General features: G+C 39.5%; 2 protein-coding genes and 1 pseudogene across 9 annotated transcripts in view; all 3 read right to left on the minus strand.

Moving 5' to 3' along the window:
• The window catches only part of PRKAB2 (protein kinase AMP-activated non-catalytic subunit beta 2), an 18,374-nt gene extending 17,407 nt beyond the window's left edge, over positions 1-967 (minus strand). Inside the window, exons 1-2 of one of the 4 annotated variants that reach the window (XM_036015575.1) lie at positions 828-967; positions 366-554 (exon numbers count right to left, since the gene is read on the minus strand). In XM_036015575.1, the coding sequence (XP_035871468.1) occupies positions 366-521 (156 nt within the window). In that variant the 5' untranslated portion in view covers positions 522-554; positions 828-967. The other 3 variants (XM_028502602.2, XM_028502603.2, XM_028502600.2) reach the window with 3 other exon arrangements.
• Positions 968-18,842: 17,875 nt separating this feature from the next.
• LOC114488992 lies at positions 18,843-20,581 on the minus strand (annotated as a pseudogene).
• Positions 20,582-25,985: 5,404 nt separating this feature from the next.
• On the minus strand, positions 25,986-56,505 carry FMO5 (flavin containing dimethylaniline monoxygenase 5). Of its 5 annotated transcripts, none has more exons than XM_036015814.1 (9): positions 56,374-56,505; positions 55,973-56,145; positions 48,168-48,356; positions 43,654-43,816; positions 42,732-42,874; positions 37,336-37,535; positions 32,211-32,563; positions 28,951-29,023; positions 25,986-26,663 (listed from the first exon to the last, which is right to left on the minus strand). In XM_036015814.1, the coding sequence occupies exons 2-9, from the start codon at positions 56,105-56,107 to the stop codon at positions 26,318-26,320; spliced, it is 1,602 nt and encodes a 533-aa protein (XP_035871707.1). In that variant the 5' UTR covers positions 56,108-56,145; positions 56,374-56,505; the 3' UTR covers positions 25,986-26,317. The 5 variants fall into 5 exon arrangements, with proteins under 5 accessions (XP_035871707.1, XP_028358451.1, XP_035871709.1 ...); XM_028502650.2 differs by having other exon boundaries at positions 56,361-56,457; XM_036015816.1 differs by lacking the exons at positions 55,973-56,145; positions 56,374-56,505 and adding an exon at positions 48,481-48,786.
• Between the last annotated feature and the right edge of the window lie 15,584 nt (positions 56,506-72,089).

A 72,089-nucleotide genomic window follows, 5' to 3' on the forward strand; every position in this document is an offset into this window, starting at 1 on the left:
GCAAATGTGAGAAACTGAAGTTTTCCACCAGTGCTTACAACCTATATATCTATCAATACTCTAGAAGAGGACACTTTGCCTGTTAGGGGAACCGAAGATCGGGGCGGGGCGGGGGTGGGGGATCCTACTGTCCTCATCCTGAAAATGTGGCTAACAGGTTAGTCGGGAAAAAAACCCTTTTACTTCTATTTTGAGGCAGTACTGCAAGAGGAATTGCCATCCAACATCCTCGTTCCCGAAAAACCCCTTTAATTCAAGAAGCCGTAACCCCAGGTCAGTGTGATAAGAACTAAGAAAGGGAGGAGGAACCCTGACACTCAGGCTGCTGCAGAACCGCCACCAACTAGGGGCGTGAGGACGCTCACCTTGGAGTCCGGTAGGCTGAAGAGGCTGGGGTCATCTGTGCTGCCCACCATGATCTTATGCTCCCTGTCCAGGCCATGGCCGCTGGCGCCCTCAGCGCGTGCAGCCTTGGTGCCGTGGCGTTCCCCTGCCACCCGGTCGCTCGCGGTGTTTCCCATGGCTGCAGCTCCAGTCGGAGACCACCTGCCGTGGGGAACAAGAAGCATCAAAAAAAACACCAACAAACCGGGGGCGGAGTCAGAGGCACCCCTGTCCCCGCCCCGTCGTCTGGGGACCCAGTTAAGGGAATCCCCGCCGCCGGGAAGCCGTGCCCCGTTTCCTCTCCCTCCTGAGCCTCCAGGAACGCCAGGAACGCGGGGAACCCCGAAACCCCTCCGCTACCCGCTGCTCAGGAAACCCGCTTTCGGGGACTCCCCTGCATGCCCACGCTCACGCCCACGCCCACACTCAAGTCACCTTCTGCAATGAGCTCCCTCCTCCCCCGGCTGCCGGTGCGTTGGGTGTTCTGATGATAAGGCCACCAATAAAGTTATTCAAATTGAAACCGCGCCCAAGCCTAGCAAACCGGGTTTCCTCCTAAAATGGCTACAAGGCCAGCCTTGCAGACCGCCCCCCGCGTGTTAGGGGCGCTGCGCAGCGCTGCGCCTGCGCCTGCACCGTCAGTCTCCCTAGCCGCGCCCCCCCCTCCACCCCCGTGATGGACAGCCCCACCGCAGCCTCCCCCGCCTGGCTAGGGCGCTCGCCTGTAGTCAGTTACAGGCTGGACTGGGGCCACCAGCTTGCGAGACTGCTCCGGGAAATGGTTCGCTGAGTCCCCAGGCCTGCCGTGTAGAGGACACGAATGACAGCTCCGAATGACACTCGAGGCTGCCACCCTGGCTCTGGTGTTCAGTAACAGAAGGAGTGGCGCTGCTTTCTTCCTGGTCCCCTCACCCGTTTCCTTGTCATGGGCGATTCTGAAAGGTGGGTTTCTGGAGAGAATAAGAAACCGGACTTCCCACTTAAGGCTGGATTGCTCATGGTTAACACTTGACGTGCTCTAGGGAACCTTCAGCCCAACTGCGGGCCCAGGGAAGGAGTGATCAGGAGATAAACCTTAACTTAGTAAAATGTCAGTCTAAAAAGAATGAGAAAGCTATTCCAAGCTAAGAAATAATATATGCAATGAGCAACCCTCAAAGTAATTAAATTCAAGAAGGAAAGCAACAACAAAAACAACAGAAGGAATACTAGGCAGAAAAGGGCAGAGACAGCCCTGGGTTTGATACAAATCCAGGCCTTTACTGATAATTAGCGGTATTTTTTTTTTATTTCAATCATTGTTCAAGTACAGTTTAATTAGCGGTATTTAATAAGTCTTACTCTGTATTATAGTTATATGAGTGTTTCATTCCCTACTTGCAACCATTGTGCTCAACATGTGTTACACAGACCATCATCACTGGCTCACTTAGGAGCTGTTCCAAATGCAAATTTTGGGTCTCATCCTATAGAACTGAAATCTGCATTTTAACAGTATCCCTAGGGGAAAGTGTGTACACATTGAAGTGTAAGGAACACAGCTTTAACAAGTGGCAGAGAGAATATCTCAATTTGATTCCTCTTCTTATTCAGCACATGTTTTGTACAGAGTAAGCTTTAATAACAATTTTCAAACTGAAGGATATGTTTACTACTTTTCTCACAAGATAATGCCAGTTGGGCTTAAACACAGCCAGTGTTGGGGAACCACAAGTCACACAAGCCCACCCTTTCTGAATGAGCTGCTCTCTATATAGAAAAGTTCATTTTTATGTTAAGTTGAAAACCCACCCCCATATGTCCAACGAATCCACTGTTCTGTGCTCTGCCCTTAAACTCAGTTGTTTTCTGGCTCTTAATCAAAGATAGTTTGCATTAAAAGGCACAATTATCCAGTAATGTTTTGCTTACCCCTCCCGAATCTTGACTGCTTACTTCCTATTTGGTTACATCTCCTCCTTTCCCCCCTTTCTTTCATCCTTTCCATAGGACTCTGAAGCAGCGCCCTTGAAGGGATAACACATTAAACTATTCAGAACTCCAGGGTGGTTTCTTCATGCCAAATAATATGTCTCTGGTAGGTATTTCCTTACAGTGGTCAATCAGCATAAGAGAAGCAAGCAAGTATTATATTAGCCAATGCAAAACTTATTAAGAAGATAAACTGTTTTTGTAAAGCTAAATAGAAATGATTTTGGATTATCTGATTTGGGAGTGTTAAATGAGAAACTTTCACAGCCAAAATCTTTTCTGAAAGAGAGGGCTTATTGAGCCAAATACTAGCCAGAATAGGACCAGGTCCTGGGGTGTGCCATCTGAATCACCAGCAGCAGGAGTAGGTGGAAAAGACAAACATGTTTGTGATACTGGAGTTGCTGGTCTCCTTTATACTGCAAGTATACTGCAAGTTTGGGGAAGAAAGATATAAGTTGCTTTGAAAGAATTTATACTACTATAGATAAATGGGGTGGTGTGGGGTTAATGCTGGACATGGCCCATACCCCTGGCCAGAAGGAATGTATATTGTCCTGAGGAATGGAATGTAGTTCCCTCCCTATCCTCCTTGAGGATGGGTTTCCTGCCCAGTGACTGCTTCTTGTGACCTTTCCCTCCTGCATGTACACACTGATGTACTGTGGTTCTAGACTACATGCAGGTTTGTGCAACTTGGGCCCATGACACCTTTGTCTAGAGCCCCTTATAATGAGCCTTAGACGGGGGTCGGGGGTTAGGGGGTTGTCCTGCTTTGCCAATTTGTTGCCATAGGTGCTCCCTGTAATGTGAGTAATAAAGGCTATGTCTGCTCTATGAGGTCCTCCTTGTGGTTTTTTCAGTTTATCCAAACAAGTGGTTGAGATCCCCAGGCTTGACCTCCTGTATTACATTTGGTGTAGGCAGCAGGATTCAGATACTCAAAAAAATCCCCAAGTTTAGTGGTGGACAACACTATGCTGATTTGGGGGTTGCCGGGGTCAGGGGGAATCCTGGGCTGGCCAGAGAATTCTGTGTAGTTTGAGGTGGCAGACCTTCTTGGAATGGGGATCACTGCAGGACTCGGGGTCACCTCTGAAACTCCCATTGGCATCCTACAGGCCTTGCAGTGTGCAGGAGTGTATTGCACCCTAGAGAAAAATTAAAACCTCTGCCATGTTACCACTGCCTTTGTTTGGCTGATGCTGCCAGCGCTGCAGAATGTGAATGAGAAGCAGATAGAGGCAGAGGCACACACTGTGCATTTAGAAGAGAGACTGGAACTAGAAAGGGCTACGTGTCTTTTACCGGCAGAGAATACGGACATCCTAGGGAGAGAATTAGAAAAGACCATTGAGCAATTGCAGGACCTAGCATACAGCTTGCCAGGGTATGGGAGGGTGGGTGGGGGCTAACTAGCACCCACCCATATACAGGTAATTGTGGCATGGTATGATTGGAATTCCCGCAAGTGGGATCCTAACACTGAAAGTGAAAGTGACTAGATGGAGACATCATTGTGGATGAGGACGGGAAGGATATGAAGGTAGGAGAAGGAAAGTTTGTGGCTCATCCTATTATGACCCAGAAGATTAAGACCCAACAGCCACGGGTGCCACAGGATGTTTAAGTGCCACCTTTCCAGCAGACCTTGCTTACCACGGTGTACCCACATACCCCCACCAAACTAGTAGAGCTGGCTGCAAACTTCAGACAGAGGTGTTTGAATAAATTGCACGGTGGCTAGTGTGGCTGTGGGAAGCAGGGGCTGATGGCATTTTGCTTACTGGGGATGATTTGAAATATATGTCTTCTGTCACCACCCATCCCTCTTTAGGATCCATGGGGCAGGAACTCAAGATACCTTTCTCTTGTGGCCAATGGCTGACTGCAGAGCAGTGTGGCCTAATGAGGAAGCTCTACCCTCTTCTAATCCATGCTGGACCAGTTTATTGGAGCTCTAGCAGTTCATCTGGGAACTAGGCACGGGACACGCCATCTATAACCCACAGTCTAATGGGCCAGATATGGAGAAGTTTACTACAGGAATGAGGGATCAGGTTTTGCAGACAACGCCTCTGAGTTACTTTGGCACCCTGATACCTATTTTGTCCACCAAGGTGGGTGATTATGTACAGGAAGTAGCACAGACAGTTGGTGACTTAAGGAAGGTAGCATTACTGAGACACAGAAAAGAATAAGACCTGTAGAAAAAAAGGGCAAAGAAGGAAAAAAAGGAGAGAATTTAACTGTGAAACATAAGCAGAAAGGCCCATGTGAAGGTAATCCGCAAACAGCTATGGAATGACCTGGTAAAGGATGGGGCAGGCAAAGACAAAATAGCCAAAAAGCCCAACTGTATCCTTGTAAGCCTATGGCAATAACTGAAACCTGAGCAATAGTTCCAGCCTATAGTGATATCTGTGCAAATGGTGGAATGGACATCGTTCAACAAGACAGTCCCATCGGCACCCCCAGAGCCAAGACCCTGTTTGGTTAACTTTATGGCTGCTCCACTTGTAGAGTTGTTACTGGCCCACCCAGAGGATGGCCCATGGGGAGGGACCTTTGCACAGGGGGTTCACCTAGGGACCTGCTTACAGGGATCCAGTGGGGACTGGAGGCCACATGTACAACTTGCTATTTATTGGTCCCCAATGAATGTACAAAGAGTGTTGGCTTTAGTTGATACTGGTACAAAATGTACTCTTATTTATGGTAATTCAGAAAGGTTTAGAGGACCCAGAATGTCACTGATGGCTATGGAGGACAATCTATTCATGGGAGCTGTGACATTAACCCTTGAGATAGAGCATTTACCACCATGCCTCTATAAGGCATATGTTTCCCCTATTCCAGAGTATGTCCTAGGAATTGACATTCTAGCCAGCATGTACTTATAGACCACCATGGGTGAGTTTTGTCTGTGAATACGGGTTGTGAAGGCTGCTTTTTAGGGAGGGGGCATGCCAAACACCGCCATGTGTCACCTCCCACTCCCCATAGAGTAGTGGCCACCAAACAATACCTCCTCCCAGATGGCCGTAAGGAAATTGGGGAGACCACAGAAGAGTTGGCTGGGGAGAATATCATTAGACTGGCACACAGCCCTTACAATTCACCTGTGTGGCCAGTCCAAAAACCAGATAGAGCATGGCATATGACTGTAGATGTAGGGAATGAAATAAGGTAATTTCCTTCTCTCTTTGGAGCCATGCCTAACATAGCTAGCCTCCTAGACCAACTTATCCATGAGCTGGGCACATACCACTATGTATTAGATTTAGCCAATGCCTTCTCAATAGGCTTACATCCCAATAGCCAGGATGAGTTTGCCTTCACCTTGGAAGGCCACCAGTGGACATTTATTGTTTTGCCCCAGGATTACTTGCATAGCCCTACTGTTTGTCATGGCCTTGTGGCTGCATGGACTACACCATCCTCTATGAAACTGCATCATTACACTGATGACATCATGCTAACCTCTGATTCTCTTACAGAGTTAGAACACTCTGCTCCTCTGTTGTTGGCTGAGGATGGGCAGCAGATTCCAACAAAATCCAGGGACCTGGATGGTCTGTGAAATTCTTGGGTGTTGTTTGGTAGGGTAAGACAAAGGTGATGCCTGCTGCCATTATAGATAAGATTCAACATTCCCCATTCCCCAAAAGCCAAAGCTATTACAGGAATTTTTAGGGTTGTTAGGATATCGGCAGGTTTTTATACCACACTTAGCTCAGCCAGTGTGCCCTCTATATCGCCTAACCCACAAAGGAGCCACCTGGGATTGCGGGGGAGAAACTGACCAGGCCTTTAAGGCTGCTAAACAAACAGTAAAGACTGTGCAAGCACTGGGGTCATAGATCAATCTCAGGCATGTCATTTGGATATACATGTTACCTCTGAGGGCTATGCATGGGGCCTCTGGCAACAGCAAGGAAGCACCAGAGTGCCAGTTGGCTTCTGGTCCCACTGGAAGGGAGCAGAGGCTCCATAGAACAAGTGAATACTGTTTGTGAAGCTCTCCTGGCTACTGAAGCCATCATGGGACCTGCTGAGGTTTGAGTACATACTACCTGCTCCATGGCTCATTGGGTACAGGATCTGGTAAGTTGACCCAAGAGCTCAGTAGCACAGACAGCCACTCTCACAAAGTAAAGTGAATGTCTCCAGCAGAGAAGCAAACTGGCGATGAGCTCTCTGAGCAAAGAATTGCGGAAGGTCCTGGACCTGGTTACTTAATAAGATGCAAACACAGAGGTCCCTGCTCCCCTTCCCATGCCTGGACCTACTATTAAGGAGGGATGAGACCCTGTACTGGAGGATGCCTGGTACACTGATGGCTCTTGCTAGGGCCAGCCACCCAGCTGGAGGAAAGTAGCCTATCAGCCCAGCATGGACCACATATGGATGGAAGATAGGTTAGTACAAAGTAGCCAGTGGGCCAAGATGAGAGCCATCTGGATAGTTATAACCCGAGAACCAGGGCCGGTAGCAATTTGCACAGACAGCTGAGCAGTGTACATAGGACTGACTCTATGGTTGCCCTGTTGGCAACAAGATGACTGACAAGTGGTTTGGCAACTCATAGGGACAGGACCTATGGAAGGACATTTATGAACATAGTCTGGAAAAGGTAATAACCCTTTACCACATCAATGGACACCAACCTCTCTGAGGCCAATGACCTGCCCCACATATGCTGGCTAGGAGAGGCATAGGAGACTGTTCTGTGTGGTGTGGGCCCAGCTCCCACTTGGAGATGCACAGGACCCATACCCACAGATAGGTTCTCCCAGGGGAATCAGGCCTGCACTGTACCTAGACTGCTATGAGACTTGCTTTTGCTAAAATTCCCTCACCCTGAATTGAGGCAGCAAACATTTATTGCAAAGTAGCTTCCTAAAATCCATGCTAAACCTTCCAAGGACAGGTGTAACTGGTTCAACCACTTTTCCCTTTGCATTTGCAAATGTCCCTCTTCTGTGATGTGATTAGCGGCATCCTCTCCTTTGTTTTCTGTGAAAGGTAACCACCTAAAGTGAATCTGTGCATAGTAAATGAGGACCTTCATGTAATGTGCCCAGAAAAGCAATAAAAGCTCATTGAGGCAAGGGCCGAGGTTTTTGCTCCTGGAGAGAGAGAAGCCACCTGCCCTTTTTCTCCACAGGATTCGGTAGGCTGTGTGAATTTCTTTTGTTTCAGCTACAACTCTGTGGACTCCACAAGCCAGGGTCTGCAACAAGCCTCCAGCAGAAGACATGGCCGAATGGACCTACAGAAAGATGCATCATGCAGAGCAAAAGACTTTGTGGGAAGTGGTAAAGGCTTGGGGCCTTCACCACTTCATTACTGCAATGTAGTCACTGCCTGTCAGCAATGCACCATCTGTGCAGAGAAGCACCTTCACCAGCTACCCTAAGGTACTGGCAGGCAACTACATTGGCCTCCTAACACTATTCAAAGGCTCATGCTATGCCCTGACATGTGTGGACATGACTACTAGCTTGCTGCAGCACACCCGTGCAAGTGGGCCACACAGCAAGCCACCATTGAGGCCTAAAACAGCTATATGCTGCCTATGGGACCATGGACATCATTGAAAGCAACCAAAGCACCCATTTTATGGGATATCAAGTACAAGAATGAGCAGTTGCCCTCAATTCAGATTGGAGATTCCATCTGCCATACAAACCTACCGGAGCTGGCCTCATGGAGAGATATAATGGCTCTTGAAAGATGCTCTGAAGACTGACTCTGGCTCTTTCCAGGAGTGGATTACCAATCTTTCCAACTGCCTACAAGCTTTAAACAAACAGCTTGGCATAGAAAAACCATCTCCTGTCAACCTCAGTAGACCTTGGGTGGCACCTATCTGCCTACAATTAAGCATCCAGGAGGCTCTGCTGTGCCCTGGCCTGGGCAACAAAATAACATGCTCCTGCTAGTGCCCCAAGACATACCCACTGGAAAAAGTACCCTCACCTGGCCTTGGCAGGCACAGGTAGAGTCCCATTGGTGTTCCTTGATGGCTCCTTGGGGAGAGGGACTTTAATGGGGCTGTGACTAGCACCCATGGTAACAGCCTCGTGGCCCCTTTCCCTTGTTTGTTATAACCCACAGCAGACCTCACTTCCTAAAGGAACTTACATAGCCTCACACAGGTACACACACCTTCCTTGGCCCTTGGAATACATGAGGCCCTTAGTCTAGGTCCATATAGGGCATGGTACCAAGGGCCAGGGTGGCATCCGCTGGTTAGTGTAATGATGTTAACCAAAGACCAGACTATTGCTTGTGTGCTGCCAGACCACCAAGATCTGCCTCCACTAGTTCCTATTAAACATCTCTCTTATCACCCCTACATTCTGCTCTGAAAACTCCTTTCTACAGTGGGCTGGTATGCTAGCAGCCATCAGCCAATTGCTCCAATTGTTGAGTCTGCACTGAATTTTCCACTGCTGCCTCAGCCAACCTACCATGGTGGATGAACCCTGTGAACCAAACACACTGGTACTGGCTGCAAGGCTGGAAGGCACCCAACCCCCTCTTCAAGCAGATGTACAACAAGGTATTTTCCCTTGTGAGAGAACAGGCTAAATGCACCAAGCCATGGCTCATGTACACAGTTTGAGATGGTGTGGGATGGCTGTAAGCTTTATAAGGAGAAGTATGACAGCCCATACCCATATGTATTGAACACAAAAATATGATGGCAAATTAAACTGTTCAGCTCATGGGGTGGATGCTGGCCTATGCAAGATTATTACAATACTGACTGCTACAGACTTCTGGGGACAGTTTACTAATGGGACACAGGCCCATCCCATCCCATGGTGAGCCCTGTGGGCCTCTGGCCAATATGGTTGGCCTTATCTGCCATTTAATTGGACTGGATGTTGCATCTGGGGAGAACCATATATCCCAGGACAGGTATTGAATACTCATCCAGGTGTCCCTCAGAATTGGGACTTATTTCAGGCACACTATTGAGTAAAGCATTCTGACTGATGGTTCTACACACTAGCCCTTTTTGTGCCGCCTGTAGACATTATTTTTACCCTGAAGACATTAAGTTCCTAACAAATCCCACTGCAATAGCCCTTACTCATACCAAGCATGCTATAGCCCTTATTTCTGATGAAATAACTTAAATGAGGAAAGTTGTGCTGTAGAATAGAATGGCATTAGACTTACTGCTGCCCAGGGGCGTAACTGTGCCATTCTGCACACAGTGTTGTGTATACATTCCTGATAACACCTACAATGTGTCCCAAGCATTAACTGCCTTAGGAGCTGAAATCAATCACATAGGCCATAGCTTCTGATCCCTTTATGATCCCTTTTATGACTTGGTAGAATTCTTTAGGTTCTTGGTGGTGTACCTTCCTCCTAAGTCTCTGGTTTCTGTCTTGGGGTATACCCTTTACTGTATCTGTGGTATATGGGTGCAGCCAACATGCTCACCACACAAGTCCCTGTTCAGAAGAATTAGAGCAAAGAATGTGAAGTGGAAGAGCAGTGTTGGGGTGGAGTGTGGAGTTAATGCTGGATATGGCCCTTCCACCACCTGTGACAGAAGGCCAGCCAGAGGACTCGGGTCAGAAGGAATGTGTATTGTGCTGTGGAACAGAATGTTGCTCCCTCTTTATCTCCCCTGGGGATCAGTTTCTTGCCTAATGACTGCTTCTTGCCCTTTCCCTCCTGTACACACATGTCAATATAGTGTGGCTCTAGGCTACACACAGCTTTGTGCAACTTGGACCCATGCCACTTTTCTCCAGAGCCCCTCATAATGAGCCTCAGACTGGGCAAGGTGTGGACCTGCTTTGCCAATCTGCCACCATCAATGTTCTCTGTAATGTGTGTAATAAGGGTTATGTCTGCTCCATCAGGCCCTCCTTGTGGTTTTTTCAGTTTATCTGAATGAATGGTTGAGATCTCCAGGCTCAGCCTCCTGCATTACAGGTGGGAAAAGGTGAAGGGGGCTAGTTCTGAGATAGGTGTATAGTCTGTAAGAAAGAAGTGTTTGCTTTTTAGGTATGGTCGTGAGCAACAGTCCAGAAAGATTATGCATAGCAAGATGTGGAGATGTAGGTGGTCAGTTATACTAGATGTTCATCTACTGGCTATTCTCTTTTTTTTTTAATATTTTTTTATTTATTTATTTTTAGAGAGGAAAGGGAGGGGGAGAGAGAGAGAGAGAGAGAGAGAGAGAGAGAGAGAAACATCAATATGCGGTTGCTGGGGGTTATGGCCTGCAGCCCAGGCATGTACCCTGGCTGGGAATCGAACCTGGGACACTTTGGTTCCCAGCCCGTGCTCCATCCACTGAGCTATGCCAGCCAGGGCTATTCTCTTTAAATAATTGTGGAAATAGCCACTTAGAAGTAAATTCAAAGTTTCAACATTCATTCAGGAACATAGACAGTTTTTTAATGTTTTTTTTCCCTGCAATTGCTAGCTAGTTAACCTCTCTTGTCTCTTCTTTCCACCCTCCAGCATGTTATAATTTAATTTGGGTATCTCAGAATTTTTTTTCTTATGATGGACTTGTCCATGACACTGTTCTACTCTAATAGCACTTGTCAGTCAGTCCACAGTTAATAACAAAAGTCAACTCTGCATATTGCATGTTTTAGGCATAGAACAAAAATACTTTGTCACCGTGGGGAGGATTAATCATTTCTCCCTAGTCTCAAGTTGTTTTTGTCCTTAGACACAGAAATTACTATGTATGGAAGCAATATCTCTTAACCAATACCAGTATAATGGTTTTCTTTGCTATGTAAAAGCTTTTTATTGTAATTTGATGTAGTCCCACTGGTTTATTTTTGCTTTTGTTGCCTTTGCTTTTGATGTCAAATATAAAAAATCATCACCAAGACCAATGTCAAGGACTTTATCCTCCGTGTTTTTTTCTATGAGTTTTATGGTTTTGGGTCTTATGTTCAAGTCTTTAATCCATCTTGAGTTAGTTTTTGTGAGTGGTATGAGATAGGGGTTCAGTTTCATTTTTTGCAGATGGATATTCATTTTTCCAATACCACTTATTGAAGACATTCTCCTTTCCCCATTTTGTGTTCTTGGCACCCTTGTCAAAGATTAGTTGACTGTGTATATCTGGGTTTATTTCTGAGCTCTCTGCTCTCTTCCATTGGCCTATGCATCTGTGTTTATGGTGGCACCATACTGTTTTGATTCCTATAGCTTTGTCCTATAGCTTGAGAACAGGATGTTTGTCTCAGCTTTTTTGTTCTTTCTCTTGATTTATTTATTTGGCTCTTTGAGGTCTTTTGTGGTTTCTTAGTTTTAATTTTAAATAGCTTTTATATGTGCTGAGAAATGATAGTGAAGTTCTTACAACCTGCCTACCCAAAGGAAGAGGGACTGAATTCAGCATCCAGAATTTTCCCCACATGTTATCATAATTCTGTTTTTCGGATTCCAAAGGATTTGCTTATGAGTTGTATTATGCGATTTCTAAAACTGGCCTGTAAGGATAGACAGATGATCATATCTCATTTTATAAATGAGTTTCAGGTTAAATATTTAGCCAGAACTTTTGAAATAATATGTATAGTTCATTTATATGAACAAATTTTGATGGAAGGCCTAGTACTTGCTGGGCCTATGCTAAGTAGCCCCTGCTACGGAGTTGTTCACAATCTGGAAATCTCCAAGGACCCTTCTGTGACTCCAATTAGGCATGACCTCAAACCAGATAATTATAGACACATAAATATTTATAGGTGACTAAACATGAATTGTAAATTTCCTCCAAAATTACACACTTACATTATTGGAAGAATTAGTATATCAATTAGCACCTTAATTAATATGTATTAATTGAGCACATAGTATGTATACATCATCATCACATTAGTATTGATTTTGTGCAAATAGGCAGATATCTATACATTGTATGCCTTAGGGCAAGTATCTTTATCTTTCTAGCTATAAATTTTCTCGTATATAAAGTGGGGATTATGAATGTGATCAGTAAATCCAGGATTAAAGTTGAAGACATCAGTATGACTTCGTGTTTAATTTAATGTAGATACAGATGGATAAGTGAGAATAATTATAAAGGTATGTATTTATGGGTTAGTATAGACATGTACATTTATAACATCTGTCCTTTGAAGTGCATAGGAGCAATGACAACTCAGTAGCATTAAGCACACTTAGCACCTACGTTTTACTTTCCCATCCTATTATGTAATCAAAGGAACCAGGAGAAATGGGAGAAATGGCTGCTTCTAGGACTGGACAGGGAATATACAAGATAGTCAGGAGGATCTGATAGTGCCAGAAAGTAAAGAAATATTTTAAAACAAACAAGCAAAAAATCCAATGGGGGTATGTCAAAAGGACACAGGAGTCAATGAAACAGTTTTTAATGGCTAAAGCTAGAAAAATTTGATAAATAAAGTAAGTAATTCAATATTGGATTATAACCCAAGTTATAAAATAAATATCTGTGAGTCCATACTATTATAAATATATGATAAATAAGTGAATGGGGGAGAATTCTTCCCATACAGAAGAATTATAAAAACTTTATGTAGATCCCTTGGCTGAGCATAGTAACTTCCCTCCAAAGAGTACAGTACGGAAAGGGGGAAAGAAGAATGACTGTGTCGTGGAGAAACCTGACAAGCACTACTTTAAGGATATCAAGGTTAACATCATTAGTGATAAATATAATAGTAGGTACCCTTGATGTGAGGGAAATAGCACTTTGCCTCTGAGGCCTTTCTCCCCCAAAAAACCATAATCCCAGCTTACTCAGACAATCACAAGTATCAGAGGAAATTCTCAGACAATCACAAATTAAGGGATATTCAACAAAACATGTAACCAGTTCTTTTCAAAATCATAAATGTCATCAAAAACAAGGGAAGTCTGACACACTGTCACAGTCTACAGGAACCTAATGATGAGAAGTAATGTAGTATCCTGAGTGAGAACTTGCGACAGAAAAAGAACATTAGGTATAAACTAAATAAGTCAGGATAAAGTATGGAGTTTAGTTCTTTTAAAAAGTGTCAACGTCCTGAAATACAACTAAATACTCTTCAAAAGTTAGAGGAGATTAAGGATACAACAACTAAATGTGGTATGGGATCCTGGAGTTGATCCTAGAGGAAATTAGTGGGAAAAGCAGTGAAATTTGAATAAGGTCTGTGGTTTAGTTAATAGTATTGTATCAGTGTTAATTTCCTTATTTTGATAATTGTGGTAATGTGAAATGTTATCTCTAGGGATCATGGATACAGGGTATAAGGAAACCTTCTGTACTATTTTTGCAACTTTTCTGAAAGACTGAAATCAGATTAAAATAAAGTGCTTTTAAACATTACTAAAGTAATAAAAATAATAAAGTACATGAGGAAGTCCAGTGGTATGATTTACAGTCAGAAGATGCTTCAAATGAGAGAATTTGTACCCAAGGAATGGAGGGGGAAAAAGAGCTTTAAAATAAGTTTATTTAAAATCCTCAAGGAAGGGAAAACACTAGTGTGAGTACCCCAGCTTCAGCCCACTTCTCACCCCAACCCAGTTTTCCTGTCTGGCAGAGAGTGGAGCACAATAAAGACCTCAGATCGGGTTAAGAACTGACAAAGAAAAACAGGATAGGTCTTTCTCACTTTTTGGTTAGTCAGTGCTTCTCAGTCTTTACCATGCACCAGAATTACCTGGAGGGTTTATTTAAACATGGATGTCTAGGTCACATGCCCAGATCTTCTGATTCAGTATGTCTGGGGTGGGAGTCTGAGAATGTTTATCATGTTCCAGATGGTGCTAATGGTTCTGGTTCAAGGACCACAATTTGAGAAATGGTGGGCTAAAGAAGAATCTGGAGATGTGTTGGAGACCCATGATAAAAGGCAGTGTTCAGAAAAGAGTTAGCTAACTCCGGCATGGTTCATTTGGTTAGAGCATTGTCCCATATACCAAAAGGTTGCAAGTTTGATACCTGATCTGGGCACATACCTAGGTTGAGGGTTCAATCCCTGGTCTGGGCATATATGGGAGGCAACCAATGTTTGTCACATTGGTGTCTCTCTGTCTCTCTCCTTCTTTCTCCCCCCTTCCTCTCTTCCTCTCTCTATAAATATCAATGAACATGTCCTCAAATGAGATTTTAAAAATAAATAAATAAAGTGTGTTTTTTTAAAAAAAGAGCTAGCTAACTTTGAGAACCATAATAGTGCTTTCCATATCCTGAAAATAAAGTAAAGAATCAAAACCAATCAAGATGTAGGGGAACAAATCTCCTATACAGAAGAATTCCAAATAACTTATGTAGATACTATCCCCTCAAGGAAGTAGAGCAAAACTCTAGGCCTGAGACAGTTTATCCTTAGGAAGGCCAGCTTCCAAGTTTGGCCTATGGCTGGTGTCTAGGAACTTGGATTTTGGGAGGATTGTTACCATCCTAACTGATAGAGAGGCTCACTGTGCCTAATCTGTTCACATACAACCATATGGTTTATGCTCAACACCTGCTTTCCTTCTGATATGTGCAAGTTAGAGGGTGCCTAAGTGACTAGCCCCCATTAAAAACCTTGGACACTGAGTGGAAAGAGGTGAAAATCTTTTGATTGCTTTTGTTTTCTTAGATGAAAAAAGAAGGAAGATGATTAGCTGAGTATGAGAGGGGACAGGTTTAGGGTTTAAGCAGGTAGAATTTGTGGAATAATCAACTAGAAGAGTAGAAGAGAGAACTGAGTAGAAAAATGAAGTGGGATTGGCAAGTAGCACTGAAGGTTCATTTTGGTGGTCATGAATTTAAGGTAAGTCATTATAGTGGTATTCTTCTGTTGCCATATTTAGCTGTTTTAGTGCAGGCACATTAACTAAAGGTAATGTTTAGCCAAGCAGGTTTGGGGAAGAGGGGCAAGGAACTGACAGTACATGGTAGGGTGTGATTATGTTAGACTATGGATTTTAAACCTGGTTGTCTGGGAAGTGAACAGGCACATTGACAGAGGACCCAGTGGAGTCTAAGAACTATTGAGGTTGGAATAAGAGAGGTTTTGAAGAGTGGGATGCTGGAAATTGAGATTTTGGTAGTGTTTGAGTTATTGCTAATGACAATGTCTTAAATATGACCATGGGTGTAGATAGCTAAGGTGAGGTAGATTATGAAGTCATTGGAGTGAGAAGGTCACTAAATTAAGAGGCCAGGTGGCAGAGTGTTAGAGGTCTGCTTCACATTCAGACTCATTCTCTCTTCCTCTTTAATAACATGACCTTGAATTTTACCTGGACACACTGCCTCTCTTTAAAAAGGCATATTTGTTAGCCTCCCTTGTAGCTAGGTGTATGTAACTAAGTTCTAATGAGATTTAAGTAGAAATGTTATACAGAACTCCTAATAAGTCTCCCTGAAAGAAAAGGGGTGTGTTCTTCTACATTTCTTTCTTCTGTTTAATGTTCATATAACAGCAAGAGCTCCAGCAACCATCTTGGACCATGAGGTAGAAACCACATACTGATAGTAAAGTGGAAAGAGGAGCAATGGAGCTGTTTTGACGTCTCAGGACTATCTTTTTTATAGGATAGGAAAATAAACTTCAATCTTGTCTAAGCAGTTGTTACTTTTGATTTTTTATATTAGATGAGATGAACCTAATCCTAATACACTGAATTGATGAAAGTAATACTAACATAGGTATTAATGTCAACTATAGAAGTAATTATATACAGAGGCAGAGAGTTTGGTACTCAAACCTTCACTGAATGAAGGGAAGTCAAGGGAGGTCCATAAATAACTTCAAACAGGAGAGGTAGTAGGGTGCTTCAAAAAGGTGGGAATTTAAGAAAGCAGGGAGAAACAGCCATGAGGATCAAAGCAGCAGTGGGAACCAAAGAAGACACTTACCATGCCTTTTTGCCTGTGTTAAGACACTGACTTTTTAAATCCTGTGTTTGGTTGAGGAAATACAGTATACCTCATTTTATTGTGCTTCAATTTTGTTCTGCCTAACAGGTATTGCATTTTTCACAAATTGAAAGCAAGACCCTCCTCCAACAAAATGATTACAACTCACTTTATTGCAGTATTTGTTTTATTATGGTGGTCTGGAACTGAAATCACAGTATTTCTAAGGTATGTCTGTAAGTTATATGCAGGAAATATCACTTGTGTCTCAAACCAAACTGGACATTAGAGATGACATGCTGACTCAGATCAGTGACCTATTCCAGAATATTTTCTAGAACAGGCTTGCCCCACAGCCATTTCAAAATGTTAAGCACACCTTAATATCCTTGATCATTTTTATAAAAGTATTCACACTTATGTCTGTATGTATTTATAGGTGTACTCACTATTTTATTTAATCCTTTAAAAATGCATTCAGCCTTGACTGATGTGGTGCAGTTGATTGGAGCATTGGCCCATAATTGAGAGGTTGCAGGTTTGATTCCCAGTCAGAGCATGTACTAAGGCTGCAGGTTTAATCCCTGGTCCTGGTGCCTAAGGGAGGCAACAGATCGATATTTCTCTTGCACATAGATGTTTGTCTTTCCCCCTTCCTCTCTCCCCTCCTCTCTTTCTAAAAGCAATGAAAAAATGTCCTCACTTGAGGATAAAAAAAATCATATTCATACTTTTACCTCCCATATTGAATTTATTCATTCAGTTAATTAATCATTAATTTACTCAATTCATATTATGTTTTAGGTGGCATTAGCAATATACGGATTAACTACAAAGTATCTTCCTCCAAGGAATTTACTAGTTCATGGAGGAAACAGGAGAGAGGACCAAGTGATATTATATAGTATGACAAAGATATTCACCAAATATAATTGAGCAATATACCAGGTGCAATGAACTGTCAAAGAAGGTCACCTATTTTATATTGGGTATCAGGAAGGGATTCCTGGAAGATAAAAGATGAAGTAAATCTTGAGGGTGAAATGAACGCTAGTCCTGCTTGGCAAGTGAAGATTTTACCAAAGGGGGGGTTCAGCATGAGAATGTGTACAGAAGTGTGGAAAAACATAGCACTTGGAAAATTTCAAATAGGCAGTCTGGAAGATATTTACATACTGCTATATATTAAATTACTATTGACAAAAGTAACAGGGCACAGAGCTGCCAGCCTGTTCTCTATTAATCTGTCTCTATTTTGCTTGTTAGTTCATTTTGTTCATTAGATTCCACATATGAGTGAAATCATATAGTACTTGTCTTTCTCTGACCGGCTTATTTCACTTAGCATAATGCTCTCCAGGTCCATCATGCTATTGCAGAGGTTAAGATTTCCTTCTTTTTTGTGGCTGAGTAGTATTCCATTGTGGAACTGTACCACAGTTTTTTTTTTATCAACTCATCTACTGATGGACACTTGGCTATTGTAAAAAACACTGCAATGAACATAGGGGTGCATATATTTTTCAAATTAGTATTTCAGATTTCTTTGGATAATCCAAAAGTGGAATCACTGGGTCATAAGGCAGTTCCATTTCTAACTTTTTGAGGTAGTTCCATACTGTTTTCCACATTGGCTGTTCTACTCCATATTACCACCAATGGTGCACAAAGGTTCTCTTTTCTCCACATCCTTGCCAACACTTGTTGTTTGTTCATTTATTGATGATGGCCATTATGACAGGTGTGAGGTCATACCTCATAGTAGTGTTCTTCAAAAAATTTTTTTTTGTGGTTGAGATGTTTTATTGCATCTTTGGTGACTGCTTTGGGGGAGCAGTCCCTGCACCTGGTGTAGTGCTCTGAAGAGGAGACCATCTCAGGCCTAGCCCCTGTAGCCCAGACTGGACTGAGCCCCCGGGGCCTCCTATGGAAAAATGGCACAGTACCTGGCCCTTTTAGCCTGTGATTACCAATAAAATAATCATAATAAAAATAAAAAGTCTTTGTCTGGTGTGGTGGCTCCTGGTTGGCAGGATCTGTATATGTTGTGGCTGCTCGTGAACAAATACACACAGACAACAGAAGTCCTGTGGAGAAAAAGGGATGGCATAGCCACTCTTTGAGAGAGAGAGAGAGGGCAAGGGGGCCAGAGAGCTCAGTCCCTGCCTGGACAAGCTTTTATTGCTTCTCTGGAGACATTAGATGGAGAGTAGTTCTCATTTACTATGCACAGGTTCACTGCGGGGATTACCTTTTACAGATAACAAAGGAAAGAATGTTGCTAATTACTTCAAAGAGAAGGGTGTTGCAGGCCAAAGGGAAAAGTGGTAGAATCCATCACATCCATACTTGGGAGGTTTAGCTCAGATTTTAGGAAGTTGCAGTAAACCCTTGCTGCCTCAATTCAGGGTGAGGGAGTTTTAGCAAAAGCAAGTCTCATAGCAGTCTAGGTACAATGCAAACCTGATTCCCTATGGGAAATCCTCTCCGTGGGCGTGGTCCTGGTCCTGTGCGCCACACGCACCCCACTGGTTTTCCACGTGAGGGCTGAGCTACATTTCCATACCATGCGAAGTGGTTCTTTACAGTTCAGATGACCCTTCAGGTTTTCCTATAGGAACAGAAGTATACGAAGCTGTGTAAGTACGTATGCAGAGTTTTATCTGAGCCCTAATAGTCTGTCCCACTTTCCTTGGATAGTTAATTCAGCAGATGCAAAGGGGCTGGCTTGTTCTCCTTTTGATTTCCTTCACAAGGTCTTCTCTTCGGACATCCACCTCTTCTCTGCTAGCCACCAAATGGAACTTGATGACCCTGTCCTTGAGCTCCTGCTTACCAATGATGGCCATCAGTGGGATACCTGCCTCCTTCACAGTACTGCAGCTGGCTCAGTAACCAGTAACTGAGCTGGTTTTTCTTGTAAAGCAGCTCAGCCTTGATTCCAGCAGCCCACAGTCATGAGATGAGCTTCAATCTCTCCTCCAGCAGCTTCTATGCAGATGCCACAAGCACCTGCGTTTCTGTGGTTCCCACCTTTTCCTCTGAAGCCTCCAACCTCTGCTCCATGGTGGAGAAGATCTGCCCCACTCCAATGCTGAGCCCCATGCATGGAACATTGAGCCCTTTGGGGTTGAACGTGCCCACCAGCCCATTAGCACCCACCAGTGGCCACACTGCCCACACCAGGGGCTCCTCCCCAGCCTTGGTTGGGGTCTATAGCAGCACTGACTCATAAATTACCCCAATATAGTAATTCAGCCCTCAAGCAAGGCTCAAGTCAAAGGAGATCTTTTCAGTGATGCCAAACACAGTCAAATACTCAAACAGCAGCTTCGGGTCTCCCAGGTCCTCTAAGGCCTCTTGTTTTGGGATAGTTTAGGGTACTGGACCAGGGATACTCCACCGTACTGCTGAACATAGTCCCTAGTGTGGTCAGCCACCTTAGGTGCAAGTCCCTTCTCTCCTACCATCTCGTTTTTTACTTCTTCCCAGGACGCCTTGTCTGGCTTGTCCACTGAGGAGCAGATGGTGCAGAACTTGCTATCAGGAGCTCCACAGATTGCAAACATCCCATCTAGGATGCACTGATCATTCACCTTGACCAAGAAGTCACCTATCTGAAGTGAATTCAGGATCTCACACATGATCTTCAGGCACTCTGCATCAGGGATCATGGGGTCAAATTGCCTAGCAATGTCAGAATCACACTGATAGAATTCCCAATATGGTAGAATTCCCAATATCAGCCACAGGTCATGGTTGGGTTATCCCACCGGTATACTTTTGCTATGTGGTAACGTTTAATGTTGGTGAGTTTATTCATTGCCAAATATCGAGCAAAAGGAACAGTGAGGTAATAGTGAAGAGACAGCAGCTCCCTACCCTGGTCCTTCAGGTCATGGCTAAGCTTAGAGTCTTCTCTGTACTTGCCAGTCAGTGTTTCCTTTAGTTCAAACACAGGCATATCAATTACTTCTGCACCATGGCACTTGAAGCAGCTGATGATTATATCAAACACCTTCTCCCCAAACTCCATTTGCCAGGGATTGTAGTCTCTTGTTCCCTAAGGAGTTTTGAACATAAACTTCTGTCTCCCTTCATCATGGCCCAGCTGTGCCTTTGGTTGCAGTAGTTTTGCCACCTCCTCCTCGATCTCCTTGGCGCTGGCCTTCTGTTGTTTCAGTCCCCCTACAAGCTCTCCCTGAAGTCACAGTAGCTCCTCCAGCACCACACGCTCTGCCATACTGGCTGCTAACTGGACAAGGACTGATGTCATGCTTGGTGGTGGTGGCCACAGCTTCCTAAAATATTTTTATTATAAAAAAGAGAGAGGGGAAGGGAGGGAGAGAAAGGGGGGAGAGAAACATCGATGATGTGTGAGAGAAACATCAATTGGCTGCCCCTTGCACACCCCCAAACAGGGACCTGGCCCACCACCCAGGCATGTGCCCTGACCAGGAATCAAACCAGCAACATTTCACCCTGCAGGACACCCAACCAACTGAACTATGTCCATCAGGGCTGAATTGTATAAGTTCTTTATAAATTTTAAATATTAACTCCTTATCAGATATATCAGTGAATATGTTCTCCCATTCAGTAGGTTGTCTTTTCATTTTGTTGATGGTTTCCTTTGCTGTGCAAAAATTTTTAGTTTGATGTGGTCTTGTTTATTTTTTCTTTTCTTTCCTTTGCCTGAGGAGATATATCCAAAAAATGAGATGTTTAAGATTTTACTGTTTCCTTCTAAGATTTTTATGATTTTGAGTCTAACACTTCAGTATTTAATCCATTTCGAGTTTATTCTTGTGTATGGTATAAGAAGATGGTCTAGTTTCAATTTTTTGCACATATCTTTCCCATTTTTCCCAACACCATTTATTGAATAGACTGTCTTTACCCCATTCTTTCCTTTTTCAAATATTAATCGACTCTAAAGGTATGGATTTATTTCTGGGCTCTCTATTCTATTCCATTAATCTATATGTCTGTTTTTATATTAGTATCATGTTGTTTTGATTGCTGTGGCCTTGTAGTATATTTTGATATCAGGTAGTGTGCTTCCTTCAACTTTGTTCTTCTTTCTCAAAATTGCTGTGGCTCTTTGGGATCATTTATGGTCCCATATGAATTATTGGAGTATTTGTTCTAGTTCTGTGAAATATGCCATTGGTATCTTGATAGAAATTGTGTTAAATCTATAGATTGCTTTGGGTAATATGGATGTTTTAATGACGTTAATTCTTCCTACCCATGAACATGGTATATGTTTCCACTTATTTATATCTTCTTAAATCTCTTTCTTCAGTGTCTTATAATTTTCTGAGTACATGTCTAGTGAAATTGAAGCAGAATTAAAAAAAACTCCTGGACTGGATGGCTTCACAGGTGAATTTTACCAATCATTCAGAGAAGAACTAATACCTATCCTCAAACTGTTCAAAAAAATTCAAGAAGAGGGAAGATTCCCAAGCTCAATTTACCAGGCCAGCATTATCCTAATTCCAAAACTAGATAAAGACACTACAAAGAAAGAAAATTATAGGCTGATAAACCTGATGAACACAAATGCTATCATCCTCAACAAAATATTAGCAAACTAGATCCAGTGATACATAAAAAAGATCTGCCCTTATCTGCTGGCTCAGTTGGTTGGAGCATCATTCTGTACACCAAACTCCAGTGAGGGCACATACCTAGGCTGTGAGTTCAATCCCCAGTCAGGGCATGTACATGAGGCAAACAATCGATGTTTTTCTCTCACATCTCTCTCTCTCTCTCTTCCTTCTTCTCTCTCTAGAATCAATGAATATATACTCAGGTGAGGATTTTTTTTAAAAAAAGATCTTATACCATGATCAAGTGGGATTTAGTCCAGAAAGGCATGGTTTGAATAATATCTGTAAATCAATAAATGTGATATACCACATAAGCAAAATGAAGGATAAAAACCACATGATCATACCAATAGATGCAGAAAAAGTATCTGATAAAACCCAGCATCCATTTGTGATAAAAACTCCTGGCAAAGTGGGAATAGAGAGAACAAATCTCAGTGTAGTAAAGGTATATGGCAAACCCACAGCCAACATACTCAATTGGCAAAAACTACAAGTGTTTCCCTTAAGATCAGGAGCAAGACATGGATGTTCATGTTCAATATAGTACTGGAAGTTCCAGTCACAGCATCAGACAAGAAGGAATAAGACCATCCAAATTAGAAAGGAAGAAGTAAAATTGTCATTATTTGCAGGTGACACAATACTGTGTATAGAGATCCCTAAGGATTCCATAAAAACACTACTAGCATTGATAAATGAATTCAGTAAAGTAGTAGGATACAAAATAAATTCCAGAAATCTGCCCTGGCTGGTGTAGCTCAGTGGATTGAACACAGGCTGTGAATCAGAGGGTCGCCAGTTCAATTCCCATTCAGGGCACATGCCTGGGTTGTGGGTCAGGTCCCTAGTAGAGGGTGTTCGAGAGGCAACCACACATTGGTGCTCCTCTCCTTCTCTTTCTCCTTCCCTTCCTCTCTCTCTAAAAATAAATAAATAAAATCTTTAAAAAAATATCCCAAAATCAATTGCATTTTTATACACTAACAATGAACTATCATAAAGGGAAACTAAGAAGAAAACAGCCCCACTCATAATTTCTTCCAAAAGAATAAAATGACTAGGAACAAACTTAACCAAGGATGTAAAAGACCTATACTTGGAAAATTATTAGTATTTCTTTAATTTTTACTTAATGTCCTTTTTATGTTCCATGATGCCATCCAGGATACATTACATTTAGATGTCAGGTGTTCTTAGACTCCTCTAGCCTATGACAGTTTCTCAGACTTACCTTATTTTTGATGGTCTTGACCATTTTTAATGATTAGATATTCTATAAAATATTACTGAACTTGGGTTTATCTGGTATTTTTCTCATGGTTAGCCTGGCTTATGGATTTTAAGAGGAAGACCACAAAAGTAAAGTACCCTTCTCATCACATCATATCAAGGGTGTAACTGAACAAACAGGGGTTCAGCTGCATGCCCCAAAGAAAGCCAGACTTGTGAGGCAGGTGCTAGTGCAAAAGGCAAGAGGCTTTATTAAGTTGTCACCTGTGACCTGGGAGAATGGTAGACTCCCATCTAAAGGCCATCTCCTTTTCCTGCTCAAGGCTGCTATTCTTACATGGATAGGGAGGGGAGAACTTTTTCTATCCATTCATATTTCTAGCTTTTGGCAGCACTCAGTGTAAGAACCTCCCCCTGCTGCCATCTGGGTCAGTGGAGGAGACTCCCCAGCACTCAGGCTGACTGTCTGTGGTTACAAGGATACATACTATCAACATGACTTCATTGTGAATGTTAATCTTAATCACCCAGCTGAGGCAGTATGTGTCAGATTTCTCCATTGTGAAGTTATTATTCCCTCTTTCCATACTGCTATCTTTGGAAGGATGTCACTATGTACTTTATACTTAAAACAGAGTGTCTACATAAATTATTTGGAATTGTGTGTGGGAGATTTGTGTTCTTCCCCTCTTATTAATTTATTCAATCATTTATATCAGTATGGACTTGTGGGTATTTTTAATATTTTATGTTATAATCTAATATTAGGTAATTTATTGCTCAAATTGTTACATCTTTGACCACTGGGTCCACTTTCAGTTTGCTCCTGTGTCTCTTTGACATACTGTATCAGTTTGCTTTTGAGAATGTCCATACTGTTTGGCACTATACAGATGTATTCTACTGTCTAATCTAATTGGAAAAAATGATATAACCTTTTAATATAATTACAAAAGCAAGATATGATAAATTGATGAATATTAGCACATATTCAGCAGTTATGAGTTGGTACCTTGAATTGTTTTGAGTTCAATTTCCTAGTCAGATCTTACTTTTAGCTCATTTTAGAAGTTAATCAATTATTTTTTATAACCTTGCACATTATAAGGAGAAAGAGAGTCAATGAATTTAGAGTAAAAATTTTTGTCAAGAAAACTGGGGTACTTGTTGCTGATGATTAGGAATTGTATTATGAAAGGACCATTCATGCACAAACTGACCTGCTAAAAGAGGCAAATTTATGTTAAAAGAAATGAAAAAAAGCAAGTGACCCTCAATTTACTTTTGAATTAACCTGCAGATTAAAAGATAATAGGTCCATTTTAATAGGTTATAAATACCCAACATCATAATGATTAGGGAAGGAAAAAGACCTAGGAAGTAATATTGGTTGTCAATTCTTTAATTCCCAAAAGACATTTCCAAAGGTAAATTAGGCCAAAGGTCAGGAAATTGTCCAAATAATTATGACTAGGAGGAAGTTGCAGTTCTCACATTTCTGGTTCTCTTATGTGCATTATTAAGAAAGATAATACTTTCTAATGTTCTTTCAGTTTTTCAAGTTTATCCTTTTACTGACTAATAGGCATCAATTCCAAAGTATATTGCACAACAGCTACTTATGAACATATACCTGGCTAGTAGATATAGTACCTTCATTCATGAAATTCAGTGTGTCTGATAGCTAACACTTAGTTAACTTCTCTGTGAGATAAGAACAGAGCAAAAACTTCTACAGATGAGAAAACAGAATCAACAGTGGCACTGGCACATAAGCCAGAATACTTGCTTTTCATTTCATTTACTTTATTTTTCAGAACTATACTGTATGATATAGAGAATTGTCATAAGCAGAATGTCCTTATATTTATTTATTTTTAAATAAGTGTATTTGAGTGACATTAGTTAATAAAATCATATAGTTTCAAGTGTATAATTCTATGATACATCATCTTTATATTGCATTGTATACCCACAAACCAAAGTCAAATCTTCTTCCCTCTCCATATATTTGACCCCCTTTTACCTTTTCCTTTACTACCTCCCTATCCCCTTCCCTCTGAATGCCCCTATATTTAGTTAATATCAATTCTAATTTAATACAGAAATGACCTCTTCAAATACTTACTACTTAGACTTTGTGTGGGAAGGATTGGAGTGGAGAAAACAGGAGTAGGGGGAGACAAATCAAATCACATTTGTAGGCCATGGGACAACAATAGGCAGCTACTTATATTTCATAAGGTAAAGTCCTGTTAGATTCTAACATGCAAACTAAAAGATCAGAAAAGATAGGACAACTAATTTGAAGTCTCAAGTTTTTCAACAAAGTTGAACCTTCTGACAAATGCTAGATTATCAGAATGACCCATAAGCCTAGAAAATTAAAGGTAGTTTCTTCATTAAGATAATAAAGACCTTTAGCTGAGAGGAAAAGAGTCAAAATGACCAGGTATCAGATACACTAGTGAATAGCTAGTGAGACAAAATGTTTAATTATCTACATATCTTAGGTATATACAACTGTTATAAGACTATTCCTTAGGAAACATATATTTAATTACAATATTAAAAACGAATATAAGATTGAGTTTCTAATAGAAAAACAAATCCTATCAGAGGCAGAGTTACACGGAGTTACCCATTTCTTATACAGATGCTGACATATGCTCCCCATCATAATATTTGATAAACATTTTATTTCAAAGATTTTATTTATTTACTTTTACAGAAAAGGAGAGAAACATCAATGTGTGGTTGCCTCTCATGCATGCCCCCCTGGTGACCTGGCCCACAACCAGGCATGTGCTGTGACTGGGAATCGAACTGGCAACCCTTCAGGTCGAAGGTTGGCACTCAATCCACTGAACCATACTAGCCAGGGCTGATAACAACAAACATTTTATTAAGCATCTATCATGTATCAAGAACTCTGTTAAGGGCATGAAAAGATGACTAAGAGAGTAACTGAGCTCACAGTCTAGGGATGGCTGAAAGGAAAACATAATGGGCCATAAGAAGGAAGACAAGTTCATATGAATGAAAAGCTGGAATTCCATTGTGGGGAAAAGAGGAAAGAGGATAAATGCTTTGGAAAGGGATATAAAAGTAGATTTCTGCACCATGGGAAACTGGGTGTTGTTCAATCTTATCAGATTCTGAAGACATCTCTAAATCCAGCTCCCCAAAGAAAACTGATGCAAGGACAATGGAACAGCTAAAAGTAAGTTATAATTACAACAAAGAAAACAACAGCCAGCACACACGTGGCCATTGTTATTGGTGAAGTTGTGGAATTACTGCTTGCAATTGCTCTCGTCATCAGAGGTTTCCTGATACGATCTTCTGTGGTAAGGAGAGCTTTTCGAGCCCCATTCCACTTTCCTGGGCCCTGTAGACGATATTGGATTGGAGTACAGGGTCCCAATAATAACTGTAATGCCAATTTGGGGTCAGTGAAGGCCAGATACAGCAGATTGGGCTTGACACCCACCAGATCAGCAAGCTCTTCCATGGTATCTATATAATCTCCCTGAATGGTATGGCGTTGGCTCTCCACATACCTGAAGCAGAGAAGACAAAAGCCATGGTCTAATCACAATTTAATCAATTAATCAGTGAATTAATCAGTGCTTTCTAAATGTGTGCTATTGGCTCAATATTGTTCTGGGAGCTGTGAAAAATAGGGAAGAAAGATAAGACATTGTCTCTATCCTTAAGGCTTTATCATCTGCTGAAAAAGATAAGATAGATACACACATATGAAATATAGAAGAATATAAGACTTTTGGCAAATCACTTATGCTACATAGAAATATAGAAGAGGGTAGTTAAAATAGGGCTATAACAAATCTTTGAAGGATGTGGAAATACAGATAAGCTGAGAACAAAGAGGAAAGTATTACAAGTCAAGGGGATAGCAGGGTGAAGGAATAAGGCAGGAATGAGTGAAGAATGTGAATATGAAAGATCTGTAGGCACTATCTACAGTAGAGGAGGAATGTTGTAGTAAACAAGGATGGATATAGAGAGGCAAGTATCCAGATACAGAAGAGTGATGTTAACAGAAAGAACACACAAAACTTCAGTTTGGGACCCCTAACTGATAGCAGTGGTGGTGGGTTCCACAGAGCAGGACTTCTGAGAGCCAATGTTAATTCAGAATCTTGAAAGAAGGGGGAAGGATGACATATCCCATAATAGGAAGTGACTCTCCAAATGGAGTCAGATGGAATGATTATACCAAGTGCAGATTTGAAGAGCTAAAAGGGCCTTTTAGAGGGAAATGTGGTAATAAAGATGCCTGTGTGGAAGCAGTAGGATTTAGAGAGCTAACTGGTAACTTTCTTGTTTTACTTACTACAGTAAAAATAAAAGAAAGGACAGTGGGACAGACAGGAAGAGAAAAGCCAAGTCAAATTAATTAAGATTAGATGGGCTTATTGAAAGAATCCAAAAACAAGGACAGGAAACAAAATAGAAAATAAATTTAAGGTAGAATTGGTGAAATGGAATCCCACAGGAACTGACAAATTCTAAAGTTCAGAAGAGAAGATAAGACAGGATAGAATCTGGGAGTCCTCCCTTAAGGATGTTACATTGGCTCAAGTGTTTATAGACATGTATTTATCCTACAGTACTGGATCACAAGCTGTAATATTCATGAATTTTTCACAAAGAGATTCACAAGCACCTGCCTTGTAAGGTTTTTATGAGGAATAAATAAACTCATACATATAAACCATTTAGTGTATGTACATAGTTGACCCTCAGTAAAGGTAAATTATATCCTTAGGGACTGCTCAGTCAGAAGGCAGCCAGACAAAAATAAGTAAATAAGTAAAGGGAAGGGTAGAGTTGAACTTGGATATTTAGTACCAGAAAAACAAAGAAAGAAAGTACTCCAAGAAGGAAGAGAAAGATGAAATGTTTAAAAGCATCAAACTGAGAGAGGAAGGAAAATGAAGTTGATCATGGATGACCTTTAAGAACACAGTAGCAGAAATTACAATGCAGGGAGCATAGGAGAAAAAAAGGTGAGAATTTAGAGCATATAGTGCCCAATATTTATTACAGAAGTTTGACAGTGAAAACAAGGAGAAAGTAGAGTATCTGGAAAAGGCATAAGGGTTAAATAAAAACTCTCTCCTCCAAGATAAGGAAGAGTTATGCTAATATAACCATTTAAAGAAAACCACATATTTAGGCCTGGAGTGACTGTGCCTCTGACTTTCACACAAAATTTTAGGAACTTATCATCAACTTCTACTTTGTCCAAATAAAAATCAACCAGTGAATAAGCTCAGTTCTGAAATTCAGATTGCTGAATTATTGTATCCACCCAAGCACTAAGCAGCACCTTTCCAAATCATGAGCCACTGTGACCTACCTGAGTGTGCTGTCACATGATGACGGCCCACAAAATGGCCTCTGCAGATTTGTAAGTCTTCCTGCAGATTTAGAATTCAACCATATATACTGCTTAATTCATTGGTCACTGTTCCTTTCTCTGGCAGCTCTACAAGCACTTCAAGTAAACCTTGCAAAAAGGTTTATACCTGGCCAGGCATATATGTGCCCAACTTTCTCTCCATATGCTTTTTACTACTCAACTTTTCTTTTAGGTCCTACATGTATGATTTTAAATACTTTTCTTAAGCTGCTTCTTCTCCAGCCATATCCAAATCACTTGGTGCTATTTTTCCATTCTATTGTCAGAAACTATTATTTCCTTTTCCTTCAAAATACAATCTAAATCCTTAAACAAACATGATAAAGATAAATATAGTACATTTCTGTTCTTATTATGTAGAAAAATTTAGCACATACTTTCCTGGGAGAATTTCTCACCTTTTTTTAATTTGCTCTTGAGCCTTAGTTATTTCTATTTTCATTTCACTTTGTGAAGGTAATGCTTTGAGCCCTAAAGAGAAAAATCAAAAATTTAAGTGTAAAGTTACCTCAGTAGGAACAATAATCTTATTAACAATTACTATGTTCTAAAGAATTCAAAAAAATACAGCATAGTTTTCTGTAATCAAGGAGGCTACACCTTACCTTAATCACCTTACCCTACTACTACCATAATATAATGATATTATGATATATGATAATATGATATAATACTACCATAATACTAACCTCAGTAGCTTTCTGTATTCTACTCTGTCTTTAGGAGATATTTCTCTTAACTCTGTCTTCTAACTGATACCTGCTTCCTCCTTAGCATAGTCTTTCAATTGGGAAATGAAATACGGACACAAGGAAATGATAAATGGCCTTAAAGTACATGGAAATGAAGTACAAAGTAAAAGGGCAGGGAGAACACACATACAGTTGTACTCTTAATAACAAAGAGGCCTTATACCATAGGGAGAAGGAAGTAAAAAATAACTTTTAATCCCATGTAATGCCTAAAGTCCTATGGAAGATAAGCCTCATCTTCTAAACTTTTTTACTTGGTCAGAATGGGGGTAAGACCAAGGGCAACTCATAATACCCAATTTTTACAGTTGAACTTAAGCACTAATGAACAGTTCCAATAGTAGGAATTTAACATCATGGACCTGGCCAGAGAAAGGTTGAATTAGTATTTAAGTCAACATAAACAACTCTAACCTAAGGATTAGTTTTATGCCAAGATTTATAAGCACTATGCCATGTAGATAATTTTAGCCACACCCAGCCAGAAAGTTTTACTGTAGAATATTTTAAATGGTATAATTTTAAAATGGTAGCACATCATACCTAATACATGCCTTCCCTGTGCAAGTACTTTAATCAAATGGTTATCTCTTTTCTCCTTAAACATTTCTGCTGATGGGGGTCTCATTACCTTCTGAAAAGATGGTTTTTAATTGGCTGCTCTAGCTGCTAGAAACATATTCCTTTTATTGACCCTAAAATCTACTTCCATGCAACTTGCTCCATTGGACTTAGCTCTGCCTTTTGAAACCAAGGAATCTAATCTTAAATGACAGGCCTTGAAACATCTGAAAATGAATATCATAATTTCTTCAAGTCTTATCATCAACAGCAGTGTACTAGTTCCTCACATAACAGGTTTTACATGCCCTGCCATGTTGGTTGCCCTTCTCTGTGCACAAGCTAGTTACTATCCTAGCGTGTCTCTCTTAAAATGTGAGACTCAGAAATTCAACACTCAAGAAATAGCCTTCAGGCCTTGCCATGTGTTTTCTCATTTACCCTTGGGAATTATTACTTATATTCATATGTCAGTGAGGAAACATTGAAATGCTTCATTTGAGATTGAGCACATGTCCCTTGCAATGCTCAATGAAGCATATTTTGAGAGTAGACTTCTAAATTACTTATAGTACCATAACTTTTACTTCTATTTACTAGAAACATCATGGGGAAGGGGGTATGTTTCTTGCCTGGGAGAGGCAAGCAATTCATCGAAAACAACAAAGGAAAAACTTCTATAGATTAGATAGGAATATATAAAGATATACACACACACACACACACACACACATGCACATAATATCCTGTGGTGCAGTTCTCTCTCAATTCATTAATACTGTTCTTGTAGTGTTTCCTTGTTCAGACACATAATATACTTTTACCATATATATTTTTTTAATTTCCCACTTCTTATCTTGCTCCCCCTCTTAGGTTACCAGTTTAAATTCAAGACCATAGCACCTGAGCCTATTCTTTTCTTGCTTTCATCTCCAACCTATATTCCATCAGCAAACCTTTTAAATTCACTAATGATAGGACTAAGGGGAATTAAGAAATGATAGAACTTTGGAAAGTTCTTTGGAAAGGTTTTTGATTTATCAACTCTAATACCATTGTTTCTGTTTTTTTCTCTGCTACCATAAAGATAGGCACTAGGGAAGAGGAAACTGTAATTCCAGCAAGAACTCTGGATAGTTTTAATTAAATATTAGTAATGATAGTATGTTTTATTATAACCACTATAGAATCAAATAATTTCTTTGTTATATTCCTCTCTGTTCTGGGATTTGAATCTACTTCATATTGGCCTAGCCAAATGGCCACCCAGCCTTTTTTATTCTCTTCCTATTTTGTTTGGATTCCTCACAATTTCAGAGGCAGCCCATTCCATCTTGAAATGGCACCAGCTGATAGAAAAAAGTTTGTTTTTAATGTTAAGCTGATATCGTGCAATCCTCAAAGTTTCACTACTTGGGCCTTGTGCAACCCTTTGAAGTGATACTGAGCAAATTAAATCCTTCTACCATGGGATATCTCTTCAGATATTTGAAGGGAACTCTCATATCTCCCCTGAATCTTATCTGCTCTAGGCTAAACCTCTCCAGCTTCTTCAGTTGTAGTTCAAGTGGCATATTTTCAAATGTCTTAACCACTCTTGCCTCTCCTATTAATGCACTCCAATTGCACTTTCGAACCATGCCTATGGGTTTACTCTGACTAGAGAAGAACAACTGTAAATTCTAAATTTCTTGAATTTACAAGAATAATTGTAATTCTAATTATAATGTTATAATTTTCTGATGATGCTAGATATAATTAAGCCCTTTGAAAGACATATTCTCCTCACTCACATTAAGCCTAGTATCTCAAACCCCAAAGTTTTTATTTTTTTCTCTTGGCTAAATTCTCCTAGCCAAGACTGAAAGAAAAGATATAAAGAGTGGAAAGTGAGAATTTGAGAGGCTGAATCTTCTCATTCTGGACTAGTATTTAACCAGATCTTAACTTTTGGCTAAAATCAAATAATCAAATCATGCCATTTCTGTTCACAAATATGTATCAGTTGTCTAAAACTAGATGAGTAGATTCTGATCTAAAGTGTACATTGGAATCACCCAAGTAACATTTTCTCAATGATCTCAAAGTCTCCCTGACCCCAAACTTACAAAATAAATACCACCAGGCAAAGCATGCCTATTTTGGGACAATTTCCCAGGAGATTATGATATACGTCCATGGTTATAAATAACTGCTTTATATTCACTCAAAAATTGATTATTGAACACTAATTTTGTGTCAGGCACTATAACATTCATACATACTGTGTCAGCTATTTAAAAGCAAGAACATAAATATAATTAAACATACTACCAATTAAGTAGTCAACTTGCATGGTTACTTACCTTTAAATACTTGAGTGACCCAGCGTCCTTGGAGCTCTGAAATGGGCATAATGGCGCCCAAGGGCTGGATCAACCCTATGATTGCAAGAGTTGGCTTTTCCAGGTTAGGAGGGAAGACCTTTTTATACAGAGATATCTTGTTTTTTACTACTTTGACAGAATCTTCAAGAAAAGGAAAAGCAAAACTATAGCCCGTGGCAAAGATAACAGCATCAATGTCATCCTCCCTGGAACCATCTTCAAATATGGCAGCTGTCTTTGTGAATTCCTTCACATTTCCTTTCACCTTCACCAAGCCAGAAATTATACGATTTGGCAGGTCATCATTGACTGTTGGATGTTGACTCAGAGGTCTGTGAGTGGTGATAAAGACCAAAAAGAAGGAGAAATGAAAGTGATCATGGGGTCATGGAGGTAGAGAGGAATCAGTAACATGTAAGTAAAATTTTACTTTGCTGGAAGTGGTTAAACAATATGCCAATGGTCTCCCTTTTGGTCTACCCATGGGATTTGGGAAAGGTTTAATGCATTTTGGAACAGATCAAGATCTCAGAGCAGAAGTTGGACACTGGATGGCATTGGAAGGGAAGATGTTGAAGTGAAGTGAAAGATGCTGGAGGGTGCATGTATAGTACTCAAGGAATAGTAGTGTTCTCAGTTATGTAATAGAGCTACAGGCAATAATTTTTATCTGTATGAAAAGAAGAATACAGAAGTGGACTATCAGCATTCTGTTGAGTCTCATTTCTAGTTTCAAAGGCCCAAGAGCGACTTCCGGCAAGATGGAGGAATAGGTGGACGCACCGTACTTCCTCGTACAACCAAGATTAGAAAACCAATAATTCACAACAATAATTTACTATCAGAATAACACCCAGAGCCGGCAGAGGATTTATCTGAATGGAAGTCAGGCAGCCAAGAAGTTGAAGTAGACGCGTTCATCCGGACTGGTAGGAGAAGACCAGCCGTGCAGGCACGGGGCTGGCTCCGGTCGGCGGCGCGCGGAGGTCGGGGGAAGGTTTGGCACGGTTTGGGCGCAAAAGCCATCCGGCGTGCAAGAAGGCAGCGGCGATCCCTGAGTACGCAAGCTGCGGCTGGCAGACCCAGAGGGGTAGCGATTGTGGACCAGGACAGAACTCGTGGCCCAGAAGCCCAGACAAGGGTCTGAGTCCAGGAGAACGGAACTACCACCATTGTTTTCTCCAGCCCCACTCCCGCTCACACCCCGCCCCCACATATAACGTCACAATCTAGCAACTGGGGTGCCCAGCCCCGGTGAGCACCTAAGGCTCCGCCCCCCACCGTAACAAGAGCCACCAGACCGGAAAAAAAAAAAGGAGAGACGGGGGAAAAAAAAATGTTTTCAACAGAGCAGATCAGTCCCCCAGGACTCATCCTTTTGAGCGACCAAGAATTAGCCAATCTATCAGATGCACAGTTCAAAACACTGGTGATCAGAAAGCTCACGGAACTGGTGGATTTTGGATGAAATTTAGATGAAAGAATGCAGATTACCATAAAACAGATGCAGGAAGACACGCGGAGGAGAGCCAATAGTGAAAGGAAGGAATATGAGTCTCAAAACAATACAGTGGACCAGAAGGAAGATAGAATCAACCAAGCAGGAAAGCATGATGAAATAAGAATTCAAAAAATTGAGGAAAAGATTAAGAACATCCAAGACACCTTTAAACGTTCCAATATCCGAATTATAGGGGTACCAGAATCGGAAGGGGGAAAGCAACAGATTGAGCACGTATTTGAACAAATAATAAAGGAGAACTTCCCCAATCTGGCAAAGGGAACAGTCTTCCAAGAAATCCAAGAAGCTCAGAGAGCCCCAAAGAAGTTGGACCCAAGAAGAAACACACCAAGGCACATCATCATTACATTAGCCAAGGTAAAAACGAAGGAGAGCATCCTAGAAGCAGCAAGACGTAAGGGGACGGTAACCTACAAAGGAGTTCCCATCAGACTGTCAGCTGATTTCTCCAAAGAGACCTTACAGGCAAGAAGGGGCTGGAAAGAAGTATTCCAGGTCATGAAAGACAAGGACCTACATCCCAGATTGCTCTATCCAGCAAAGCTCTCATTTAGAATGGAAGGGCAGATAAAGTGCTTCTCAGATAAGGTCAAGTTAAAGGAGTTCATCATCACCAAGCCCTTATTTTATGAAATGCTAAAGGGACTTATCTAAGAAAAGAAGATAAAGAAAAGACATGTATAGTAAAAGGACAGCAAACTCACAAATATCAACAACCTGTTAGAACAGGAACAGAACCACAGAAATGGAGGGTACATGGATGGTTAGCAGCAGGGGGGTGGGAGGAGGAGAGAGGGGGAAAAGGTATAGAGAATAAGTAGCATAGAATGTAGGTTGAAAATAGATAGGGGGAGGGCAAGAATAGTATGGGAAATGTAGAAGCTAAAGAACTCATAAGTATGACACATGGACATGAACTAAAGGGGGAAATGTGGGTGGGAGGGGGGTACAGGGTGGAGGGGAGAGAAGGGGGGAAATGGGACAACTGTAATAGCATAATCAATAAAATATATATTTAAAAAGAAAAAAAAAAGGCCCAAGAGCTAGACTTAGAATATTATTTTTTAAACTGTAGAATAAATTACATGTGCATAGTAATTTATAGTTATAAACTGTTTTTACATATACTAACTTATTTGAGTCCCACACAAACCCAATAAAGAAAGCAGGACAGGTGTCATTATCCAGGTTTTATAGATGAGAAAACTGAGGCGTAAAGAAGTGGCTTGCCCAAGGTCACACAGCCTAAAATTTTAAAATTTGTATCAACATAGTTTTCTATGAACTTCCTTGTGTTTCCTATAGGCTAAGGATGCCAAAAAATAACGCAGGGTTTCCAGTATCTTGGACCTTTCTAAAAACCAGTCTGTGTCCTTGGATCCTAAGTTAACAGGCTCTGAGAATCCTCAGCCCATCATGTTCAGGCAGAGCTGGCCTAGCCTCAGGAACATGGTATGTTTAAATAACTATTACTGGTTTGTTGCATTTAGTTATGCTTTGACTTTAAGTGTTTACATACAGGATCTGTTCTCATTCTGACATCATGATTTCATCTTTTTCTCCAAACTTACTCCTTTTGACTAATACTACCACCATCCATCCACATAGTTGCCTAAGCCACAAAATAGTCTTACATCTGGTTACCAAGTCTTTTTCTTTTCTCCTCTAAACATCCCCAGTATAATTTTATCTATTTTCTATCTTACTGGACTATTAAAATTGTCTTTAGAGCCTCCTGCTCCATCCCCCTTTAACTATGTTCTACATAATTTTTGTAGTGGTTGTTCCAAAATTCATTTCCTATTATGTCATCCACTTGCTTAAAATCTTACAATGGATCTGGACTGTCTTCATTCCAAACTTTTTATTTAGCAAAGTCTACAGAGGTTTACCTGGACCTGCCCAGTGAGCCTGGAGATGTGCTCAGTAACTCTTCCACCCTTTCCCAGATAGTCTAGTCAAACCAGACTACATGCAGGCACCAGAGAATATTTTTTGCTATTTCAAGATCTTGTACTTACAAGTAGAATGCTACTTCTTTATCCTATTTGCTTAACTATCTCCTATTATCCAATAAAGTCTCAATTTATTTTGAAATCACTGAAGTTACAGATGCTACAGTTTCCATAATTTGGGTGAAATAAATGGGTGAAAGGTGTTGGGGAACAGAGCCTCAAAATATCACCCCACTCAAAGGAAAAAATCTTTGCAGAGGAAAAACCTGGTTGATATCACCTTATCCAAGTGATTAAATTTGACAACATTAATGTGGAATAAACTGCAATCATGTGGCCCCTGATGTGATCTCCCAAGGCACAACATAACCTATGAGCATTTGCACCCAAAAGGTTTAACTTGAATATAATAAAGGAAGTCCAAACATACAGATTTTTGGCAAAACAATTTAGTTTGGATTTTTTAAAAGAATTATTTCAGATTAAGAGAAATTAAAGAGACATGACAGCTAAATGAAATGGTGTAATACCTGACAATATCCTGAATTTAAAGATCAAAAAGCTATAAATATGTATTATTTGGGCAACTTGGTAAATTTGAATACATTATATAATGGTATTTTGTCAATGTTAAATTTTCTAAGTGTGATTATAGTATTATGTTTATGTAGGAGAATGCCTTTTTTCTAAGGCAATATATGCTGAATAATTTAGGGTATAGTGTCTTAGTAATTGCAAGTTACTATTAAATGGTTCAGAAAAAACATATGTGTACATGTATGCAGTATATATGATATATATGTATGAATCTATCTTCAAAGAGAGGGAGAGAGAAAGCCAATATAGTGAACTATTAATAATAGGTGAATCTAAGTGAAGAGTATATGGGTGCTCATTGTATTTACCATTTTGTATGTGAATATTTAAAAAATAAAAAGTTGGTAGGGGAAAAATCATTTAAAATCTGCCCCTAGAAATGCTTTCACAGCCTCCATTTGTGGCTGTGAGGACTCCCACCTTTCATGCTCTCACAGCATGCATACATTTCTTTATCTTATTCTATCATCTGTCTTCCCATTAGAGTGTTTAAGGCAAAATCCATTTCTTGAATCTGCCATTTACTTCCTTTTTAATATTGGGCTAATTAGTTTCTTAGTGTCAATTTTTTGTATCTGTAAAATGGAGAGAAAGTGCCAATGTATTAAGTCCTCAGAAAGGTAAGATGTTATTATTTGTATTAGTATTGCTATTAGGTTTTTAATCTCTGTTTGCTCATGCCCAATATAATGCGTGGCTCATAAGAGGTGCTCAATGTTTGTAGGATGAATGAATGAGTGAATTATGCACTGCCCACTACTACCATTTTGTTGTTGTTAGACATCATGTATTAAAAAAAACCCCAAAACTAGTACCTAAGGGAATGATCAGATGGCTAATGCGGAGGAAGATCACAGATCAAAGATTACAGACCAACAGATGTTGGGCGTCTGTGGGGCAAGATAGAAATATGATCTCAGATTCTATGGATTTTCTTAATGTGTAGAGGTAGCTCTACTGTTAGCCTATTTGAACAGTCCTTATTTTTGTGGTTTGGTTATTAGTGCCCCATCCCATCCTGAGAACATACCTGTGTTTAGGCTTTAGGCCATACATTTCATGGTTAAACCTTTGGTTCATCCTTTTTTCCAAATATGTGTTTGTAAGTGATTGACCACAAATCTTTACCAAAAAATGTTTAAGTCGAGAATGTAACACCACATCAAAAGGATATCCATGGTCTGCCACACGATTCAGGATCCAAGCCCCTCTCCTGGTGCTGAGGAAAACCTAGGGCATGGGAAAAGCTTGTTTGCTTTGACCATTCTCTGGTTCATAATCCTTTAAAAGTACCCCATTTTCTTCCAAGTACATTTAACTCAGTAGTCTGGCTTTTCATTGCCTGCTGAATCCTTTTCAGACACTAAACTTACAATTAAATTGGTGTGTTCACTGACAAAGAATATATCTTGCTCTAAACCACTACTGCATTTCTGTTTAATGTCATTATGCCTCCCTGAAAAGCCCACTACCCTCTTAATTCTGCAAAGCCTATTCATTTTTAAGATCCAGATCAAATCTGCCTCGTCCATGAAGGCACTGCAGATTGTTCTGGCTGACAGTTTTCTCTCCATCCTTTGAACTCTCTAGCACTTACCGCCTGTTCAACTCATTTAAAATCATGGAACAAGGCTGAAAGCAACTGTAGATCATTTAATTCAAAACTTTCAGTTTTATTAGCGGGTGAGTGGGAGGGGGAGAGAGGGGAAAAGGTACAGAGAATAAGTAGCATAAAAGTAGGTAGAAAATAGACCGGGGGAGGTTAAGAATAGTATAGGAAATGTAGAAGCCAAAGGACTTATATGTATGACCCATGGACATGAATTAAAGGGGGGGGGAATGTGGGTGGGAGGAGGTGTGCAGGGTGGAGGGGAGTTAAGGGGGGAAAATGGGACAACTGTAATAGCATAATCAATAAAATATATTTTTAAAAACCCTCAGTCTCTTTTGCCTTTGACATTGTATTATTGCAAAAATTTGTTATTTATCATTTATATTGATATTATTAAACTTTTTTCTTTCAACTGTGTGAAAGTGTTTAATTATGCTGACACTTAAGGTCACCATCAGTGAGAATATATACGTGAAGTTAAACACTCTTATTTTCTGTCCCTCCAAATGTTTTCTTCAGGGTGGAAGGTACAGCATACAAATCTTTCAGTCTTGCCAACACACATCATCATATCACTTCCATTTATTGGGATTTGTGACCTATAAGTCATTATGTTAGGTCCTTTATCTGCATTTTAATCAACACAACAACCTCTTGAGGTAGGTATCATTATCCACATTTTATGGGTGAGAGGCATGGAGAAGATGCATAACTTGCCTCAGATCATATAGCTAGTAAGTGGCAAAGCTGAATTTCTAATGCCAAGTCTGTACTTAAGAAATATTTCATTGATTATTTAATTGAAAAACTGAAGATTGCTAGTACAATAACACGAAACTAGTCAGTGGTTTTATGACCTTTGCTGGCTCAAGTCCATGTTCAGAGCTGATAAAAGTTTGACTCAGTAGTCTTGCTTTTCAGTGCCTGCACAATTCTTCTCAGACACTAAGCTTCAATTAAATTGGTGTATTCACTGACCAAGAATATATCTTGCTCCTAATCACCAATGTATTTGTTTAATGTCATTATTCCTCCCTGAAAAGCCCTAGCAAAAGTATCACTACATTAAAAAACTTCTAGAGATAGTTTTGAGTATTAAGGAATGTAAGTGCATTGATTTACGGTCTTCAGTCTCAGCTCTCAGTAAAAAGGTAACCTGTCTACAGTTGGGGATAATCATGCACTTCACACATATATCATCACTGACAGTGACCTTACTTTGATGCTATCAAAATTAGGCACTTTTACACATCACAAGTGAAAGAACAATCATAGTCCTAGGAATTAAATGGTTTTGTGTGCAGTATATATAGCTTTTGCTATGTATGAGTAATCTAAATGTGCTCAAAGCCTCAATTAAAAGTTTCCTATGTATAAAACAGTGACAATAATACATATAAACACAAGGCTGTTATGAGAAGTAGTGTACAAAAATACTACATAGTAAACACTCTAAACGCTTAATGGCTATCATCACTTTTACTTCAGTTTTCCATCTATACCTTGTCTTAAGAAAACATATTTACAAGTTTGGATTTGTAAGAAACAAATGTAAGGAAAATCGTTTTACAAGAAAGGGAAATTTTCTCTTCACAAGAGCAATATAGCACAAGAATTCTTATACCAAAATGTCCCAGATATACTGAAATTTATAGGTTCACTTAAAATGTTTGATTTACAAACCACCTCTCATATATACAACTTAATATGTAAAGCAAAAAGTCAGAATCCAGCAACTGAGTTTCTTCAGCTGATTTTACTGGTGTGACAGACAGTACTGTCTTTGCTGTCTTTTCCCAAGCTCTCTCAGTCACAGCTATCTCACCTCTACCCATTCTGGATGCTTTGTTCCTTGGCAGCATAAAATTTTTAAGTGCGTGTAAGGCCCAGCTCCCTTATAACTGGACATTAGATGAGTCAATGATATTAAAAAAGGTTCATACCTTAGGTCCCCACCACCAATCTTGTACATTCTTTTTTAAAAATATATTTTATTGATTATGCTATTACAGTTGTCCCATTTTCCCCCTTCACTTCCCTCTGCCCTGAACATACCCTCCTACCCACATTCCCCCCCTTTAGTTCATGTCCACGGGTAATACATATAAGTTCTTTGGCTTCTACATTTCTTATACTATTCTGAACCACCCCCCCCCACCGTCTATTTTCTACCTAGCATTTATGCTACTTATTCTCTGTACCTTTTCCCCTCTCTCTCCCTCCCACTCCCCTGTTAACCCTCCATGTGATCTCCATTTCTGTGGTTCTGTTCCTGCTCTAGTTGTTTGCTTAGCTTGCTTTTGTTTTTGTTTTAGGTGTGGTTGTTAATCATTGTGAGTTTGCTGTCACGTTACTGTTCATATTTTTTATCTTCTTTTTTTTTTAGATAAGTCCCTTTAACATTTCATAAAATAAGGGCTTGGTGATGATGAACTCCTTTAACTTGATCTTATCTGAGAAGCACTTTACCTGCCCTTCCATTCTAAATGAAGGCTTTGCTGGATAGAGTAATCTTGAATGTAGGTCCTTGCCTTTCATGACCTGGAATACTTCTTTCCAGCCCCTTCTTGCCTGTAAGGTCTCTTTTGAGAAATCAGCTGACGGTCTTATGGGAACTCCTTTGTAGGTAACTGTCTCCTTTTCTCTTGCTGCTTCTAGGATTCTCTCCTTCATTTTAATCTTGGGTAATGTAATTATAATGTGCCTTGGTATGTTCCTCCTTGGGTCCAACTTCTTTGGGACTCTCTGAGCTTCCTGGACTTCCTGAAAGTCTATTTCCTTTGTCAGATTGAGGAAGTTCTCCTTCATTATTTGTTCAAGTAAGTTTTCAATTTGTTGCTCTTCCTCTTCTTCTGGTACCCTATGACTCAGATATTGGAACATTTAAAGATGTCCTGGAGGTTCCTAAGCCTCTCCTCCTTTATTCAAATTCTTGTTTCTTCATTTTTTTCTGGTTGGATGTTTCTTTCTTCCTTTTGGTCCACACTGTTGATTTGAGTCCCAGTTTCCTTCCCATCACTAATGGTTCCCTGTACATTTTCCTTTATTTCACTTAGCATAGCCTTCATTTTTTCATCTAATTTGCAACCAAATTCAACCAGTTCTATGAGCATCCTGATTACCAGTGTTTTGAACTGTGCATCTAATAGGTTGGCTATCTCTTTGTCACTTAGTTGTATTTTTTCTGGAGCTTTGATCTCTTCTTTCATTTCCCCTTCTTTCATTTGATCACTTCCTCTACTACTCACAACCAAAGTGGGCCCTTCTGGTGCTGATTCCAGGTGGATGGTCTTGTGTACATTCTAACACTCTGTGAGTCTCTCCAACAAACTCTCCTGTGAGGCTGGGAGTTTCTCCCACTGCCTCCTCAACCCCTACAGGTGTTTTCAATCAGTGGTTTGAGGCTTTATTTCCCCAAGCCGGAGCCCTGGGCTGCATGACCTGTCTTGCTCCCCAGTTATTCTTCCCAATTGTTCTTTCTGGTTTATCCGCATGCTAATGTGGGACTGCTTACTCCAGCAGCTGCCACCTCACCAGGTCCACCAGCTGCTGCCTTGTTGGCCAGCTACAGCCTTGCCCACCTGCTCTCAATCTGCCACCTTGCAGTGAGTCCTCTCCGCCCCTCCTACCAGTCTGGAAGAATGTGTCTCCTTTAACTCCTTGGTTGTCGGACTTCCATACAGTTTGATTTTGTCTCAGTTCTGGTTGTTTTTTATTTTTAAATTATTGTTGTCCTTCTGTTGGTTGTGTGAGGAGGCACAGTGTGTCCTCCTATGCCTCCATCTTGGCCAGAAGCCTTTGCACATTCTTTTAATCGTAATACCCACACACATGTTTTACCCTTTCTCATTTATATAGTTATTTCCTGAAAAATGCTTGTTGAATTAAACATGGAGGATCTGATATCACTTTTGTGGTGATAGATGGGGATACGACTGAGAAGAAATGTTATTAGATGGAGTTTCTGAATAAAGGCCATTTAACAAAGTTGTGGCACTTAACTTCTATTTAAAAAAAAATAATTTAAAACATATTTGTGGAGAAGCACAGCATAATTAAAGTTAAGTGAAGAGCAACCAGACATCTAACTATTGTTGATAGTTATGATTTAATAAAGACATGAATAACAAAATATAAAAATGACATGTCTTTTTCTAGGAATTTATAATGAAGACTCTTTCTTTCCAGTTCAAAATCTGTGACATGAAACAGACAAAAAAACCCTCAAAGACATAGAAATTGCTTTAGTGAAAATGTCATTCTCTGTTACCTAACTGTATGCAAAGGCTGGTGTGAGCTGCCTACATGTGCTATAATGTGGACACATTCATACTGATAAGTATATTGTCTTTGGAAAAATTAGACTGCTTCTTTTTTTTCCACTTGGGGAGTGAAGAGGAACATTCCCCCACCATCCTATGAGTGAAAAGTTTTCAGTGACCCATTGTGCTTTCCTTCACATAAGAGAACTTCTGCTGGCCAACAAAAGATCCATACTTCTGAGTGCTACATTCTGACAAGCTCTCCCATCAATTATTTGGTCTTATTCAAAACCCAAAAAGAACAGCTGACTGGGATTATGAGCATAGTCTATGGCCATGACCTTATTCCTTAGTGTGAGGCCAATCAAGTGGTGGGAATCTAACAGGCAACCTTGGCTACCATCATATCATCAATCAGTGTTGCCAAATGAGGCAATGATGCAAGCCATTTGCTATTGGCACTGATGAGCTATGTGCAGGTATTCATACTCTCTGTTGAGTCCACCTGTACCTTTCTTGGTGAAGCAAAGCAAATAATTTACTGATTCAAACCTGTTTGGCTACATGGCTAATCTCCACAGCCAGATCCCCTCCAGAATTCCCAATGCCAATTACAATGACTCTCTTTCCAGTGAAACTCTCTGGATTTTTATAGTCTCGACTATGGAAATACTGTCCTTTGAACATCTCAATTCCTGCAAGCAAAGGGAAAATAATTATTAGGTGATGGTTTAGCTGACATTATTTGACAAATCATTTTTTTACAGTGTGTAGAGTTTAAACATATACTTTCCATATGTTCTCCCTTTATTTACTTGCCTTTCTGAGTATTTTTGTCTATTTCTCATAGCCTCAGAGTAGAACCTTATGATTTACTTATAATAAATAGTCTGCTTCACTCAGAATCTGTTTGTGTTCTAGATTTATAGGCTCAGAAATACAAATGGCTTCAGAAAATTTCCATTTACTTATGTCTTTTCATTCTCTTTAAATACCTACTCCAACTTCAACTGGAGTATGTATTTTTATAAACTCTAGAAAATACACAGAGTGCTTTTGTTTTTTCAAAATGAAAATCCAGGCCAAAAACTGTAATGAATTATTTCCTTAAGCTTTAATTTCTTCCTAATAAACTCAATATTTCTGTTTGTTGCCTTGATTGCTAAAAATCCTCATTCAATCTAATGCACATAACTCCATGTTCTTTCTTTTGATCCTTAGAAAAACTAAAGTCATTGTGAAACAAAATATGGAGCCTTCTAACTTTCCCCTAGTTTCCAAAATTACCATTCTCTCTACCTTCCAAATGCCAATAATTCAAGTTACTCCCACATCTTTCAGGAGAATATGCAGAATTAGGATAAGCCTTATTTCATCCCAAGGAAGGAATCACTAAGACCAAAATTCCCCCCATTCCTTAGGGACCAGGTCATAGGCATGGTTTGAGCATCTTCCTTCCCAGCAGGCTACTCACCAGGGAAGCTTTCCAGCGGTAAGTAAGCATTGGTATGATGACCAGTGCAAACCATGACTCCATCGAAGACATCCACCTTCTTTTTCCCTTCAGATTCTGTGACCACTTCCCATTGGCCTGAAGTGGAGAAATCAGGTTGCTTTTTCACACTGCACACAGTAGTCTGAAAAGAAAAGTGATAGCTATGGGGAATGGTAACCATAGCCTCTACAACGGACATCTTCCCTGACCTGAGTCTCCTGTCAGAATGTGACACGAAGAGCTGACATCATATTAGAGGGCTCATGCAAGAATATCTGATTTCCATACTCCACAAATAACAACACTTTTGTGAGATGTGGTCAGTCAGAGTGAGAAAATTTTCATGAGACAGACTAAATAAAATAGAGTTGGCAGGCTAATGATGCACTCTTCTCTGCTTTTTGAAAAGTGCAAATTACTAGTTCTTTGGAACCATGCCTTAAGGCAATAATTTTCAATTGGTGCGCCACAAGAATTTTTGAAACGTGCACTACCTGACTATTTAGTCAGGGGCATTGACGTCTTTTACCTTAGATTGTAAAATTAAAAAATGACAACAGCCAACACAGTAGCTGTCTAGTGTGAATAAATCAAAATTATACCTATTTTTTTAACTAACAAAAAATGTATCTTTTGATGTACCAAGGAATTTTAGTACTTAGTTTATATGTGCTATGGAATGAAAAAGATTGAAAATTGCTGCCCTAAGGCAATGCCACACTTGAATAAAGCTTAGGTTTCTCCTGTGCTTCTAAGATACCCCGTGCACTAAATGCCTGTTCCACCTCTGACTCCTAAACACTCTGAGACCCTCTGATGTCTTCTTACCCTAAGTACTTTTCTGTCTACCCTCAAACATGTGACTGAGCTATAGGGTACCCTTTCCTGGTAGAGTAGAAAAATATTTCAGTGGTTTATCTCCATAATAAAGTTTTATGGAAATGAACCTCTCTTTGGCTCCCATAAAAGCCTATTTTACAAGAAACAATCAAAGAAGCAGCTGTGAGAAGGGATAGCCAGTGGTATAATTTTTAGTTTTTAAAAATAAAATCATATGGGTTACTCTACCCAGCCTAAGAAAACATTAAGAATGTGCTCCTATGTGCTTCTAGGGTCTGTGACCATAATGTCTTGGTGGACTAATAGAGATACCACACCTTTATACTCTAGCCATCCTGCACTATTTATAGTTCTTCCTTTTACACAGGCTGGTGCTTCTGTCTGGTTCATCCTTTTATTTCTTCTTCATTTGACTGATTCCTGCTCACCCTTCAACATTTCCTTTAGATACTATCTCCTCTAAGAAAACTTCGTGGTGCCCGATGTCTCATGCTCAGATGGGTTAAGCATCCCTCCTCCGAGCTGCAATATATAGAACTCTACAGCACTTCTCACCCTGTAATGCTTGCTTTTAAAAAAGTCAACAGAAATCTCATTTAAAATGAGGTAGGAAGGGGCAGGATGGGGATCTGTCATGCCCTATGTCAATTACGAGACACAACACGGATAAGTGTAATAGCCCTCTCAACTTCTTCTTCCCCTCTCTAAAAGAGTTCCCTCTTTGTTTTAGTGGACTTGCATGTGGGCAACCATGGTTGTATGTTCTGGATCACAATTCTTTGTTATACCTGATTAAACCTATTTTGCTGGAGAAATATCTGACTTTTTAAGATCAACATTATTTTTACTAATTGTATTTATAATAAAATTTTCTTCATTTTTCTATCTCTTTGACTATAAAATCACTGGGCTTGTTTTGTTTTGTTTTTGTCTTTGTACCTTCACTGATTAGAATGATAGCAAACTTGTTCAGTAAGTGTTTAAACAACTGAAGAAAAGTACTACTAGGCTGTAAATGATTTACTTTGGAAGTTGTCACTGGACATTACCATTTTTATTGTAGTTAAACAGAAAAATGCATGATTTAGCAGAATGATCAGAAAGTAGGACGGAGGCCCTGACTGGTGTGGCTTAGTTGGTTGGATCATCGTCCCATACACTGGAAGGATGCAGGTTCAATTCCCAGGCAGGGCATATTCCTAGGTTTTACATTCAATGTCCAGTTGGGGCACATACAGGAGGCAACTGATCAATGTTTCTCTCTCACGCTGATGTTTCTCTTTCTCTCCCCCTTTCTCTCACTCTTGAAGCAATGAAAAAATGTCCTTGGGTGAGGAAGGAAGGGAAGGGAAGGGAAGGGAAGGGAAGGGAAAGGAAGGAGGAAGGAAGGAAAGGAGGAAGGAAGGAATGGGTTGGCTAAAAAGTTCATTCATTCAGGGTGGTTTTTTTTTTTCTGTAACATGGGTCTAATAGCACTTAGTTGTCCTTAACTTCATTCAAAACAATTTTGTTAGACTGTATTGTGACAACTGTCATATCAGTGTATATTTGTAAAAATATTAAAATTGGTGAATTTTTGTGTAGCCATTTTAATATTGAAGATGGAAGAAAATAAACATTTTCAGCATATTATGCTTTGTTATTTCAAGAAAGGTAAAAACACAACTGAAACACACACACACAAAGATTTGTGCAGTGTATGGAGAAGGTACTATGACTGATCGAATGTGTCAAAAATGGTTTGTGAAGTTTAGTGCTGGAGATTTCTTGCTGGACAATGCTCCATGGTTGGGTAGACTAGTTGAAGTAGACAGAGATCAAATCAAAACATTGACTGAGAACAATGAAGTTGCGCACTGAGAACTATCAATGTTATACCACACAGGAAATAGCCAACATACTCAAAATACCCAAATCAAGTGTTGAAAATCATTTGCTTAAGCTTGGTTATGTTAATTGCTTTGATATTTGGGTTCCACATAAGTTAAGTGGAAAAAAAAAAACCCTCCTTGACCATATTCCCACATGTAATTCTCTTCTTAAACATAATGAAAACATTCTGCTTTTAAAACAAATTGTGATGGGTGATGAAAAGTGGATAGGTTACAATAATGTAGAACAGAAGAGAATGTAGGGCAAGTGAAATGCACCACCACCAACCACACCAAACACCAGTCTTCATCCAGAGAAGGTGATATGTAAATGGTGGGATTGGAAGGGAGCCCTTTATTATGAGCTCCTTCCGGAAAACCAAACGATTAATTCCAACAAGCACTGCTCCCAGTTAGACCAACTGGAAGCAACACTTGACAAAATGTGTCTGGAATTAGTCAACAGAAAACACATAATCTTCCATCACAATAACACAAAACTGCATGTTTCTTTGATAACCAGACAAAAATTGTTACAGCTTGTCTGAGAAGTTATGATTCATTCACTGTATTCACCAGGCATTTCCCCTTTGGATTTCCATTTATTTTGGTCTTTACAAAATTCTCCTAATGGAAAAAAGTTCAATTCCCTGGAAGGCTGCAAAAGGCACCTGGAACAGTTCTTTGCTCAGAAACATAAAATTTTTGGAAAGATGGAATTATGAAGTTGCCTGAAAGATGGCAGAAGGTAGTGGAACAAAATGATGAATACACTGTTCAATAAAGTTATCGGTGAAAATGAAAAAGGGTGTGTATTTTACTTTTACTTCAAAACTAAATGAACATTTTGGCCAACCCATTACAAAGGAGATGGGGGTTGGAGAATTGAATTAAGGTGGTCAAAAGGTACAAAATTCCACTTATAAGATAAATTAGTACTGGGGATATAATGCACTATATATAACTACAGTTAACACTGCTGCATGGTATGTTTGAAAGTTGTTGAGAGAGTAGGTCCTAAGAGTTTTCATCACAAATGAAAAAAATGTAGAAGATTCAGGCTTTTTGCCAGCTGTCAGAAATATCTGCTCTTTTATGGCCATAGCTAAAATGATAGAAAAGTCATGGAAGACATTACAGCAGGAAGAAACCATTGAATGATCTAGTACAATCATCCTGTTTTATGGAAAAGAAAATTGAGACACATAGAAATTGAGGAATTTACTTGTCTGAGGTCACAAGTTGCTTAGTAGTACAAAAATAGAGTAGAATTCAAGTTTTTGTTGCTCAATTCACTGTTCTTCCCTTTTCACCAGTGTTAACTCCTTTGCTTTCTCAATAACTTCCCAATATCTACTTCACTGGGTTGTTGTGATCACATAAAATAATGCATTGGAAAATATTTCAGGAAGTATAAGAGGGCTAAGCACTAGTGGATGAATTGTGGAACCAAAGAGTTTTAAAGTTCCTATGCCTGTAAGTTCCCCTCTCTAATTAGGAAAACATTCCCCCTTATTTATTTTATTACAACGTAATAGTATGCAATGAAAACATTCTGGCCTGTGGCTTCCTACAGCTGTGGCCAAAATATATAAAAGAAGGACTTTTCTCTGAATATTTTTCAGACACACAGAAGACAAAGAGTGCACTCTTTGTCTAGATAGGATAGATACATGTGGTATCAAACCAATATTTATATGAAAGCACTGGTAAATGAAGCCACATTAATTCATTTACTTGACAAACAACTTCAAACACAAAGATACCCACAAAATTTCCTACCTTCAATTGGATATACCTTAGAAGGTCAAATTCTTTGGCATACATCCTGATATATTCCAGGACCTGGGAGTTGTGCATGAAGTTAGGAAAATGGTCTGGGATGGGATAGTCACTGAAGCACATCATCTCCTTAGAAGTGTTGATGATCACTGATTTGTAAATACTGGCCCTTCCTTCTTCAGGATTTTCCTGCAGTAAATAAGATGTATTCAGAGGCACTACAGAATTAACTTCATGTTTTATAAACAGCCAATAAACAGTTGAAAAAGTCTCTGAAAGAAATGTCATTAAAAAAAGTTATATATGCACACACCTTGAATCTGAGTTGCCTTTATGACTTGCTTTTGACCAACAGCATGCAGTTGGAATGATACTGAATGGCTTCCAAGATTGCCATAAGTAGTGTTACATCCTCTGCCTAGGTCTCTTAGAAAGCTTGCTCTGGCGGAATTCAGCAGCCATGTAAAAAGTCCAGCTACCCTGAGACTACCATACTGTGAGGAAATCCATGTTAGTCACATGAAGAGAACATATGGGACAGAGAGATGTGGAACCAGATCCTAGAAATTCTTTTATCCCAGTTGAAGCTCTAAATGTGTGAGCAAAGAGACTATAGCAGATGTCTAGTCGCAGTTGTCAGCTCATTGCGATGACATGAAATTCCAGGTAAGAACTGCCCATCTGAATAATAATCTTTTTTTAAAGATTTTATTCATTTTATTTTTAGAGAGGGAAGGGATGGAGAAAGAGAGAAAGAGAGAAACATCAATGTGTGGTTGCTGGGGGTCATGGCCTGCAACCCAGGTATGTACCCTGACTGGGAATCGAACCTGTGACACTTTGGTTCGCAGCCCAAGCTCAATCCACTGAGCTATGCCAGCCAGGGCTTTGAATAATAATCTTAACTATTTTATGTATCTCAAAGCCTAGGTGACTTTTTGAGGGTTTTCATATACTTATGATATTGCTCTCTAGGAATCACTGTACTAACTTAAATTCTGTCCAGTATATGTTCCTGTTTTACCTCATTTTTACTAATTTAAGAGACAATTACAGAGCTTCCAGCCAAGATGACAGCACAGGTAAACATGGCTTCCTCCTCACGCAACCACATCAAAATGAAATTACAACTAAACTACAGAATGACCATTCAGAACCATCAGAAAATGAGCTGAATGAAAGAAGAACTATTTAAAGAAGAAACCAAATACAGAATTAAAGAAGAAACTGCATGAAGACTGGTAGGAGGAGTGGGCATGGAATAGGCTGGTCCCTCACCCACATGTGGCAGATAAAAATCAGGAGGATTATCTCAGGAGCAAGAGGTCCCAGCCTCATACTAGGCTCCCCAGCCCAGAGTTCCAGTGCCAGGAATGTAAGTCTCCATAACTTCTGGCAAAAACTAGTGGGGAATGAGGCTGTGGGAGACAGAAACTGTGGGATTCTCAAGCAGTTCATCTTAAAGTGCCCATGCACAGACTTACTTAGACTTACTGACTCTGAGCTCCAGCATGGTACAGTAGACTGAAAGGCATCAGAACATATAGGAAGGAACTGAATTGTCTAGTATCAGGGCAAGAGCTGGAGGGCAGCTTTCTCCCAGACAGAACTGCTGGCAGAGGCCACTGTTCATTTTCGGAGGCTTCCTGAACAAAGCCACAGAGCCCCATACCCCTCACTAAGTTGCCTCAGGCCCAGCACTAGCAGCAACCAGACTTGGTTCATGACTTGGCCTCACCTGGGCACCTCCAAGCCCAGTACAAGTAGCAGCCATCTGCAGATCACTTTGCAGTTTATGCTGTGTGATCTTAGAGAGAACACAGGTGGTGCCCGACCTTGGATGTGCCAACAGCAATCAAGGCTCACCTATAACAGGAGAGTATATGCAAGACATATGGTGGGCATAACTTGAGTATCCAACTTGGGTAATAGGGGAGGCTGTGCCCTGGACTCTACAGGACACCTACTACACTAGGCCATTCTACCAAGCTTGGGAGTTGTAGTAGCTCTACCTAATATACAGAAACAATTGCAACGAGGCTGTCAACATGAGGAGACAAAGAAACATGTCCAAAATGAAAGAATAAAACAAAACTCAAAAAAACCCCCACTAAACTAAATGGAGACAAGTAATCTACTAGGTGTAGAGTTCAAAAAACTGTAATAACAATACTCAAGGAACTTAGCAAGTACCTCAACAGCATAAAAAAATCCAGTCAGAAGCAAAGGATACACTAATTAAAATAAATAACAATTTGCAGGGAATCAACAGTAAAGTAGATGAAGCGATAATCAAATCAGCGATTTGGAACATAAGGAAGAAAAAACAACCAATCATAACAGCAAGAAAAAATAATCCAAAAAAATGAGGGTAATGTAAGGAGCCTTTAGGACAACTTTAAGCATACCAACATTCTCCTTCCAGCACCCCCAACATTTGCATCATTGGGGTGCTGGAAAAAGAATAGAGAGCAAGAAATTAGAGACCTTTCTGAAAAAATAATGACAGAAAACTTCCCTAACTTGGTAAAGGAAATAGATGCACAAGTTCAGAAAGCATGGAGTCCCAAACAAGATAAACCCAAAGATGTCTACACCAAGAGACACATCATAATTGAAATGCCAAAGATTAAAGACAAAGAGAGAACCTTAAAAATGGCAAGAGAAAAAAGTTAGTTACCTACAAGGGAGCTCCCATAAGACTGTCAGCTGATTTCTTAATGGAAACTTTGCAGGCTAAAACAAAGCAGTATGGAGATACCTCAAAAAAATTAAAAATAAATCTACCTTTTGACCCAGCAATCCCACTTCTGGCAATATATCTGAAGGAACCCAAAACACTAACTTGAAAGAACATAAGCACCCCTATGTTCATTGCAGTGTTATTTGCAATTGCCAAGATATGGGAGCAGCCCAAGTGTCCATCAGTAGATGAGTGGACTAAATAACTATGGGACATTTACACAATGGAATACTACTCGACCATAAAAAAAGAAGAAAATTTTACCCTTTGTGATGGTATGGATGGACCTGGAGAACATTATGCTAAGTGAAATATGCCAGTCAGAGGAAGACAAATACCATATGATTTCACTCGAATGTGGAATCTAATGAACAAATTAAACTAAAAAGGAAAATGGGGACAGACTCATAGATGGAAAGAAGGATGACAGCTAGTTGGCGGGGGAGGTTAGGGGGTAGAGGGACTGAGTGAAAAGGAAAAAGGACTTATGAACATGGACAACAGCGTGGTGATTGCTGGGGAGAGGACGGTATAAAAGGACTAAATGGTAATGGAAAAAATACAATACAGATTTAAAAAGTAATAACAACAATTAGAAGAAGGAATTTGCAAGAAATAGTCAAAGTGATAAAAATCAAGGACCTACAGCCAAGATTACTCTACCCAGCAAAGCTATCATTTAGAATTGAAGGACAGATATTTTCCCAGATAAGAAAAAGCTAAAGGAGTTCATCATCATCAAACCAGTATTATGTGAAATGTTAAAGGTCTTCTTTAAGAAGAAGAAGATAACAAACAATAAAATGGTAATAAATACACATCTATCAACAGTCGATTCTAAAAAACAAAATTAATGAACAAGCAGATCAAAAACAGAATCATAGATACAAAGAATGTTTTGATGATTGACAGATGGGAGGGGGGTCAAGGGGATGGGTGAAAAAGATGAAGGGATTAAGAAGTACAAATTGGTTGTTACAGAATAGTCATGGGAGTGTAAAGTACAGTATAGGCAATAAAGTAGCCAAAGAACATATATACATGACCCATGGATGTGTATGATGGTGTGGGGATTGCCTGAGGGAGTGTGTGGGTAGGAGCTGGGTCGAGGGGACCAAAGGAGGGAAAACTGGGATAACTGTAATAACATAAACAATATAATATAACTTTAAAAAAGTCACCCTGGCTGGTGTAGCTCAGTGTATTGAGTGAAAGCCTGTGAACCAAAGGGTTGCCAGTTTGATTCCCAGTCTAGGGCACATGCCTGGGTTGCAGGCCAGGTCCCCAGTAGTGGGTATGTGAGAGGCAACCACACATTGATGTTCCTCTCTCTCTCCTTCTTTTCCCCTTCTCCTCTCTCTAAAAGTAAATAAATAAAATCTTTAAAAAAATGTCAATTACTCAGTGTCAGCAAAAATGAAGTAAAATTGAAACTTACGCTGGACAGAGTGTATGTAAGTTAACACAATGTGCTTTTCTACCACCAGTCATACCTGACATTAGTGATGAGATCAAGAATTGATGGAAACTAATGTCTTGAGAACTTGTATACATAGCAGTCCCTCCTTATCAGCTTTTTGTGGTTTCAGTTACCTGCAGTTAACTTTGGTCTGAAAATAGTAAATGGTAAATAATAAATAGTAAAGATGAACAGTAAATGGTAAATAGTAAATAGTAAAGATGAAATTCCAGAAATAAACAATTCCTAAGTTTTAAATTTTGTGCTATTGTGAGCAGCATGATGAAATCTCATTCTGTCCTTCTTTGACCTGCCCATGGCATGAATCATCTCTGTCTATTATATCTACACTGTATATGCTCCCTAGTCATTTATAGCCATCCTGGTTATCATATTGACTATCAGAAGTAGTGCAGTGGTTGTGTTCAAGGATCACTATTTTACTTAGTAATGGCTCCAAAGTACAAGAATAGTTTTGCTGACAATTCAAATATGCCAAAGAGAAGCCTTAAGTGATTTCTTTAAGTGAAAATTTGAGTATAATATAGTAAGATATTTTGAGAGAGACCACATTCATATAATTTTTTACAGTATATTTTAATTGCTCTACTTTATTAATTATTGTTGTTAATCTCTTCTGTGCCTAATTTATAAATTAAACTTTATTATAGGCATTTATATATAGGAAAAACCATAGTTTCTATAGAGTTTGGTATTATCTGTGGTTTCAGGCATCCACTGGGGATCCTGAAACGTAACCCTCATAGGCATGGGGGGATAATTATTACTAGAAATTTTCAGCAATAACAAGAAGGAGGCAAGTGGTGAATCCTACTCCTGTTTGGCGGGTGGAATAGAGAAAAAGAAACAGAGACAAGAAAAGAAAATGCAAGTGATGGTATTTGAGAAGAAAAAAATATATGCTGTATCTCTGGGATCTGTCTCAAAAGAACAGATATTTCTGACATATATATACACATATACATAATATGATATCTCATATATATTAAAATATATGGCCCTGGCTGGCATAGCTCAGTGGATTGAGCGCGGGCTGGGAACCAAAGTGTCCCAGGTTCGATTCCCAGCCAGGGTACATTCCTGGGTTGCAGGCCATAACCCCCAGCAACCGCACACTGATGTTTCTCGCTCTCTCTCTCTCTATCTCCCTCCCTTCCCTCTCTAAAAATAAATAAATAAAATATTAAAAAATATATATGTAAAATATGATATATAATAGACACAGATGTGCTCTGTCTTAACATAAGTCAGAGATTTATGATAAAATATAGCTTATTTATTTTCAAGGAAGTAGTTTATAACATGTTGAAATTTTGCCAAGAGGATAATTAGAAAAAAAAAACTTCAAGTTAAGACTTTATCAGAGAACAAGGTTAAACCACTTTGGAGATAAAAGACAAGTACCTGATGATTAGGTAGGGTGGTGGACCCTGGGATGGTGATTTCATACCTGGTCAGTAGCTGCCACATCTGGCTAGGATGTTTACCAGAGACACCAAATACATGGGCCCCACTCCAGGTCTACTGAATAATAATAACTGACACATAACACTTACTTTGCACCTACCACAGTTGTTAATAATTGACACAATTATTCATGCACCTAATCTCCACAATAACTCTATGAAGTGGGTACTGTTTGTTATTGTCTCCTTCTTAAAGATGAAGAAATAGAAGTACAGAGAAGTGTACTGATTTTCTCCAACATGATCCTGCTAATAGGTACAGGCATAGAATCTGAACCCAGACTATGCTATTAAGTTCTACACTACGTTGTGGCTAGATTTCAAAAATAGAATTTTCTATTGACTACTAAATACTAATTAACAGCTTGTTCAGCCCATGCCCAAGACTGATGATGGCAGATGCATAGGGGGAGGTGTGTGATTTGCTAAAGGATGTCTACTCCAGAACTAAATAAGGACTATTGTTAAATAGAGTTAGTCCTCCAGAACAGAGCCAAGATGCAAAAGGACTGTACTGCTCAACTAAGGAATGCTATGAAGCCGCTTTTAAGGAGCTGGTCAACACTGTGTTAGTTTTTATGAAATGTGAAACATATATGGATATCCCAATACCATTCACTGATTGAGAAAGTGAGTTTAAAAGCAAACTCAATGCATGTCACTTTGGAGATCAGGAAAGGAGGTTAATATTATTTGTCATATGATAAGCTTGACTATCATTGAAGTATATAATACCTTAACTGTTAGTAACAAGTTACAGGTCTGGATATGCATGTTAAAGCAACTCTACTGTAAAACTGAATATTTGCAAAGACAAGAAAACCCAGGTGCAGGTGTTTTTCACCTTCTTCTGAAGACAGGGCTTTGACCTACCGATTTGATTTCTCAAGTGAAGGAAAAGTTCAAAGAAAAGAAGGCAGCCAGACTTTATATTCTACCGAAGGACAAGGATTATGAGAGAATTATGTAGAGTGAACCAGAATTCAAAGAAAGAAAGAAAAGAAAAGGAAAGAAAGAAAAGAAAAGAAAGAAGAAGGAAGGAAAAGAAAGAAAGAAAAAAAAAAGAAGAAAGAAAAGAAGAAAAGAAAGGAAAAGAAAGAAGGAAAGAAAAGAAAGAAAGAAAGAGAAAGGAAAGAAAAGAAAGAAAAGAAAGAAAGAAAGAAAAAGAAAGAAGACAAGAAAGAAAGGAAAGAAAGAAAGAAAGAAAAGAAAAGAAAGAAAGACGGAAAGAAAGAAAGAAAGAAGAAGAAAGAAAGAACAAGAAAAGAAAGAAAGAAAGAAGAAAAGAAAAAGAAGAAAAGAAGAAGAAAGAAGAAAAAGAAAGAAGGAAAGAAGAAAGAAAGAAAGAAGAAGAAAGAAGAAAGAAAGAAAGAAGAGAGAGAGGGAGAGGAAGGGAGGGAGGGAGAAGGAAAGGAAAGGAAAGGAAAGGAAGGAAAGGAAAGGAAGGAAAGGAAAGGAAGGAAAGGAAAGGAAAGGAAAGGAAAGGAAAGGAAAGGAAAGGAAAGGAAAGGAAAGGAAAGGAAAGGAAAGGAAAGCAGTTGTACTGCTCAACTGCTTAGTTGAGCAGTTACAGTCCTTTTGCATCTTGGCTCTGTTCTGGAGGATTAACTCTAACAATAGTCCTTATTATTATATTATTTGGAAAGGAAAGGAAAGGAAAGTAACAAGGTTAGAGAAGATTAAAAGGGGAGATTCCTGGAAGGAGTTGTAAGCAGGTACTTTACATCACTTACCTACTAATGCAGACCAGGAACAACCACTCTAAATTTTCTAACCACTTTACATTTTTCTGTCTGTTATTTTGTTTTCCCCTTACCACCACCCAGTATTCCCCTCTTTCGGATAGCAGCAAGACTCAGTAAGTGAAATGATCTCTGTGCCATTTTTCAGGACGTCGGTAAAAGAAAAACAAATGATACCTGTATTTCATTTTGCTGCCAGCCTAGGGAAAGAGGAAATCTGTAGAGAAGTGATGGCTGCAGAGAAAAGGTCAGCAGACTGAATTCTAGCACATTTAACCACTGTCAAGGCCATCGTATTTCCTGACACAAGATAAACTGGCACATGCTCCTACTTGCAGCGAGGGTTCCAAGTATCAATAAAACAGGAGATTTACCTGGAACCTCCAGAGCCCTCCGATGTCATCAGTCCTTTCAAAGCAGATGGGCTCCAAGCCTTCTTCTAGGCAGCACTTGATAGATGTGAGCCCGCTCACACCTCCCCCAATCACAGCAATTCTTTTGTTCGTCATGGTCTCCAGAGGTCTTCGGCCGAGTCTACACAACCTACCTAGAGAAAAAATGACAAAATACAGCACACATAGGTTAACGCCTTTCAAGAAAAGAACATGGCCCTGACATACAAATAAATCCTGCAACAACAGTTGTCTTTGGGGAAGCCAGATTCTGCTGTCTTCTTAGCCATTGGGAATTGCTACACTTGGGACAGGGCAGTCCCGTGCCTTCAAGCTGAGGCTCAGAACTGAGAGCTCTGCTGTCTCATACTGGATCTCACTACCTTTCTTAACAGCACCAGGCAGATCTTTCAGCTAAAACCTGGAGGCTACTTTGCACTTTTGGCTGTTTTCAACAACGCGTGTAGCAATAAAGTGCAAACCCCAACAGCCAATGGAAACAAGCTGTTGCGCACCACCTTTCAGCCAACACCCCGCCCACTCAGCAAGGGAGCGGCACTGCTCCCGGAGGGGCGGGGGATAAAACCCGGAACTTGGGCAGAAAAAATTAATCCTACAATTTATCTTTCAGCTGACATTTCCTGCACTCTCAACCACTCTCTCTGGAGATGTAGAGGTCTTCTATCTCCTTTGCTACCCACCTCCGCATCCGCTATGAGCTTCCTGGTGCTGCCTTAAAGGGATAAACTCTTCTTTCTTTCTTTTTAAAAAATTACTTTATTGCTGTTCAGTTACAGTTGTCTGCATTTTCCCCCCACCACTACCCCCACCCCAGCCAAATCCACCTCCCTCCCTTGCTTCCACCCTCCTCCTCGGTTTTGTCCATGTGTCCTTCATAGTAGTTCCTGAAAACCCCCACTGTCCCCTCCCCGCTTCCCTCTGGCTACTGTTAGATTGTTCTTCATTTCAGTGTCTCTGGTTATATTTTGTTTGCTTTTTTCTTTTGTTGATTATGTTTCAGTTAAAGGTGAGATCATATGGTATTTGGGACAAACTCTTCTTACTGGTGAAGGAGACTGTCAACAACCCTAAAGCAAGTATTGCTGCAACAGTTTAAGTGGAGAACCTCAATCTCTTAGGAGATCTGTTAAAACAGGTCCGGTCCCTCATCCACCCCGAACTCTTAACCCACCTCACATATTGGATCTTTGATTCTATGCTACTGGTGAAAATTTCCCTTAAAATACCCATGCACTGAAATGGGTGCTGGCCTACAGTGAAGAATGGACTACAGTTCCTACTTAGAGGAGCTTATAGTTTAATGAAGACCAAAACACAGACCGATAATGTCAATAAAATAAAAATACGTTTACAAGCGTCTTCTCTCATGCCATTACATGTAGAATTAAAACAACAAAATACCCACTTTTAAAATGTAACTTAAAATTTTCAAATATAAAGTCATGCAGAAAAGGGCAATATAACAGATATAGTATTTTACTCACTGGGTCACAGGGCACACCCAACCCAGGAATCTATTCCAACAGGAGGTGTTGAAGAGGTAGGCTGTGTCTTGTGCATCCATCGTTGCTCAACTTTGCTCAAGATGGTTGAATTCCAATAATGTTAGCCCTGGATTTTCACTTACTGGTCCCACCTCAGAAGTATTGTTCATGGAGTGAGTAGTTATCATTTCTCAAGAGCTTACCTTGTATGGTTCTCAAAGGCTTAATGGGAATGGATACTTAATCCTGTAAGCAACCATATGAAGCAAATACTATTATCACTCCCATTTTTCAAGTAAGTGGAAAGTCAGGGATGCAAGCCACACACTCCAGGGTTAGGCCTGGACTTCTGATCACTGTGCCTACTGCTCCCTTAGGAGGGTATTTTTACTTCTTATTTAGTCATGAGTACTTTTATTTCTCATTTCCTTTCTTTTTGACTAACTTCTGCCTTTGTAACACTCTCATTGAATTGCTTTTAGCTGAGCTACAGTGTGCGTTATTTTAGCTACTTCAACATGTGTTTAAAAATAGAACTTTGCTTTGGGGAGTCATTTGGTTCCATTAGGAAGATTCCTGCTCAATGTATGGTCTAAATCATATTAAAAATATATAGCAAAAACACATACACATACTGGAACATATAACATCAACATAGTCTAATGGGAGAATGAAGGACAAGAGGCTCAAGACTCGACTTTAGGATGGAGATTTATATATTTTTTCAGAAATTAAAACAAATAATTTTGCTTTTTGATGTAGTCCTGTCTTTTGGCTCTTATTTAGGAAAACCTTTTAGTAGTCACATAGAGTTGACCTAATCTAAAAGTATTTTTATTTAGAAATTTTTTTATTGTTTATGCTATTCAAATTGTCCCACTTTCTCCCTCTTTGCACCCCCCTCCACCCAGCCCATGCCCTACTTCCATAATCAGTTCCCTCACCATTGTCTATGTCTGTGGGTCCTTCATACATGTTTTTTGACTAATCCCTTCACCTTATTTCAAACAGTCTCCAACTCCTCCTACCCTCTTACAACTGTCAGTCTGTTCCATGATTTTTTGTGCCTTTGGTTCTCTTTTGTTTATCATTTTGTTCATTAGATTCCTCCAATAAGTGAGATCATATAGTATTTGTCTTTCACTGACTGGCTTATTTCACATAGCTTAATAGTCTCCAGTTCCATCTGTGCTGTATACAAAGGTAGGACTTCCTTCTTTCTTTCTGTTATTTTTTTTATCCATTCATCTAATGATGGGCATTTAGGCTATTTCTAAATCTTGGCTATTGTAAACAGTGATGCTATGAATATCGGGGTGCATAAATTCTTTTGAATTGGTGTTTCAGGATTCTTAGGGTATATTCCCAGCAGTGGAGTCACTGGGTCAAAAGGCAGTTCCATTTTTAGTTTTTTGAGGAAATTCATGCTGTTTTCCATAGTGGCTACACCAGTCTGCATTCTCACCAACAGTGCACTAGGGTTCCCTTTTCTCTACAACCTTGCCAGTGCTTGTTTGTTGATTTATTAATGATAGCCATTTTGGCAGATATAATGTGATATCTCATTTGGTCTTAATTGACATCTCTCTGATGGCTAGTGATGTTGAGCCTTTTTTCATATGTCTATGGGCCATCTGTATGTCTTTCACTCATTTTTTAATTAGATTACTGGTCTTCCTAGTGTTGAGTCAAATAAGTTGTTTATATATTTGGAGACTAAACCCTTTGTCCAATGTCACTGGCAAATGTGTTCTCCCATACAGCTGGTTTGCTTTTCATTACGATGATGATTTCTTTAGCTATGAAGTTTTTTTTTAACTTGATGTAGTTCCATTTGTTTTGTTTGTTTTCTTTTATTTCCCTTGCCTAGGAGATATATCTGCATATATCTGCATATAGGAAAATATTGCTATATGAGATACCTGAAATTTTACTGCCCATGTTTTCCTCTATGATTTTTATGGTATCACAATTTAATATTTAAGTCTTTTATCCATTTTGAGTTTATGCTGGTGTAGGGCATAAGATGATGGTCTAGTTTCATTTTTTTGCATATACCAGTCCAATTCTCCCACACCAGTTATTGAAGAGACTATCTTTATTCTATTGTATGCTCTTGCCTCCGTTGTCAAATATTAATTGACCATAAAAACATGGGCTTGTTTCTGGTCTCTCTATTCTGTTCCATTGAGCGATGTGTCTGTGTCTGTTCTTATATCAGTACCAGACTGTTTTGGTTACAGCAGACTTGTAGAATAGTTTGATATCAGGTATTGTAATCCTTACAGCTTCATTCTTCTTTCTCAAGATTGCTTGAGGCTATTCAGGGTCTTCTTGGTTCCATATAAATTTTTGGAATATTTGTTCCAGATCTGTGAAATATGTTATTGGTATCTTAATCGGAATTGCCTTGCATCTATAGATTGCTTTGGGTAGCATGGGCATTTCAATGATGTTAATTCTTCCAATCCATGAACACGGTATATGCTTCTATTTGTATCTTCCTCAAATTCTTTCTTAGGTGTTCTATAGTTTTCCAAGTACAGGTCTTTTACCTCCTTGGTTAAATTTCTTCCTAGGTACTTTATTTTTTTGTTGTTGCAATAGAAATGGGATTGTTTCCTTAGTTTTTCTGATAGTTCATTATAGTTGTATGAAAATACCATCAATTTCTGAATATTGACTTTGTATCCTGCTACTTTGCTGAATTCACTTACTAGGTTGAGTATTTTTCTGGTGGAGCCTATAAAATTTTCTATGTACCATATTTTGTCTTCTATGAATAATGACAGCTTTACTTCCTCTTTTCCAATTTGGGTGCCTTTTATTTCTTCATCTTGTCTGATCACTGTGGATAGGACTAAGTACTAACTTGAGTAGGAATGGTGAAAGCAGATACCCTTGTCTTTTTCCTGATAGTAAAAAAAAATGTGTTTAGCCCTGGCTGGTGTGGCTCAGTGGACTGAGCATGGGCTGTGAACCAAAGGGTTGCCAGTTCTATTCCCAGTCAGGGCACATGCCTAGATTGTGGGTCAGGTCCCCAATAGTGGGCACTTAAGAGTCAACCACACACTGATATTTCTTTACCTCTCTTTCTCCTTCACTTCCCCTCTGTTTAAAAATGAATACATAAAATCTTTAAAAAATGTGTTTAGTTTTTTACCCATTAAGTATGATGTTAGCAGTAGGTTTTTCATATACAGCCTTTATTATGTTGAGGTATATTTCCTTTGTTACCATTTTGTGAGTGTTTTTTTATCATAAATGGGTACTGTAACTTATCAAATGCTTTTTCTGCATCTACTGATATGATCATGTGATTATTGTCTTTTATTTGGTTTATGTGATGTATCACATTTATTGATTTGTGGATACTGTACCATCCTTGCATCCCTGGAATAAATTCTCCTTGATCATGGTGAATGATATTTTTCATGTATTGCTGGATCCAGTTTGCTAATATTTGTTGAGGATTTTAGCATCTATTGATATTGATTTAGCACCAGTGATATTGGCCTGTAGTTTTCTTTCATTGTGTCTTTACTTGGTTTTGGAATTCAGATAATACTGGCCTCATAGAAAGCGCCTGGAAGTTTTCCCTTTTCTTGAATTTTTTGGAAGAGTTTGAGAAAGACAAGCATTAGTTCTTCTTTGAGTGATTGGTAAAATTCACCTATGAAGCCATCTGGTCCAGGGCTTTTGTGTGCTGGGAGTTCTTGTATTACTGCTTCAATTTTTTTCATTGTTATTAGTCTATTTAGGTTTTCTGCTTCTCTCTGATTCAGTTTTGGGAGATTGTATGTTTCTGGAAATTTGTCCACTTCACCTAGGTTGACAATTTTTTGGCATATAGTTGTTCATAGTAATTTCTTTTTTTTAAATTTTATTTTAATCATTATTCAAGTACAGTATTTTCCCTTTTACTCCCAATCCTGCCCACCCTCTCAACCCTCCCCACCTCCCTCCCATTACACCCTTCCCCTAGTTTTTGTCCATGTGTCCTCCAAATTTGTTCCCGTGAACCTTTCCCATTGTCCCCTGAAATTCCCTCTTCTCTCCCCTGTGGTCACTGTCAGCCTGTCCTCTATTTCAGTGTCTTTGGTTATATTTTGCTTGTTTGTTTGTTTTGTTGTTTAGGTTCCTGTTAAAGATGAGATCATATGGTATTTGTCTTTCACTGCCTGGCTTGTTTCGCTTAGCATAATGCTTTCCAGCTCCATCCAAGCTGTTGCAAAGGGTGGGAGCTCCTTCTTTCTTTCTGCTGCATAGAATTCCATTGTGTAAATGTACCACAGTTTTTTGATCCATTCATTTACTGATGGGCATCTTGGTTGCTTCCAGCACCTAGCTATTGTAAATTGTGCTGCTATGAACATTGGGAATGCATAGGTTCTTTTGGATTGGTGTTTTAATATTATTAGGATAGAGTCCCAGCAGTGTAATTGCTGGGTCAAAAGGCAGATCCATTTTTAGTTTTCTGAGGAAGTTCCATACTGCTTTCCATAGTGGTTGTACCAGTCTGCACTCCCACCAACAGTGCACTAGGGACCCCTTTTCTCCACAACCTCTCCAACACTTGTTGTTTGTTGCTTTGTTTATGATGGCCATTCTGACTGGTGTGAAGTGGTATCTCATTGTGGTTTTAATTTGCATCTCTCTGATAGCTAGCGATATTGAACATCATTTCATGTGTCTTTGGATTTTCTGTATGTCCTCCTTGGAGAAGTGTCTGTTCAAGTCCTTTGCCCATTTTTTAATTGGGTTGCTTGTCTTCTTAGAGTGGAGTCGTGTAAGTTCTTTATATATTTTGGAGATTAAACCCTTGTCTGAGGTATCATTGGCAAATATGTTTTCCCATACAGTTGGTTCTCTTTTAATTTTGATACAGTTTCCTTTAGCTGTGCAGAAGCTTTTAATTTTGATGAGGTCCCATTTGTTTATTCTTTCCTTTATGTCCCTTGCTCTAGGAGACAAGTCAGTAAAAAAGTTTCTGTGTGAAATATCTGAGGTTTTCCTACCTACATTCTCCTCTAGGACTTTAATGGTGTCATGTTTTATATTTAAGTCTTTTATCCACCTTGAATTTATTTTTGTATATGGTGTAAGTTGGTGCTTGAGTTTCATTTTTTTGCACGTGGCTGTCCAGTTCTCCCAACACCATTTGTTGAAGAGGCTATTTTTATACCATTTTATGTTGCTGCTTCCTTTGTCAAATATTAATTGACCATAGAGACTTGGGTTTATTTCTGGGCTCTCTGTTCTGTTCCATTGGTCCATGTGCCTGTTTTTATGCCAGTACCAGGCTGTTTTGATTACAGTGGCCTTGTAGTATAGTTTAGTGTCAGTTATTGTGATCCCTCCTACTTTACTCTTCTTTTTCAAAATTGCAGCAGCTATTCGGGGTCGTTTATAATTCCATATAAATTTTTGAAGTGTTTGTTCTATGTCTGTGAAATATGCCATTGGTACTTTAATAGAAATTGCATTGAATGTGTAAATTGCTTTGGGTAGTATGGACATTTTGATGATATTAATTCTTCCAATCCATGAACACGGTATATGTTTCCATTTGTTTGTGTTTTCCTTGATTTCTTTCCTGAGTGTTATGTAGTTTTCTAAATACAGGTCTTTTACCTTTTTGGTTATGTTTATTCCTACATATTTTATTTTTATTTTTGCTATTTCAAATGGGATGTTTTCCTTGATTTGTGCTTCTGCTGTTTCATTGTTGGCATACAGAAATGCCTTTGATTTCTGGATATTGACTTCGTATCCCGCTGTTTTGCCAAATTCATTTATTAGGTCAAGCAGTTTTTTGGTGGAGTCTATAGGATTTTCTATGTACACTATCATGTCATCTGCAAACAGTGACAGTTTTGTTTCTTCCTTTCCAATTTGGATGCCTTTTATTTCTTTTTCTTGTGCAACATTCTGGCTAGGATTTCCAAAACTATATTGAATAGAAGTGGTGAAAGCTGATATCTTTGTCTTGTTCCTGATCTTAGTGGAAAAGATTTTAATTTTGCCCATTGAGAATGATGTTGGTTGTAGGTCTCTCATATATGGTCTTTATTATGTTGAGGAATGCTCCCTCTATTCCCACTTTGCTGAGTGTTTTTATCATAAATGGGTGCTGTACCTTATCAAATGCCTTTTCTGCGTCTTTTGACACAATCATGTTGTTTTTGTCTTTGCTTTTGTTTATGTGATGTATTACATTTACTGATGTGCGAATATTGTACCATCCTTGCATACCTAGAATGAATCCCACTTGGTCATGGTGTATGATCTTCTTAATGTACTGTTGGATGCGGTTTGCCAGTATCTTGTTGAGGATTTTAGCATCAATGTTCATCAGTGATATTGGCCTGAAGTTTTCTTTCTTTGTTGTGTCTTTATCTGGTTTCAGAATTAGGATGATGTTGGCCTCATAAAAAGAGTTTGTGAGTCTCCCATCATTTTGGATGTTTTGGAATAGTGTGTGAAGGATAGGGGTTAGCTCTTCCTTAAATGCTTTGTAGAATTCTCCTGTGAAACCATCTGGTCCAGGGCTTTTGTGTGTTGGGAGTTTTTTGATTACTGCTTCAATTTCTTTTGCTGTTATTGGTCTGTTCAGGCTTTCTGCTTCTTTTTCATTGAGTTTTGGAAGATTATATTTTTCTAGAAACTTGTCCATTTCACCTAGGTTTTCAAATTTCTTGGCATATAGTTCTTTGTAGTAATTTCTTACAATCCTTTGTATTTCTGTGGTATCTGTTGTAATCTCTCCTCTTTCATTTCTGATTGTGTTTATTTGGGTCTTCTCTCTTTTTTTCTTGATGAGTCTGCTTAAAGGCTTGTTGATTTTGTTTATCTTTTCAAAGAACCAGTTCTTGGATTCATTGATCCTTAGAATTGTGCTTTTCGTCTCTATGTCATTTAATTCTGCTCTGATCTTGGTTATTTCCTTCCTTCTGCTTGCTCTGGGCTGTCTTTGTTGTTGTTCCTCGAGTTCTCATAGACATAGAGTTAGTTTGTTTGTTTGGAATGTTTCTAACTTTTTTAGGTGGGCCTGAATCCCTATGAACTTCCCTCTCAGGACTGCCTTGGCTGTGTCCCATAAGTTTTGGGTTGCTGTGAGTTCATTTTCATTTGTTTCCAGAAACCTTTTGACTTCTTCCCTAATATCATTCTTGGCCCATTCATTGTTTAATAGCATGCTATTTAATCTCCAGGATTTTTAGTGTTTTGGGTTTTTTTCCTTCAGGTTGGTTTCTAGCTTCAGTTCCTGTGGTCCGAGAAAATGCTTGGTATGATTTCAATTTTCTTCAAATTCTTGAGGGTTGTTTTGTGTCCTATCATGTGGTCAATTTACCACAGGAAACCCTGGACCTAGCTGCGGGTGGACCGTGGCAGGTGGTGCCCGAACACAGGGACCTGAAGGTAAGTCCCCCAAATATATTTTCAGTAATGATAAGGCCATCACCGTCTGGGTGCTGCAGACCCCTTAGCAGGATAGGCTAAGTACGAAAAGGGCGAGTAATCATGGGACATACGGAGTCCAAGGAAAGAGGATTATTTATTGATATTACTAAGCATATGCTCCATAAAAGAGGCATTAATATATCAGGAAAGCAACTTAGGGAATTTTTTCATTTTGTACAAGAATGTGCCCCGTGGTTCCCGGAGGAAGGAACTTTAAATCTTGACACCTGGCAACGGCTAGGGAAAGATATGAAGACCTATTATACACTACATGGACCAGAGAAGGTCCCAATAAATGCATTCTCTCTGTGGAATGTTTTAAAAGACAGCTTTAACCCCACCCATGAAGCTGTTTGTTTAGCAAAACATGTTACAGAGGAATCTATGCTTCTGCTCCTCCACCAACAGCGGAGAACAAAGAGGGTTCTGAGGAATCCGAGGAGGAGAAAAAAGAGGAGAAAAAGAATGATGTTCTGCCTCCTGACTACCAGGCTAAACTAGATGAGGCAGCAGCACGATATCATAATGATGATTTTAGTCCTTTTAACTTTGCTGTAAGAGCTTCTGCCCCACCAAGGAAAAATAATAGAAGAAAGATTTAAAAAGTAGGGATTTTTAGCTAAATTAGAGGACAATGTATCTAAAGCCATTACTAACCCTGAGGCTGCTGAATTAATTTTAAAACAATTAACCTTTGAAAATGCTAACCCTACATGCCAAGCCTTATTGAGGCCTATTAGAAGAACTGGTACTATTGGAGATTTTGTAAAAACCTGCTTAGAGGTCTCGCCAGCCTACATACAGGGAATAGCCATAGCAGCTGCTTTAAAAGGAAAATCCTATACCCAGTTTCTCAAAGAAATGAACAACTCCAACAATAAGGGACAGAAACCAGGAAATGCTTGTTTTGGTTGCGGCCAAACAGGACACTTTAGACGAGAATGCCCCAATGGCCAGCAGGGAAATAACCCAGGGCAGGTGCTGAGTCTGTCCCAGCCTGGTCAGAATCAACAACTTAGTCAGCCCAGGCCAAAATCCGTTTGCCCCAGATGCCAGAAAGGATTTCATTGGGCCAATGACTGTAGATCAAAATACCACAAAAACGGTCAGTTTATAGGGCAAAACCAAGGAGTTTCCCCACAACTGGTCCCTCCACAACAAATTTTCCCTCAACAAGGACAAGGGCCTAACCCAGGACAAGGAGAGCCGCCAAAAAACGGCTACTGGGGGCAGCCCCAGGCCCCAACCATCAACTGGGGCCCCCAGTTCTCCAACGGGCCACAATCCATGATTTGGCCAGAGCCTCCCCAGGGAGTGCAGGATTAGACTTACCAGCCTCTGGTCACGTAATTATTACTCCTGAGGCTGAGGTCACTCTCGTGCCCACCGGGGTCCATGGGCCCCTACCCCAGGGGTATACTGGTCTAATTATAGGAAGAAGTTCTAGCTCCAGAGCTGGAATACAGGTTTTACCAGGAGTAGTAGATGCAGATTATACTGGGGAAATAAAAATTATGATCCATCCTCCTCAGAAAACAGTCCAGATATGCCCAGGCCAAAAAATTGCACAATTGTTATTATTGCCTTATCTTACCCTGCCTAATAATATTTTAAAAGAAAAACGAGGAAATGAAGGTTTTGGCTACACTAACATAGTAGCTTGGATACAGAAAATCAGGAAAGTGAGGCCAATAAAAAAACTAAAAGTAGAAGGCACAGAAATTGAAGGTCTAATAGACACAGGTGCTGATGTTTCCTGCATAGCAGGGAGAGACTGGCCTAATGCATGGCCCACCTCTAAAAGTTCTACTACCTTGATTGGATTAGGCTTAGCGTCTAATATAGCAAAAAGTACCAGTATTCTACACTGGGCAGACGCCAATTTAGAAGGGACCTTCCAACCATATGTAATTCCTTCCCTTCCATTTTCCTTTTGGGGACGTGATATACTTTCCCAAATGGGCATGACAATAGAGATTCCTGAACCAGTGGAGCCTGATTTTTTATAACAACGGCCACTGTTGTATGCCATGCAGATCCAATCCAATGGCACTCTGAGGAGCCTGTATGGGTAGAGCAGTGGCCTTTAACTAAAGAAAAAATAGAAGCAGCTACACAACTACTTGAAGAGCAACTCAGTAAAAGACATATTGAACCCTCTAATAGCCCTTGGAATACTCCTATTTTTGTCATAAAAAAGAAATCAGGAAAGTGGAGACTGCTACAAGATCTTAGAGCAGTCAACAAGACTATGGTAACAATGGGAGCTTTGCAACCAGGTCTCCCGTCACCGGTTGCGATCCCTAGAGGGCATTCAATCATAGTTATTGATTTACAAGATTGTTTTTTCACCATTCCTTTAGCCCCAGAAGATAGAAGGAGATTTGCATTTAGTTTCTCCGAATCTCCAAAGACCATATCGGAGGTTTCAGTGAAAGGTATTGCCACAGGGTATGAAAAATAGCCCTACTCTCTGTCAAAAATTTGTAGATAAAGCTCTAGAGGGTATTAGAAGACAATATCCAAGTTCCTATATAGTTCATTATATGGATGACATCTTGTTAGTTCACCCGGACCGAGATTTATTAAAGAAAATATTAAGAGAGATAATCCAAGAGCTCCAACAATTTGGCTTGATAGTAGCTCCAGAAAAAATCCAGGAGAATCCTCCATTCAATTATTTAGGAAGGATAATTAACTCCCCCATTATTCAGACACAACAGATGGAGCTCAGGTATGATCAATTAGAAACTCTAAATGATTTTCAGAAATTATTAGGAGATATCAATTGGGTCCGACCTTACTTAAAGCTTACCACCCAAGATTTAAAACCATTATTTAACATTCTCAAGGGAAATAGTGCTCCTTCTTCACGAAGGAGCCTAACTCTGGAGGCAAAGGTTGCCTTAGACAAGGTTAATACTGCTTTAAATCAGAATAAACTTTTTCAAGTAGATTATAGAAAGCCCTGGCAATTAATAATATTAAAAACACAGTATACTCCAACAGCCTATCTATGGCAAGGATTACCTCTAGAATGGTTACATTTGCCTGTCACGTCCAAAAAGGTCATCTCCTCCTACCCTTACCTCGTTGCTCTCTTAATCTGGCAAGGTAGACAAAGGAGTAAGGCATTATTTGGAGCTGATGTACAGGGCATTATTCTACCCTATAATAGGGAGCAGACTGATCAACTCTATCAATTAGAGGATCAGTGGGCAATCTCAATAGGATTTACTGGAAACTTGTCATATCACCTACCCTCACACCCAATTCTACAATTCTTAAAAGAAGCACAGGTCATTTTCCCTAAGAGATGCAAACAAAATCCCCTGCCCCCTCCTGCTGTTAATATATTTACTGATGGATCCTCCAATGGAAAGGCAGTAACTATCATAGATAAAAAAGAGATAGTCCAACAGACAGATGAAACATCTGCTCAAAAAACAGAATTAAAAGCAGTCATCACTGCCTTCCAACAAGTAAAACAAACATTTAATTTATATTCTGATTCTGCCTATATAGTAAATTTATTCCCAGCAATCGAGACTGCTATTATTTCTTATTAATCTAGTATTGCTCCCTCTCTGCAATTCCTTCAACAGCTTATTCAGCAGAGGGAAGCCCCCTTCTTTATAGGTCATATTCGGGGGCATATGGCCCTTGAAGGACCACTAGTAGAAGGAAACCGCAGGGCAGATGAGTTAACTAAAAGAATAGTCATGACAGCAGTTGAAGAGGCTGCTACAGCTCATGCTCTGCATCATCAGAATGCTACAGCATTAAGGCTACAATACCATATTACTAGAGAACAATCCAGACAAATAGTCAGACAATGTCCTGCCTGCTGTACCCATATACCATCTCTACAGATGGGAGTTAATCCTAGAGGATTAAAACTCAATATCATCTGGCAAATAGATGTCACCCATATACCGGAATTTGGGAAATTGTCCTTTGTACATGTAACTATAGACACTTATTCTCATGCAATTTTTGCATCTGCCAGAACAGGTGAAGCTCATAAAGATATAATCCAGCATATGATTCAATCCTTTTCTTATTTAGGACTACCAAAAGAACTCAAAACTGACAATGCTCCTGCATACACCTCAAAAGCTTTTCAAGAATTTTGTCACAAATTCTCTATTAGACATATAACAGGTATACCCTATAATCCTCAAGGACAAGGGATCATTGAACGTGCTCATCAAATGTTAAAGACCCAGATAACTAAGTTACAACAAGGAGTTAATAAGTATCTGACTCCTCATCATATATTACAGCATGCCTTATTTGTCATAAATCATTTGAATAGTAATGAACAGGGACTTACCCCTATGATGAGACATTGGAACCAAAAACCTCAGCCACAGGTAATGGTTAAATGGAAAGATTTATTAACAGGACAGTGGAAAGGTCCTGATGTGCTATTGACATCGGGGCGAGGATATGCTTGTGTTTTTCCTCAGGATGCAGAGGCAGCCATTTGGACCCCGGATCGGCTCATCTGGCCTACACCGGAAGCGAAGGATGCCTCCACTCCCTTACCCAATTCCTGATCGACGCCTAAAAGAAGATGAGCCAGATTCGCTGATTCCGAAAGTTGCTGAGCTTCATCTTTCATCTTCTACTCAGGAGCTCCTCACACCCCAGGCAAAAACCACCCAGAGGGCTGAGCTTCCTACGTGGGGACAAATCAAGAAGCTGACATCTGAGGCCACTAAGGTTGTTACTTTAGGTGGCCATCACCCAACCCCTGAAGCTATTTTTCTTGCTATGATCGCTCTATTATCTGCTAAGGTAGTTATTATTGAGGCTAATCAATCTTATTGGGCATATATTCCTAACCCTCCATGATTTCACCCCACTGCCTGGGGAGAACATAATTTAAAGGTCTATACTAATAATACTAACCTTCTTGGAGGAATTTCAGATTCCTTAATCCCTTATAAAATAGTTAATAATTTTAGTTATGAGGGATACTCTGATGATGCACCCCTTTGTTTCATAACAACTGGGACACCTCCCCCGGGGTGTTTACCTATTAATTATAGAACTTATATTACTGATTCACCAAATAAGAATAACAATAGATCTATTTGGGCATTGAATCTAGTATCTTTAGGATATCATTCCTATAATGATACTGCCAAAAATCTAACATCAGATTTTAATTTTTTACTAGAGTCTTGCCAAAATAAATATTTTGAAAAAGATTTATATTGGAAAAATATTAATAAGCAAAATGGATTCCCTAAGTGGTTAGATTGTGGTTTTCCTCATGCTGCTGTAGTTCACACTCCAGCAGGAACCAACCTAACTATTTACGACTTTTCAGTCTCTTCCCCAGAATATAATTATACAGGTTATATTCTTAATAATACCAGATTCCAGGTTAATGGCAGTATATTCACTCAAGGTGAATCTCTTGGACGCTGGTTTACTCCCGGATGGGTAGGCCCCATATATCAAAGTACTTCTCCTTATCATAATAGAACTGCTCTATATCCAGATTTATATAGACTCCTTGCTGCTACCAATATGATTTTGTTTTATAGGCCAACCAAGAACACCCCGGAAATTTTTGGGGTCCGTGCTTGTGTAAATACTCCTCATGCTGTACTTGTAGAAAACCCTAATATTACTAAGTTAGGAAAGTCATTTCACATCATTTGTAATAATTGTATATTAACTAACTGTATCAATTCTGGATTGCCTAAGAATCAAACTACTTTTTTCATAACCCATCAACCTCCTCATATGCTCCTCCCAGTTTTATTAAATGGTGAATGGTTTGATGATCCAGGCCTATATATATTACAAAAACTTAATGCATTAATTAGACCTAAGCGTTTTGTTGCTGCATTGATTTTAGGAATTACTGTATTAATAAGCATTATTACTTCTCTTGCATTATCTACTGCTGCCTTAGTTCAAGAAGTTCATATTGCTAATCATGTTAATGAATTATCTCATAATATTTCCTTAGCTTTAATTATTCAGGAAAAATTAGATAAGAAATTAGAAATAAGAATTAATGCTTTAGAAGATACTGTAGTATATTTAGGCAATCAAATCCAAAATATTAAAACCCAAATGACCACAAAATGCCATGCTCAATTTAAGTGGATCTGTGTAACCCCCTACCTTATAACAATAGTTTAGATCCTTGGGACAAAGTTAAGACTCATTTACAAGGAATTTGGTACAATACTGATGTAGGCCTTGATATCCAAGCCCTACAGACTAAGATCAAAGATTTAAGCCATGCCCATTTAACCTCTCCTTTTAATGATAATATAGCTAAAAATATTTTAACTTCCATTCAAAATTCTGTTCACCCTATTATGTGGTGGTCCAATTTAATTCATATAGGAATTACTGCAATAATTATAATTATTGTTATTTTTATTTTTCCAGTCCTCTTCAGAATAATCCTCTCATCAATCAAAAGCGTCGGCACTCAACTCGAGATTCTCAAATTAAAAATTAGAAAGGGAGGAAATGCCACGCCCTCTTCCAACCATGTTTTTTAACAAGGTCTGAACATGGAAAGAGGGCATTCAAGGAATCCATCTTCCTGGAAGAGAGCGTGGCATACAAAAGGGGGCGGTAATTTTTCTGGGGATTGCTTTTAATAATTTCCTTGCTAATATTAATCATGGTCTTACTTTGTACCCTGATTCCCATAAGAACAGAACATGAGAAGAAAGAGGCTCAAAAAGAGTCAATGATTGATTTTGAGGGAAATTCTGAAGGGACAACTAGTTATCCCTAGACTATTGAATCATGCCCAGATTGTTTTAAATCAATTGTTTATAAACCTGAGTAAGAAATTATCCCCGATTGTTCCCATAAAAGAATTCATAAATCAGTTACAATAGGTTGAATTATTGGCGGACTTTCCCATGCCTGTTCCTTACCCATAGATACAAAGAGTCTTTCTAGAAAACAAGAAAAAAACTATATAGACCCTTAACCACAGCCCAGGGATACCCCTGGGTAGCATATTAGATTATTGGCAAATTATGGTATCCCCCAAAAGGAGCTAATGGTCTCCAGAGGGTTCCAGATTTCCCATTGCCTTATACAGGAGCATATAATAAGGGTGACATTAGAATGGTCAA

The sequence above is a fragment of the Phyllostomus discolor genome, chromosome 14 (assembly GCF_004126475.2).
Source record: "Phyllostomus discolor isolate MPI-MPIP mPhyDis1 chromosome 14, mPhyDis1.pri.v3, whole genome shotgun sequence".
NCBI lineage: Eukaryota > Metazoa > Chordata > Mammalia > Chiroptera > Phyllostomidae > Phyllostomus > Phyllostomus discolor.

Bases quoted from the DNA above. Each gene is read 5' to 3' on its own strand.
- FMO5 (XM_036015814.1), bottom strand. From the start codon at position 56,107: ATGACGAACAAAAGAATTGCTGTGATTGGGGGAGGTGTGAGCGGGCTC. The intron at 42,875-43,653 runs GTGAGTAGCCTG...CTTTGCTTGCAG, and splicing joins ACCGCTGGAAAGCTTCCCTG to GAATTGAGATGTTCAAAGGA. The intron at 37,536-42,731 runs GTTTGAATCAGT...CCCATGCCCTAG, and splicing joins TTAGCCATGTAGCCAAACAG to GTTTTCCTCAGCACCAGGAG.